General features: G+C 41.7%; 1 protein-coding gene and 2 non-coding genes across 5 annotated transcripts; 2 read left to right on the plus strand and 1 right to left on the minus strand.

Annotated features, from left to right (window-relative positions):
* Window positions 1-8,114: 8,114 nt before the first annotated feature.
* On the plus strand, window positions 8,115-8,187 carry TRNAK-UUU. Its single transcript has one exon. It is a non-coding gene; the product is annotated as a tRNA-Lys (tRNA).
* Window positions 8,188-8,453: 266 nt separating this feature from the next.
* TRNAK-UUU lies at window positions 8,454-8,526 on the minus strand. The gene has a single exon. It is a non-coding gene; the product is annotated as a tRNA-Lys (tRNA).
* Window positions 8,527-13,918: 5,392 nt separating this feature from the next.
* MDM4 (MDM4, p53 regulator) lies at window positions 13,919-44,709 on the plus strand. 3 transcript variants are annotated; one of them, XM_015422276.1, is made up of 11 exons: window positions 13,919-14,055; window positions 22,443-22,550; window positions 23,149-23,223; window positions 27,254-27,387; window positions 29,781-29,830; window positions 34,523-34,590; window positions 35,633-35,708; window positions 35,858-36,000; window positions 40,006-40,152; window positions 41,280-41,360; window positions 43,178-44,709. In XM_015422276.1, the coding sequence occupies exons 2-11, from the start codon at window positions 22,476-22,478 to the stop codon at window positions 43,736-43,738; spliced, it is 1,410 nt and encodes a 469-aa protein (XP_015277762.1). In that variant the 5' UTR covers window positions 13,919-14,055; window positions 22,443-22,475; the 3' UTR covers window positions 43,739-44,709. The 3 variants fall into 3 exon arrangements, with proteins under 3 accessions (XP_015277762.1, XP_015277764.1, XP_015277763.1); XM_015422277.1 differs by lacking the exon at window positions 13,919-14,055 and adding an exon at window positions 22,191-22,259; XM_015422278.1 differs by lacking the exons at window positions 34,523-34,590; window positions 35,858-36,000; window positions 40,006-40,152; window positions 41,280-41,360; window positions 43,178-44,709 and having other exon boundaries at window positions 35,633-35,696.
* Window positions 44,710-65,877: the final 21,168 nt, after the last annotated feature.

The following is a 65,877-nucleotide window of genomic DNA, read 5'->3' on the forward strand; positions in this document are numbered from 1 at the left end:
ATATACATACATACAAACAGTACAAACAGATACATGGAGGTTATTTTCAATTTTTACCAATATTTATACGGGTGCCTATTCCACCTTAATAACAATTTCTCATGAACTGTGTAAGCAACTTTTCTGTCTCTATCATCCTAACAGGTATATATTTCATTTAGTAAACTCTTAGTCTGTCTCTTGCAAGCTTGCCTACATATGTTTATCATACCAGTTATAGAACCGTGACCATGGTACAACTTTCTAATGGGTTATGATAACCTCTTTTTATCCTAGATATGATGGAGAATAGATATGATAAAGAAAATGGCAATGACATTCATTTCTAGAAAACTGAGGGACTATACACTGACGGGAGGATACCTTGTTAGGTTTCTCACTATGTACTTTAAACTTCAGAAGCATCTATGGAGAGGGTGACTTGGATCAGGTTAATGGTACCGGGAGAGGGTTAATCCTCCCCTTGCAATATTTTCCCCAAAGAAACCAGCCTTTCCCCCAGCCGATTCTCCTGCAGGGTGGGGTGGGGTGGGGTGGGGTGGAAACAGGCATCCATATTGTATCTGTTTCCCAACAAATAAAAGACCCATGGTATGTGCGAAAGTATTATCATGGCGTGTGCTTAAGACTTTTTACTGGGAAAATGGTATGGTGGGAAAGGGTGGGGCTACTACAGCCAGAGCCCAAATGCAAATCGGAGTCTTCATGGTTGTTTTTAAACGTTAAAAGAATACTGATTATAAATCACTAATGCTGTTTGGCCTTTACTCTTATTGATTTCGCTTTTTAGAAGTACTGTTGTTCTTTGCTGCCTTGAAACCCTCCCCCCTTTTTTTGAAAGCATAGTCTGGAGATCAGAGACAGGACTAGCTGAAAACTTGTGTAGAGACGATTCTGTATTCATATATCTCGCTATTTATCTGTGTGTCTCCTGAACTATGAACAATCCATTTGGCAACCATATTCCCAGGCAAGTTGGTGCGTGACTTTTGACTGAGCCAGGGAGAAACCTGTCAAGAGGTTGTTTGTTTTCATCTCGAGCCTTTCCAGACAGTTAAGCAAAAACCAAACCTGTTTGATCTCTGCTACTGCTGCTGTCCCTACCCCTGCACCAGTGGAATGATATTACAACCCCATGTAAGAAATATTCCTTGTTCCTGCTACCTCTAATACATAGGATGGGACTGAAAACTTGAGCATTGGCTTGGTACAAAAGCAAAATATACAAGGTAAGCAGAAAGCTAGCTGGAAAAGTAAATTGCCTGAAATAACAAAGAGAATGGTCTTCCAAATTAAAAAAATAAAGCAAAACTCATGTCACTTTTCAGTGATGCAGTAACAGATGATATACATGTTATAAATAAAAGTTCTCCAAATAGCTGAAGAAAAAAAATAGAAAACTACAGCACAGCTGATGCAGTGTCAGTGTACTCTTACCAGAACAAAAGTACCAACTTAGATGATGTATGGATTCAGGTGAGTAATGGTTGTCCATTTTCTGTATTAAAGTCCTTATGCAGCCTGCACTGTCTCCAAAGCAGAGAGATAGTTCTAGAAATACATAAGAAGGGGTACAATACCTAAGAGAGTAAGACCTCTCAGAGGAGGGGGAATCATATTTCTTGCCTGCTGCTGGTTCAAGGCCTGTTCAAGGTTGGTATTTGGACCAGCCACTGTCTATTTCCCTGCCAGCAGAACCTGACTGAGCTCCTGTGGTGTTGCTACAGAGGACTAGCTCAGATGTGTCTCCTAGTACTGTCCCAAGCAGTTGCTCGGATGGCTTAACCAGGGAACCAGCCTTGTACTGGTGCCTACTCCAGCTCACTATCACCTCCTGGGCTGTTGTCTTCTCATCCTGGCCACCCACCCCCAGTTTGCATGCTACAGCAACCCAAAATACTGTCTGAATTCCAGAGGCTCCCCACCCCCACCCCAGTCTCTGCAAGTTTAGATATCACAGGTTAGATGGGGGACATTTTTTGGTTTTGAGAACGTTCGATTTTTCGGCACACCTGGGGATTCCCTGAAGTTTGCAGAACACTAAATGGCAGCTGTAGCTGGTTTGGGCCTGTGGATTTGTCTACCCACACAAGGGAAAGCCTGTTATTATTAGATACAAGCCGAGGCATCTCATTATCCCTTTTCCCACTATTTCCTCGTTCCCTTCCCAAAAGCCCCCATAGCTGCTTCTCTGTTCACCTACCAGATAACCTAGCTTTGTCTGTACCTAGGGTTGCCTGCTCTGGTTTGGGAAATACCTGGAGATTTGGGGAGGGGGGTGAAGCCTGGGAAGGGACTTCAGTGTGGTATAATGCCAGAGAGTCCACCCTCCAAAGCAGCCATTTTCTCCAGAGGAACTGATCTCTGTACTCTGGAGATCAGTTGTGATCCCAGGAGATCTCCAGCCACCATCTGGAGGTTGGTAACCCTATCTGTACCCCTATCTTGAATTTTCCTTCCTTCCTTACCTCTGGCAGCCTATCCCTGGGAAAAGTCTAGCCAAGTTGCATGTTAGGGAACCTTCAAGGACTTGTGGAGGGGTCACCTTCTCTTGTATCTCCCTCCCCACACTATTTCTTCTTTCCCTCCTCCTGGCAACCCCCATATCCTTTACCTGTTTCATTCTCTCTTTCTCAGCTATTATTTTATCAAACCCCCATCTTCAGCTATATTTATTATTTATTTACTACATTTATACTACTTCTTTCTCCCCAAGGAGTCCTAAAGCAGATTCACAACAACCCTGTGAGATAAGTTGGGGGGCAACAAGGGGAGGGCCTCTGGAGTTCTGGCCCTTCTGGTGGACCTCCTGATGGCACCTGGGTTTTTTAGGCCACTTTGTGACACAGAGTGTTGAACTGGATGGGCCATTGGCCTGATCCAACATGGCTTCTCTTACGTTCTTAAATTAGGCTGAGAGTATGTGACTGGCCCAAGGTCATCCAGTAAGGCTCCATGGCAAAGTGGGGATTTGAACCTGGGTCTCTCAGATCTTAGTCTGAAACTCTAACTACTACACCACACTGGCTTTTATGTAGTGTCCAATGTAGAGCAGTTGCAAGTAGCTGGACCTGGGTGAGTCATGGGACTTGCATTGTATCAAATCATCTGGTGGTTGCTGCCAGGTCTGGCCTCAATGAGTCCTTCTTCAAAGACCAAAACAGCCTTGGAAAAGGTCTTTTACTGACAGAAACCAAGCTTCAACTGGCAATACTTTAGTGGTTGCCTAGCAATGACCACAGAGGGCATTTGTTTCTTAATGCTACAGGAGCTGCTTCTATTATTTGGGTGGTAGGGTGTTAATCCCCCAGTGTGTTTTGTTTTAGATTTCAGATTTTTCTGCAAATCAGGTGCTTTTCTCAGATTTCTAGAAAGAACTATTTTGTCTGTTCATGGCTCCAGCCTTCGGATTTAAGTATCCACAGATTTGGCAATGTTGAGAATTAGATATATTGATATATTGATTTCGGGAGGGGTGTTGAAAGACCTGAGTCAGATTGAGGTGATGAGAGAGGAGGTCCTAAAACTGATAACACAAAAACTGATAAATCACCAGGCCCAGATGGCATACATCCGAGAGTTCTGAAAGAACTCAATTGTGAACTTGTGGATCTCCTGACAAAAATATGTAATCTTTCCTTAAAATCAGCCTCCATTCCTGAGGACTGGAAGGTAGCTAATGTCACTCCCATCTTTAAAAAGGGTTCCAGAGGAGATCCGGGAAACTACAGGCCACTCAGTCTGACGTCGATACCGGGTAAATTGGTGGAAACCATTATTAAGGAAAGAATTAGTAGGCACATAGATGAACAAAACCTATTGAGGCAGACTCAACATGGGTTCTGTAAGGGAAGATCTTGTCTCACTAACCTATTAGTGTTCTTTGAGGGGGTGAACAAACATGTGGACAAGGGGGATCCAATAGATATTGTTTACCTTGACTTCCAGAAAGCTTTTGATAAAGTTCCTCATCAAAGGCTCATAAGTAAGCTCAAAAATCATGGGATAAAAGGACAAGTCCTTTTATGGATCAAAAACTGGCTAATTAATAGAAAACAGAGAGTGAGTATAAATGGGCAGTTCTCCCAGTGGAGGGGGGTAAGCAGTGGGGTACCACAGGGATCAGTACTTGGTCCACTGCTTTTTAACTTGTTCATTAATGATTTGGAGTTGGGAGTAAGCAGTGAAGTGGCTAAATTTGCGGATGATACAAAGTTGTTCAGGGTGGTGAAAACCAGTGAGGATTGTGAGGCACTCCAAAGGGATCTGTCAAAGATGGGCGAGTGGGCGTCAACATGGCAAATGGGGTTCAATGTGGCCAAGTGCAAAGGGATGCACATTGGAGCCAAAAATCCTAACTATAAATACACGTTGATGGGGTCCAAACTGGCAGAGACTGATCAAGAGAGAGATCTTGGAGTCGTAGCAGATAGCTCAATGAAAATGTCAAGACAGTGTGCACCTGCAATAAAAAAGGCCAACGCTATTCTGGGGATTCATAGGAAAGGAATTGAAAACAAATCATCCAGTAATCATAATCCCTCTGTATAAATCAATGGTGCAACCCCATTTGGAATACTGTGTACAGTTCTGGTCCCCACACCTCAAAAAGAATATTCTAGCATTGGAAAAAGTGCAGAAAAGGGCAAGTAAAATGATAAAAGGGTTGGAACACTTTCCCTATGAAGAAAGGTTAAAATGCTTGGGGCTCTTTAGCTTGGAGAAATGATGGCTGAGTGGTGACATGATCGAAGTTTATAAGATTATGCATGGGTTAGAGCAGGTTGAGAATAAAGTACTTTTCTCCCTTTCTCACAATACAAGAACTCGTGGGCACTCAGTGAAATTGCTGAGCAGTCAGGTTAGAACAGATAAAAGGAAGTACTTCTTCAACCAAAGAGTGATTAACACATGGAATTCACTGCCACAGGGGGTGGAGGCAGCTACAAGCATGGACAGCTTCAAGAGGGAATTAGATAAACATATGGAACAGAAGTCCATCAGTGGCTATTAGCCACAAGGTATAGAGAGGAACTCTCCATCTGGGGCAAGTGATGCTCTGTATTCTTGGTGCTTGGGGGGGGGGGGGCAACAGTGGGAGGGTTCCTAGTGTTCTGGCCCCACTGCTGGACCTCCTGATGGAACCTGGTATTTTTGGCCACTGTGTGACAGAGTGTTGGACTAGATGGGCCATTGGCCTGATCCAACACTGGCTTCTCTTATGTTCTTAATAGTGATGGGGCAATTATACACAAAAACATTGAAGAAGGCCTTGAGGGACTTTTTACTGTTTTAGCCAGAATTCTGTTCTCATGGTCAGTTGCCAGAAGAAGAGGACACAAAAGGAATGGGGAGGAGTAGATCCAGGCTGCTCCCTCCCCCCAGTTGTGTTTGCATGGGACTTGCAGTTTATTTCCTCACTGCCTCCTAAAAAGAGCAAAGGCCACTCCCCACTTCTGAAAACTGCACTGTTTCAGCAACTTTTGCTCTTATTTTTTTAAAAAAATTGGTTTGTTTTGTAACATCCACTGGTTTAAGAGGAGCTGTGGCAGCATTCATAGTTTTGTGTTGGGATTTATGAAAATATATATTAATCTGATCCGATTTGCTAGCTGCAATGTAATCCCATTTAGAGTTATGCCAGTCTAAGCCTGTGGAAACTAATGGTATTAGACTGGAGTTTATGATTGCATTGACAAAGATCTGGAGAGGTGGGATATAGATTTTAAAAATTCATATGAAATCAGTACAGTTTCCTTTCCAGGTAATATCATAGTGCAGAGACACATACCACCACATCACAAGCATGCACAGAAGCAGCAAGAATCCCCACCCCCACCCAGAGCTGGAATGTTATGTCAATTCCCTGCAAGAGGACAAATTCTGACTAAAGCATGTGGCCCAGTGATAGCTCTAACTGCAGCCATGTAGCAAGAGTCATCCTAAAGTGTGCTCATTGGGTTACGGGGCTTATGTAGCTGTTGCTAAGGTTGCTGATAGGCAACAAGAAGAGAGCTGGAGGGTGCACTGGGGAAGCACTGTGGGCCTTGAAGTGATCCTGTGCAGGGGGCAAGCTGCGTTCCCACATTCTGCCTCATTGGTCTCTTTCCTCCAGATGCCTGAAAGCCTGTCTGGGACATCCTTACTTCTGCTCAGGGCAGCTGTTTCTGGACAATCAGCATTCCTCCTTGGGTCAAACAAAGTGAGACATTTCCTTTAAAAAAAAGTTTGATCAACAAAGATACATAAAGAAGAAGAAGAAGAGTTTGGATTTATACCCCACCCTTCACTACCCAAAGGTGTCTCAGAGCAGCTTACAAACTCCTTTCCCTTCCCCTTCCCACAACAGACACCCTGTGAGGTAGGTGGGGTTGAGAGAACACTGATAGAAACTGCTCTTTTTCAAGAACAGCTCTTCTCAGAGCTAGGGCTTGCCCAAGGCCATCCAGCCAGGTGCAAGTGGAGGAGTGGGGAATCAAATCTGGTTCTCCCAGATTAGAGTCCGCACACTTAACCACTACACCAAACTGAATTCCAACTAATCCCCACAGGATTCCTTCAAAGTAAATATATCCATATCACATGTCAACAATACCCTTCTACCCTCTACATTGGACAAACAGGCCAGTCCCTTCAACAAAGAATTAATGAACATAAGAAACCACAACATTCAAAAACCAGTGGGAGAACATTTTAACTTTCCAGGACATACAGTTGCTGACTTAAAAGAAGTAATTCTATTACAAAGGAATTTCAAAGGGAGATTAGAAAGCGAGACTGTTGAATTGCAACTGATAAACTCAAGACAATGCATTCTCTTGGACTGAATTGAGACCTAGGTTTCCTGTCTCATTAGCAATGCTGATTTCTCCACATCTATTATTCTTTGCATATCTCACCTAAATCCAATCATGCCTGCTATTGTCAGTCACCTGCTATTGTCATTTGCCTGCTAATGTCATTAGGAATCTGAATTCACTCCACTTTCCAGTATATAGGATTCATGGACTCCCATTCTAGCTGTATCTGAAGAAGTGAGCAGTGACTCACGAAAACTCATACCCTGACACATATTTTGCTAGTCTTTAAGGTGCTACTGGACTCTTGCTCTTTTCTACATATCAAGGAAATATATACAAAATTATTCACAGAAAGATATATGAGAATCAGTGAATAATTAAATTATTCAATACAATTTTTAAGTCCAGTGGCACCTTTAAGACCAACAAAGTTTTATTCAAGGCACACAGGGAAGCTTATACCTTGAATGAAACGTTGTTGGTCTTAAAGGTGCCACTGGACTCAAATACTGTTCTGCTGCTTCACACCAACATGGCTATCCCCTTGAATCTATATTCAGTACATTGTAAGACTTCTTTTTAAAAACTATATTTGATTGATCATATTGATTCCAAAGTGTTATGAAAGGCGCCTCAGATGCTTACACATTTATCATATGTTCAAGTTACGATCGTAGAGGAATAGGTGAGTCCCAAACCGGTTGGAAAATACATTTATATTCTTGATCTCCGCTCTGCTAGACTGGGTCGTAGCAGCCCTTCAGACAAACACTCCTCTTAGCGTGCTCTAGGCACTCCTTGTGTTCTGTCCCAGCTGGTTCTGGAGTTCTTCACTGATAGCTGCGGGAACGGTTTTGCGTGTAAGAGTATACAGTTGTTGTAGATCCTTCCGAGTCAGACTGTTGTATAATTCAGAAAAGGCGAGACGCCACGTGGCATCCATATTCCCTTGCTCTATTGATGGGAAGTGGGGCGGAGGGTTTTGAACTGGAGATTATTAATATGCGTTTATGACGCTCGAAGGAACGCTCTCGCCGTGTCAATTCTTTTTTCGTCTATTGTTTGCAAGGTTTTTTAAAAGAAGAAAACCCAAAAACCGCAGCGCTTTTTATTTCCCTCCCCATTCGGCACGCGAAGCTGGAAGGAGAACTTTATGCATTAAGTTAATATACGGGGGTGGGGGGCTCAGGATCCTCATATAAAACTGCCATATAAAACAAATTTGAGCAAATCATCATTACAAATGGTTAGTAAAATGACAATCTCTATACAGATATACACTATCAGCAGAGTAGAAACAAAAGTTTTCAGAGTGCCCGGATAGCTCAGTCGGTAGAGCATCAGACTTTTAATCTGAGGGTCCAGGGTTCAAGTCCCTGTTCGGGCGTTGATTTTTAATACAAAAACCACAAACCAAAAATTCAATAAAGCAGGTGAGATTTTAACAAACACAATGAAAAGGGTTTTTTTGAAACAACACTAGTATTTATTTATTTACATTTATGTAAAATCCACGGTTTCTCTCCAGAGGCTAATATACAGGTCTGCAAAAAAGGAGAAAAAGCAACCCTTCGAATAGACAATCCATTTGGCGCAAAAAAAGAACTGAGACAGATTTTTAAAACAAGAAAATTAGAAGAAGAAAAAAATCAACGCCCGAACAGGGACTTGAACCCTGGACCCTCAGATTAAAAGTCTGATGCTCTACCGACTGAGCTATCCGGGCTTCATACTGATGGTAACCAGTGTGGCGCTATACAAAAGAAAATCAAGAGGACTCCGTCAATCTCTATAATTATTATTTCTGTGCAATAAATAATAATAGAGCACGAAAACACCAGCTGCAACCAACCCACTTTGGGAAATAAAAGTTTAAATATGTATCGTTGAAAGCAGAAGTAGTTGCACTCATGCCTGGCAAAGGACATAATTTGCGCCGCAAAGGTTTAGAGTGCCGCGGCTGGGGCTAAAAGTGTTTGCAAGTACAGGTTAGCGAAATTAAATTGTTTCATATACAGCGACCGCCTGATAGAAAATGTTGCTTTGTTTGTACATATTCTAAGGTTTGCATACTTCACAAGAAAACGTGCATTCGCTCCCCCTCCCCCCCATCTAGGCCACTATGCACACATTGACTGGACGGGACATCGCCGCGACAAAGTTCAAGGCATCGATGCCCTAGGGATTCCTTTCTCGCAACCACGTGGCCCTCCTTTGGAATACTATTCTTCCACCTCTCACTCTTCGCAAAAGGCAAATTATATAAAAACAAAAAAGTGACTAAGTAGATATACCTATCACTTCCGGTTGTAATCTGAATCCCCCCAATATCCATAAAAGAGTGGTTGAAGAACGTGGGAAGCGGCTTAAATTTTTTGCTCAAACAGGGCAGGAGTGTGGTTGCCAACATCCAGGTGCGGCCTTGAGATCCCTCAGAATCACAACTGATCTCCAGACTACATAAATCAGTTTCCTTAGAAGAAATGGCAGCTTCACAGGCAATGCTCCCTCTAAGCTGTGGAGTCTTGTGAGCAAAAATTCTGCTTTGTGAGCTACTGGCTTTAAAGTTGTGAGCAAGTGATTTGGCTGCTGCATAAGTCAGATTGCTCTGAAGCCCTCCTTCCTGAGCGAAGACAAAAATGTGTGAGCCGAAGGCTAAAAAACTGTGAGCTAGCTCACACTAACTCAGCTTAGAGGGAGCACTGTTCACAGGATCACTGTATGACATCACACTCCTCCTGAGCTCCCATGCCTCCCCAAACTCCACTGTCACCAGGCACCACCCCAAAATCTTAGAGGATTCCCCAAGCCACAGTTGGCTACCCTAGTGGGAGGGTAGTCATCTTTTGAAGTAGCCATCCTCTCTACCTGACAACATTCTTGTGCTCCCTCATTGGCTGTTGGAAAAAGAATTCCTGGGAAAAGTGTTGAATAAAGGTGGCAATTCCACAGGTGAGGTGCCATGGCAGGAAAAAAATCCTGTCTCTAGCTACCCCACCTGCCTGACCTCTGGAGGTGGGGCGCACAGACATCAGGGCTTGTGAGAAAGAGCTTAGTTGGTGGGCTGGACAATGGCTGCCAACTTCCAGGTGGTGGATGGAGATCTCCTGGGATTGCAACTGACCTCTAGGCAACAGAGAAGAAATTGGCTGCTTTGGAAGTCCCTTCCCTCCCCAGACTCCACCCTTAAAATCTCCCAGAATGAGAGCTGGCAACCATAACAGTACAGGAGGAGCCATTGAGGTCCTTATAGGTAAGAAGCAACATTTTGAATTATGCCTGAAAACAGATGGCTGTTGCTGCTCCCTGCTAAGATTGCCAACTCCAGGTTGGGAAGTTCCTGGTGATTTGGGGGCGGCACCTGAGGAGGGCAGAGTTTGGGGAGGATAGGGACCTCAGAGGAGTATAATACCATAGAATCCATTCTCCAAAGCAGCTGTTTCCTTCAGGGGAAGTGATCTCTGTTATCTGGAGAGCCGTTCTAACTCTGGGGGATCACCAGGCCCCACCTGGAGGCTGGCAACTCTACCCCCTTATCCTGACCTCTCCTAGTGGAGGTGGCTTGCTGCCAAGGAGGGGTGGGCAGGCAGAACAGAGAATTACATTGGAATGGTAGATTTAAATGTAATCCTCTGTTCTGGTGATAAGAAAAATACTCTACACAGCCAAAATGCTTTAAAGTTTGCCTCCATGCTAGAAAGGGATGGGATCTAGTGACTGAATTCTCACAATTTAGGGTACATCAATCTCCAGTTCCGATATATTTATTACCTATGTTGTTTTCCCCCCAACTGAACCCAAACAGATGATGACCAGAAACCAAGCTTGTCATTCCTTTTATCAGTTAAAAAACATCTTCACTATCTTGCATCCTAATTTAACAAGCCACCCTCTCTATATAAAACTATGATCTGTAATTCCACTTCATTGTCTGATGAAGCATGCACACAAAAGCTCACACCTTGAATAAAACTTTGTTGGTCTTAAAGGTGCCACTGGACTCTAAGTTTGTTCTGTTGCTTCAGACCAACATGGCTAGCCACCTTGATCTTTTAATTATTTCTCTCCTCACCTGGCCCTCTCTTTCCATGTGCCTACCCCAATACAGCAATACTTCACATTTGGTATTCTCTTCCATTCCATAAATCAATGGGTCATCAATAGATATTGATACATTTGCAACACAGTCCCATGATAGTTATCTCTTGGGAAAGACTGATCCCTTGAGAAAGCCATAAAACACCGAGCACTTTCATTGGTTTTCATCCAGCTAATTCACCAAGATTTTGATCTTGGGCACATATGTCACTCTGCCTCAAAGCACAATTTTCCTATATCAAGGGGACTCAAATCCACATTATGTGTGTGTGTGTGTGCTCGGCACCAACCACACACCAAACGCTGGTCACCTTTTCTCTTCCACAGGCCTGAATCTTCAAGACTGGTAAATATAACCCACACTAAACCACTATTTCCTCACTACCTCCTTTTATTTCTTGGTTAGATCTTGTATGCTTGATTTACCATGTATTTTGTATGTGTGTTGAGCCCTTCTGTTAGTTTTCAGTAAACTTCTATTAGTTGAACATCAGCCTGGTTCATTTCAGAGTCTCTCTAAGGGAAAGCTCCCCATAAAAGCTGGTGGAGGTCTCGCTGTTGCCCCCTCTTGCTAAGCCAATTTCCCCAATAATTAATTATTAGATCATTTTGGGTAACAACCTCACAGGCTTGCTGTGAGGATTAAAATGAGAAGGATCGAAACTGCTTTGGCTCCCCACCAGTGTTCCCTCTAAGCTGAGTTAGTGTGAGCTAGCTCACAGTTTTTTAGCCTCCAGCTCACTCATTTTTGTCTTAGCTCAGGAAGGATGGCTCCAGAGCATGTAGTGGATTGTTATATAGTATAGTAATTGTTTGTTAACAACTTTTATAGTGTTTTATTTCTTTAGTATGAATTGTCTTGAAAGCCAGTGAGGTATAGTGGTTAAGAGTGTGGGACTAATATCTGGGAGCACTCGCTTGGTGATCTTCGGCCAGTTATGCACTCTCAGCCTAGCCCACCTCACAGGATTGTTGTGATGATAAAATGGAGGAGAGGAGAATGATGTAAACTGCTTTGGGTCTCCATTGGGGAGAAACATGGGGGTACAAATGAATTAAATGACTATTGTCTTGAAGTTTTTTGCAGTCTGCTATTTTCTTGCCTTATTTCACACAGTCTAACTTAATGTTAATAAAAAGCAAATGTGCATATTTTTCAATAAAAACATGTGTGTATTATTTGTTCATGTCTTGCAGCTCTCAAATATCTGAAATTTATTCTATGTTGCTGTTAGGTTAAGCAAGTTTGGCCATCCCTGCTCTAAGCTAAGAAAGAAAAAAACAGGGACAGAAGGAACCCGAGGTCAGCATTGTAAAACTACACCCAATGCATTGCTGCTATCTCACACACAGTGAGTGGGAAAGACAAACTCCTGACAGAGGGTTGGGTGCAGTGTTAGTATGAGATAGCTCAGTTTTTTAGCCTCTAGCTCACACATTTCCTTTTACAGTTCCGCAGGGCCAGCAAGACAGAGCTCTTCCGCCAGGCATATAAATAGGGGCCACTGCTGTCTTAGTGCACAGCCCGTAATGTTGACATCAGCAGCTGTCTCAAGAATGAGCAATATAACAGTCAAACATCTATGTGGAATAACATCAAAGCACTTTATTTGAATACATCTCATTGGTTTATCTTATCTGCCGCCAGTACTTTGTAACATTCGTAATGCATTATTTTAATTGTTGTGTTTTAATTCTGTATTATTTATGCTTTTATCTTGTATTGTTGTGGAAGCCGCCCTGAGTCTGCTTTGCAGGGGTATAAATTTGATTATAAATAAATAAATAAATAAATTCTTGTCTTAAGTCAGGAAGGATGGCTCCAGAGCAAACTAATTTATGCAGTAGCAAAAGGGCTTGCTCACAACTTTAATGCCAGTAGCTCACAAAGTGGAATCTTTGTTTATAAGACTCAACAGCTTAGAGGGAGCATTGGTTGGATGTCAACCAATATCCTGTGCTTATTTTGAATTCAATGCTGTTGAACACAGTAGGATTTATTTCTGACATGCAAAAGCTTGTGGCTGGAGTTGCCAACTTCCTGAAGGGGAAAAAAATGTCCTGTCCTTTAAGTACAGGTTTAATGAGATGTTATCTCCCTGTCATGAAAAGCTTCAGCTGCTAATTTCCATGCCTCTCTTTATTAAAGGAACAGGGCATTTTTCTCCAGGCCTGTTAGCAACCCTAGCTACATAACATCCCAAGATTAATTGCTGCATCCGTGGGTGGTTGTACCTGTTGCAGTTCTGCCTGTTTATGATTAAAAACAGAATCCTCTCCTCACCTTTTACCTTACGTTTTAACTATTTTAAATTTGCTAGTTGCTGTAGATTTTCCGGGTTGTGTGGCATTGTAGGACCTGATGTTTTGCCAGCAGCTGTGATTGGGATCCTCAGAGATATAACACAGAAAGATGGAGTACTCTGTGTGTCAAGGTGAGAAGACAATGGTAGGCAGGTAATTTACAGCAGAGGGGCCATAACTCTTTCAAAGCACTTACAACAAAGAGGAACCTGTCCATGGCACTCCCGTGCTTAGCTGATACACAAGCAAAGCCTTTCTCTTCCCTTATCTGCTTATGGATTTTCTGCTTATCACGGTGCATTTGGAAACCTACTAGGAGAAAAAAATAACAACCGTGAACACAGAATGTGATCCGTTCGTGACGGGGAGGGTGGGGGGGGGGCTTTCTTTGAACCGTGCATTTCCTCTCCAATTCTTGGCGCGCATTATCAGGATTCTTTTCACAAAACTACCAAAAGTCCCCTAAGGGCAACGTAAGTACTCCCTTAGAAGATTCTGTCTGGTGAAGCTTCCTGTTACTACAGAAAAACTTCCTGCCCTCTTTCGTTTCCCTAGGATTCTGTTTGTAGCTTTTGAATACGGCCAGAGTGGACGCCAGATGCCACAGCCCGCGCGGGGGTGGAGGGGGTCTATTCAATACCGGAAGTTTATGAAGTGTGACTTTCATAGTTCCTTATCTCTATGGTCTGGGCGGAAGTAGTTGGGTAGCCATGTTACTTGAGAGGCAAGTAGAGGCTTGCTATTCTCCCGCCCTTCTTGAAATGGAGGCAAGGAAGATTTGGCGAAGGTGCTAAAAGGTTTCCAATTGTTGGCTTCCAGGAGAAGTTACTGGGTGCCATGGAGTAACTTCAGGGTGAGCGTATACCTGGGGTCTGGTTGCCGTTGTCTGGAGTGGCTGCGTGGGTAACAGCTGTGTAATATGGGGAGGGGAGCAATTCTATGAAGGCGGGGGGGGGGATGAGTTGGTTACGAAGAATCTTAAACTGTACGTAGCAGTTTTATATTGCGGGAAATGGCAAAAATACTCTCCAAACAGGACCGTAATGTTTTGTTTTTTTAGGCCTCAAATATGACAAAATAGCGAGTGGAAGATTTTGGTTCACCTAGAACTCTTAATCAGGTGTTCAGGCAGAAAGGAAACGTCGGGCAGGAGAAAAGTATGGTCCAGGGATTAGTGGAAAGGTCCAAAATCTGCAGCAGCTTAAAATGGAGGTCAGGAGAGGTTGTAGCCTTTTACGTTTCAAGACGCACTAGGGTGTCTGGGATGGAGAAGCAAAAAATAGCGTCTTCTCTGAAACGATAAAAGCTAGGTAGTTTGGATGTTATGAAGAAGCAAGAAAGGGGGGCCTATTAGTGAGGGCTGTTAGTGATATCTGTAAAGGAATAAAGAGTGGTGCGGAGCCAAAGAGATACTAGAAAGTTTCACAGTGGTACATACTACAGATGCTAACCTGGTTGTTATGAGCATCTATTTGATGCTTTACCTGTTGTTTTGTTGGTGGTATCTCAGCTATAAGCAGGTTGAAATAAATTTTCTGGTAAGTGGGAGGCAATACCTATTCGGTTTTGGAGAGGGCAGTGCTGATTAGACAGACATAAATTGCATGGGCTCATGTTGGTTGCTGAAATGGGTTTCTGCAATTAAGTTCCTGTTTTTCTTTGTCAGGATGATAATAGCCTTTAAAAGTAGCCTTAAAAGAAATTAATGTATTTGAAATCACATCATATTTAGAGGTTTCAATTTATGTAACTTGCATTTACATGACTTCCATGTTTATAAAACTAAAAATCTGGATGATCTTCAGCAGTTCAAATTAAGGACACTGAACTTTTCTCACCATCCGACTTCTTTCAGGCAGTTTCTTCCCTGTGATTTTTGCTGTGGATATATTAGATTTTTGAATGCTTGCTGGTCACTAGAGACTGTGAATTTAGCAGGAAGTGGTCTTGTTTGAGGCTGTATTGGGTTTGACACTCAGTGTTACTCTTCTTAAAGCAGGAGTTGGCTTTGACAGTATGAGGGGAATGGCTACAGAACGTGTTGAGATTTAGAGGGAAAGTTAAAGTGAGGCGAGTGCGCAAGTCCTTACGTCATTCCCTAGGCTGCAAGTTTCACATAATATGCTGAAATGGAAGCTGCTGAATTGTAACCTATGTTTGCCGTTTTGGTTCTCCAGCTAGCCGTTCAAGTATGCCTTTAAACAAGGAAATATTCAAAAAAGCTAAGAATACAAAATTAACAATATAATGTGTTACTTTTTAGACGTAATCAGATGTGTCGAGTTGCATAGTGTGTGGTACACTTCCTTGGAACTTTCTGCATTTTAATTGAGTAGTGTATGGTATACTCCCTTGATGCTTTCTGCATCTTAAGTTAATGTTTGGTGCCAAGCAGTTGAATGCTTTACCTTTGCACTTACTTGAAACTTGTATTGGCATGAGCTGTACTGCAAGTTTTGGGCTTAGTGTGGATCATGTAAACTCGGTGACAGGCTACGTAAACAAAGATGCTAGCAGCAAGTGTGGTGGACTAGTGCTCGAAAAATGTAAAACATAATCAGATGACTGACTGGTTGCAGTGGGAATTGGATGATGTTAATTGAAGCTTTTCATCATGACGGTCCTGTTATGGAGAACCCTACGGGAGTATATTGTGCAGCTTGTTCCCTACACATGTAGCAGTTCCGTGCTGGAAGAACAATAAAAGACTGCTTTTTGTGTGTAGGCATTCTGCATATGAAACCACTGTACTGTATTCAGTCAGTCGTTCCACTGTGGCTTAACTGTAGTGGTTGTGACCAAATGGGGTTCAAGCAGCATCTATGGTTTTAACTGATTCTGGTGCAGTGTTAAAAGTGAAGCTGATTCAGGTATTAGATGTCTTTACTGGCTTTGACATACAGCCTATATTGAAGAGAGTGATACTTACATATGAATCTTTTTCATAAATAAAAATAGTGTACTTGGCATAAGTTATGTTTAGCCCAGTGTGCAATACTGTAAGTGCCTATATAGAGTGAATCATTCTCAGAAGCATAGGCTACAAGGTAATTCATCCGTGTTCATTCTCTAAGGAATATACTGAGTTTGCCACTTATTTAAATAGTTGCCTACAAAAACAACTGACAATATATGGGATTTTGGAAAACTCATTTATTTATTTCTTTTTCATATTTGTATCCCGCCCATCCCGTGAGTGGACTTAGGGCAGGTCACATCATCTCAAATAATGCAATAAGGTTTAAAACACAATAAAACATTACATTATAAACATTTAAAATCAGTAGTTATAGATGGTGGTGCAAATTCTGGCCCATTAATACTGATTTGTTATGGCCGGTTGCTGGCAGATGGGTGGCCAGTAGGTAGGAGACAGCAACCTCGGGGAGGCCATATGTGGACGCCCGCTGCCTCAACCAAAAGCCTGGCGGAACAGCTCCGTCTTGCAGGCCCTGCGGTACTGAGTAAGATCCTGCAGGGCCCTGATCTCGATGGGGAGCATGTTCCACCAGGTGGGGGCCAGGGATCACCAGGAGATGCTGATTACTAGAGCATAAAGCTCTTTGAGGCATATATGGGAAGAGGCGATCCCTTAGATATGTTGGCCCAAGGCTGTATAAGGCTTTGCCGGTCATTACCAACACCTTGAAGCGGATCCAGTACTCAACTGGTAACCAGTGCAGCTGGCAAAGCACATGTCGAACGTGCGCTCGCACAGGTGTTGACGTCAGCAGGCGTGCTGCTGCATTTTGGACCAACTGTAATTTTCGGATCAGTCTTGGGGTAAGCCTGCATAGAGCAAATTGCAGTAATCAACCCTGGAGGTGACCATTGCATGGATCACTGTAGCTAGGTCTTGGGGGAAAAGATATGGCTTCAGTAGCCTGATCTGCCTAAGATGGAAGAATGCAGATCTGGCAACTGCAGCAACCTGGGCCTCCATAGAAGAAGAGGCATCCAGTGTTACTCCCAGGCTCCTCACTGTTTGGGCTGGCACCAAAGGTGCCCCTTCCAGTGTGGGAAGCCTGGTGCCCGCATCCATGTCCCCTCCACCCAGGTACAGGACCTCCGTCTTCGATGGATTTACCTTTGGCCGACTCTGCCGCAACCATCCAGCCACAGCTTCCAAGGCCTCACCCATTGTTTCGGGAACAGAAGATGGATGGCCGTCCATTAACAGATAGAGCTGGGTGTCATCAGCATATTGATGACAGCCCAGCCCGTAGCTCCAGACTAACTGGGTAAGGGGGCACATATAGATGTTAAACAACATTGGCAAGAGGATGGCCCCCTGCGGCACTCCACATTCTAGCGTACACCATGTGGGGAGACCCTTTCACCAGGCGGCACCCTCGGTCCTCGACCATGGAGAAAGTAAGAAAACCATTTCAAGGCAGTCCCCTGAACCCCTACATAGGCGAGGCGGTGGTATGCAGTTGGTCATAAGATCGTAGTCGACCCTGTCAAACGCTGCTGTCAGATCTAATAACAGCAGCACTGACCTGCCTCGGTCCAGGTGTCTAAGGAGGTCATCTGTAAGGGCGACCAGAGCCATCCTGTAGCCAGGGTGGAAGCCAGACTGGAATGAGTCAAGGACGGAAGCGTCATCCAGGAAAACCTGGAGTTGTTCGGCCATTGCTCTCTCAACCACCTTATGGTAAGTTCGATACTGGGCGGTAGTTGAGGGTCCAGTGATGGCTTTTTCAAGTGCGGATGGACCACTGCCTCCTTCAAAGCCTCTGGGAAAGTCCCAGTAGAAAGGGACAAGTTGATAATTTCTCCCCGCAAGATTTAACTAGCCAGGAAGGGCATGGGTCAAGGAGGCAGGTAGTAGGTCTCACCGCTGCCAGGGTCCTGTCAACTTCCTCCCAAGAGAGTCGATCGAAGTGGTCCAATAGCGGACCAGAAGACGGACAAGGGGCCTCCAGTTCTTTTACTGTCTCAATTGTGGCCAGGAGGTCCTGGCGGAGTGTCACAATATTATCTGTGGAATAGCTCGCAAATGCCTCACAGCCAATGGTCAATTCCCTACTATTTGGTCTGCCCTGAGGCAGAGTTGTAATAGACCGAATAACTCTAAACAATTGGGCGGGGCGTGAGCTCGCAGACGCTATGGAGGCTGCATAGAAATCCTTCTTTGCAGCCTTCGCAGCTATCTCATAGGCCTTCATAAATGTCCTATAAGGTGTTCATGACACTTCGTCATGAGCACGCCACCACCTTCGCTCTAGCTGTCTTAGCTCCTGCTTTATTCTCTGCATCTCTGTGGTATACCATTATGCTGCTTTGGTGCAAGGGCGTAGAGGGTGCTGGGGGTGATCTTGTCGATGGCTTGAGAGAGCTGGTTATCCCAGTTCTCCACCAGCTCAACCAACGAGGCGCCAGGGGGCATTGGATCCCGTGGAACTTCCTGAAGCAGACTAGGGTCCATTTGGCTCCGCAGGCGAGCATAAATACGCTCACCGCCTAAACAGGGTGGTATGCTCAGCCGGACCTTCAGGGCGAAGTGATCAGACCATGGAACTACATCCATTGTCATCAGATCCACATGAATCCCCATCCCAAAAATCAAATCCAGCGTGTGGCCTGCTTGGTGCGTGGGAGTCGATATAAACTGGGAGAATCCCAGTGCCTCCATGGATAACACTAGGTCCCAGCCTGGACAGATGCTGCATCATCGGCATAGACATTGAAGTCACCCAGGATCAGAAGCCTGGGATATTCCAGTGCCCAGCCTGATACAGCATCTAACAGGTTGGACAGGGTATCTGCTGGTGCATTAGGCGGTCGGTACACCAGCCAGATAGCCAAACTCTCCTCGACGTCACACGCCAGACCAACATATTCAATGCCGGAGATTGTTGGGCCGGGGAGCGACCTGAAGGAACAAAATTCACGGATAATCAGATCCACACCTCCCCCCTGCCCATATGTCCGCGACTGATGAAAGACTGATAACCCAGGTGGGGCAAGCTGGTTCAAGGCGAGAGTTTCACCATTCCTCACCCAAGTCTCGGTCACACAAGCCAGGTCTACCTGTGACTCCATGAGATAGTCACGGAGCACATCAGTCTTATTATTAATAGACCTGGCATTGAATAACACCAGTGTTGGAGAAGGGTAAATTTTCATGACAAATATAACTAGTAACCTGATCCCATACATACTTACTGCAAAGTAAGTCCCACTGAGGTTGATGGGACTTCTGAATAACTTCTTTCACAGTAACTCTGAAAATATGCATAGGATTGCAGTCCAAGACATCAAAGGTGTGTTGATCTTGTTTCCTCAAGGAAAGGAAATGCTTAAAGCATGGAGTTTGACAATTTTAGTGACTAACAGTGCCATCCTAAGCAGAGTTACATCCTTCTAGGTCCGTTGATTTTACTAGACTTAGGCGTAATTCTGCATAGGATGGCGCTGTTTGGTGCTCTTTGTAGGTGCTCTTGTAGGAAGGCTAAACTACTGGGTGCAGTGTAACTTGGAAGGCTGTATACTTTGTTTCAATTCAGCCCTTGTTCTCTTGTTTACATATTAATAAAAAAGGTTACCAGCAAAATCCCAGAGCCCCATAATTATTGGATTGAAATTCTATGGATGTTTATCTTCTTTCTTCTGTTTCTAGTCCCACCACAGCTAAAGCTAGAGAGACAAATAATACACAAGAGTTCTGATTATAATACAGTAGAGTTTCTAGTAAGGGTTTTTAGATGTAGCTGTTATGTAAATTGTGACGGCATTCTGAAGTACCCTTTAATTTAAACCTTTGAAAGTTATATTGATCAAGCCTCCCACTCCACTTCAGGGCATTTCACTTGGATATTTCAGATGCTGCTTATTTCCATGGATTAATTAGAGCCGAACAGCTGTGGGATCACCATCTTGTACTTGGAATATAAGCATGTTATTTTTTATATAAAGAACATGGGCAGCTACCTACACAGAGCAGTGATATGGGGGGTCAACATTTTCCCACAGTTAACTGTTTCTCCATGGAAAATTTTCTGCCCCACATATATGAATTTAACAAAATTTGAGTCCAGTGGCACCTTTAAGACCAGCAAAGTTTTATTCAAGGTATAATCTTTCATGTAGAAGCTGCGGTGGCTCAAGTGGTTAAGATGCTGAACTGCAGGCTGTGGAAGGTCAGTAGTTCAGCAGTTCGAGACCCGAGTTGCTGCTTGATGGAGTGAGCTCGCGTCTCTAGTTCTAGCTCCTGCCAACCTAGCAGTTCGAAAGCAAGAAATTGCAAGTAGATAAATAGGTACCACTTTGGTGGGAAGGTAACAGCGTTCCGTGCGCCTTGGTGTTTAGTCATGCCAGCCACATGACCATGGAAGTGTCTTCGGACAGCGCTGGCTTTTCGGCTTTGAAACGGAGATGAGCACCACAACCCAGAGTCAGGCTCGACTGGCTTTCGAGCAAGGGAACCTTTACCTTTAATCTTTCATGTGCACACACACTTCTGATATCTGAAGCGGTGTGCATGCACATAAAAGCTTATACCTTGAATAAAACTTTGTTGGTCTTAAAGGTGCCACTGGACTCAAATTTTATTCTGTTACTTCAGAACAATGTGACTACCCACCTGAATCTATATATAAATTTAGTTTCTGTTTATCTATAGCCTTGTGAGTGGTTTTGCTGCAAATCAATAATTGTTTGATGGGCTAAATGTTGAATGTGAAGCATTTACAAACCCAGTGCTTCATTCATTTTCTCATGGAGGTACTGAAAAATGACAGTCCCTCTTGTTTACAATGCAGTTGGCTTAGAATTGCCGGGTCTGGGTTGGAAAATACCTGGGGACTTTTGGGGGTGGATCCAGGAGAGGGTGGGGTTTGGGGAGGGGCCTCAGCATGGTACAATGCCATAGAGTCCACCCTTCAACGCAGCCATTTTCTCCAGGGGAGCTGATCTCTGTCAGCTGGAGATCAGTTGTAAAAGTGAGAGATCTTCAGGCTCCCACCTGGAGGCTGGCAACCCTAAACTGTTGACTCATGGCTCTGGACCAGACTTGTCCATGTATTTGCCTTTTGCTGTTGTTCAGTAACCAGCTGAAGCAAAACTGAAACTAAAGCTATGAGTACTTGTTTCACTTTCCTCAAACACACAGAGCAGTGCCTCATTTTTTCTCTTGAACTGGGGAAGGTAGACATGTCTGCATAAGATTTATACGTTTTTGAGTGCTTCTGGTTATTTTGAACTTACATCTCTGCTCCTTGGAAAGCTGGCAAGTGTGTAGAAGTTGGCATTTACCTTTGGTAAGCTTAGATAATCAGGAATGTTTTCCAGAGTCTGAGGGGAACCCCCCTTATTTTTCTATTGGAGTTAATAACACAGATCAGAAAAATTGGTGAAGCCTTTAAAGCTAAATTGTTGGCTGATATAACTTTCTTTGCTCTTAAGGAAAGAAAGAGAAATTACATGGTCTGATGTGTACAGAAGGCATAAGAAATTGATACCCTGTTAGTTTACAACTAGATGTAAAGCCATTCTGTATTGTGCTTTGGTGAAATGGTAACCTGACATAAAATAAAAATTGAAACTGTCCTGATGTTCAAAGATTATTTTGCCATTTCAGCATTTCTTCTTTCTCTGGGATTTTGAGTGAGGGTAATGCATTCCTTTTATTGATCTGAAAGCTCTTTGTTAGCTTTCTCCCCCACAATGGTACTCATTGCTATTTATTTTCAGAATTTGCCCCAACCCTCTCTGGGTTAAATTAATCATTGCTGGCAAGAATTTCCGGTGAGAGTTGAGTGACTCAGCTGAATTCCAGTTAGTCAGCTTAACAAATTCACTCTTAAGTTCTTGTCTCAACATGTCACAGGGGACTTCCATGCTCAGAGGATCTGAACAGTAAGGATTACTTGGGTCTGCATTTCAAAGAAGAAATTCTGAGATGGATTTCTTAAAAATGAGAAAAGAAGAGTATAACTGAGCAGTCTGAAAGATCCAAAACTAGAAATTATAGTTTTTGGCAAGACAACTTAGAAGATTGTCCACTTGACCAGTGGTTTAAAGATTTCTGATATTAGTTATCAAATTTAAAAGGTAATAACAGTTTTGGTCCAGTGCTTTAGACGTCTTGCATTTTGGGAGGTATCATCAGGATGCTGCATCTTGTGTTTTGTACCAGATGGCTTTCTAGAGCTTCTGAAAAGTACACATAGTTATAACATAGTTCTGTATGCTTTTTCTTTCACAGTAATTGCTAAATCTAATTTCTTTTTTCAGATTTGTACTATAGATAGCTACTTCACTGCCACAATGACAACTTTTACTTCAACACAATATATGCCATCTGAGAATGCCTGCAGAACATCATTTGGGCAAATTAAACAGGTAACATATCTTGATATTGGGTAGTAAAACCAAGTTGAAGAACTCTTTGATTTTAAGGTATTTGACTTTTCTAATGGTTACCTATTCATCAGCTTAGAAACAGCTGATAAGCAGTGCTCCTTGGTGTAAAAAGGTATTTGAACATACAAGAAGGTGTGTTATCATGTACATTGACGTCTATAATTTATTTAGGATTTTTTCCTCATAAGGCTTGGGTTTCATGAGGTTGGATGCTAGTGATAATTTTGATACATGTAGTGTTCCAGACTTTCAGTTGTGAAATGTGAAATATATTTTGTCAGATTCCGTGCCTGGTTTGCTGCTTTTAGTTTAAAGAACAGAACTCACAATTATCTCATTTGTACTGTCAGGTTTAAAGGTTGATAGATAGCCTTTATTAGATAGATCCGGAATATATCTGAGTCAAAACATTATAACAGATTAATTCCTTTAGAACAGTTTAGTCCAGATTTCCTAACTGGATGTGGGAGTAGAATATCTTCCTATACCCTGTAGTGTTACTTCTAAATAATTTGCAAGATCTGGTTTATGTTTAAGTGGTTTGTGACATGAAAATAACAGTTGCTTTATACATTAGGTACAGCCAAAACTGCCACTCCTGAAGATTCTGCGAACTGCAGGTGCTCAGGGTGAAACTTTCACACTAAAGGAGGTGAGTTTATCTTTAGGTTATTCTGAACTCAGAAGGTAATTGTTGGCTGCCCAAATGATACTACTTGCAGTGTGAGGAAGGAACCCCGGATTTGGGGCCCAGAATTTTATTTGCTGTTCATTCCTAACCTAAGGACAGTAGCTGTGTAGCTCGAACCAAAGCAAATCCTTGCCAAGTATGAGAAGTCTTCCTCTGCCATCATTCCTCATAGGAAACCGGTGTGTGTGTGTGCGTGTGTGTGTGTGTGTTTCTTATTTGTCTCATATTTAGGATACTAGAATAGCAGAAGGCCTCAGTATCTTCAACATAATGTTGACGGGGTGTATTTTTCTTTGAATTTGAAGTGGGCCTTCCACTCCATAATTTTTACCTCCATTTTGTCATCGCTGACCATTTGACACAAGATTCTCTTCCAGTTTTGGATTCTTTGGGAGTGTGTGTGTATGGGGGTGGTTGTTTTTCTCCACTGCTACCTATTTGATCTCTTGCTGATGAATGGTATACTGGTTTCATAATTCTGCAAGTTTAAAACACTCAACATTACACTTTGTGGGCAAAGTGCTGCAGGGTCAGATTGAGAGAACAGAATGTGAGTGAAGATGCTGAAGACTATTTCTAATTGTCCTTAAGCAGTCATCTGTTAGCATTTGAGGCATGAAGCTTGAAATACTGTGAGTTTGGGGTTATATCACAACCCCTCCTGTGATTTGCATGCAAAATAGAGGAGTTCAGTGCCACGAGCACCTGTGTATTTATCAAAAGGTTTTGAGAGCCTGGTATGCAGTCTGCTACAAGAGCACAAAATCCAAATTAAACCTCTGTTATACACCATGTAGTTTAGGGATATCAGAATTAGCTTTAAGCATAAGGAAAAAAATAGTGCATGGTTGTGTGCCTTAGGGATTGCTAGAGATGTTGTCGGCTTTTTCTTGTTGCCAAATGATGCTTGAAAGTTTTTAAATTATACTTTTTATTTTCTCTCATTTTATTTCAAATGTCTTGTCAGCTAAACCACAGGGCACTGTGTATAATCATTTCTATTAAGATTAAAATGCAAAGTGTGTACAAGATTAGAAAAATGACAGTGGCTGTGATTTACTGGAGTAGCATGTCAGCTAGGAATTAAATGCAGTGGTTTTTCATTAGGAATGTGTCAGATACTCCTGCAGAGCTGTGTGACTTATTTTAAACACTTATGCATTTAAATAACTTATTTAGCTTCTAATATTTTAGCAAAAAATAAATTGAATACTTTAAATAGAAGGGGTTTCAGTGTTAAAATGTTAATTTGCTATAGCCACCCACATTTAGAATAGTAAGGACCTCTCCCCCTGCAGTGGGTAGAAACACTGCTAGCGGCTCTTTGTTTTGTGTTTATTGCCTCTGGCTGACAACCTTTTTTTGCTGCTGATAAAGAGAGAAGACAGGATTTTATGCATAATGTTTGAAAGATGAACCACTTGCGTTTTATATTTGCTGTGATACAACTGCACCATTTGGAGTCATTGGGTCTGGGTTGTATCTAAGCCAGTGACAGTCTGTTTGAACAGTATCTGAAATTTAAACTTGCATATAAGCAACTCCAGTGGAGAGGGTGGTAGTCTGTGTCCAGTAGCAGTTTAGGTAAATCTTGTCTATCAGCTGTTGCCACTGCTATGCTTCAAAGAACATGCTGTGGTAAAACTGCTGAAGGAATGGGGCACTGAACAGGGTCATGAATGAGGTACCACCCAGGAACTATGTGAAAGCTATTTTGTGTATATAAGAAAAATTGGGTCTTTTGTAACAATGTGTTTTACTTGTGGCTCATGGATATGCATAGTGGTTCATAGATAAGTATAGTGTTAACCCATCCACCTACACATCTCAATAAGAACTGAGTATTTATTACTCAGTGCAGTATGTATATATCCGGCCTAGACTGAGCTGACTGAAATTGAATCCAACAGCCTAGACTGAGCTGACTAAAATTGAATCCAACAAAGACTGAAGTCCTGTGCCTGAGCCGGGGCGGTCTGGGGGTAGGGATCCCACTCCTAGCCTTCGATGGGGCACCATTGGTACCAGCGCCGGAGGTTAGGGGTTTGGGAGTGCGCTTGGATGCCTCCTTAACAATGGAGGCCCAGGTAGCAGCCACGGCTAAGTCAGCCTCTTATCACCCCCGGCTGATTAGGCAGTTGGTTCCCTTCCTTGACTGCAACAACTTGGCAACAGTGATCCATGCAGTGGTCACCTCGAGATTAGACCACTGTAATGCTCTTTACATGGGGCTGCCCTTGTCGCAAATCTGGAAACTGCAGCTAGTGCAAAATGCTGCGGCCAGGCTTCTGATGGGCCTCCCCATGTGGGAGCACATCCAGCCTGTCTTGAAGGCATTGCACTGGCTGCTGATAGCCATTATCAACAACAACTAAAATTTATAGAGCCCTGGCCCTTGGTTTGCTATTGACAGCCTGTGCCTGCCAATTAGATCTGGGTGAAAGATCAGCGAGCTGAACATCTAGATAATGTATTGAATGCACTCATATGGTAATGCCATCATTATGAAATTTAAACAACACTGCTAGCACTTTATGATACTGCACTGTTTTATAATGAATTGTTTTTAGATGTTTTTATGGTAATTTAATTGTTGTTTATGCATTTACTTTTATGTAAGCCGCCATGAGCCTGCCTTGGTGGGGAGGGCAGGGTATAAATTGGAATAAATAAATAAATCCTATGAGATCTGCCTCAGATTTCTCAGAGAGTTACATCAAAATAACCACTGTTGACTACCTCATCTCAAACCACTGATTTATAGTTATTTCATCTTTGAGAACAGCAGTTGCATTCTGGTGTAGTACATTCAAGGGCTGTAGTCTAGGTAGTAGTATTCCATTTGGCGGAGAACAAATATGTAACAGTTGTTTCAGCTATTTCAGGTTTACTAGAAGGAAGGGAACACAATTTTCTGTTACAATTGCAGATATCTTAATGGACTAAATTAATGGAAGTATGCCTTTGCTAAATCATTCCAGACTATACTAAGCAACACTAATTTCCATTCAACTAGCCCATACGGTTGTAGGGGACAGTACAAAGTCGCACATTCGAGCAAGGCACACATTCAGCCTCCACTCCATTATTTAAAAGCATGAGAAAAGGCTCAGTTCATGCAGAATGCCCAGCCTTCGCTTGTTGCTATGTGAGTGAGTCTTAGAGCTCACATGATCCCTCTTCCCCCTGTGGTTGACCAGCTAATGAATGAGTTCTGCTTTTGTGGTGGTGGAAAGTGCCATCAAGTCAAGGTTGACCCCTTATGGTTTTCAAGGCAAGAGACATTCAGAGGTGGTTTGCCCTTGCCTGCCTCCATGACCCTGGTATTCTTGGGTAGTCTCCCATCCAAATACTAGCCAGGGCTGACCCTGCTTAGCTTCTGAGGTCTCATGAGATGGGGCTGTCCTGGTCAGGGCTCTGATTATGTAGTGGATGGGAATCATCCACTAGCTGGCTGCACATGAGGGGAGGGAGCATGGGGGTTCCTAGAGTCTCACATATGTAGCATCCAAACTAAGCCTTGGTATATGGATTGGCTCATATGCAGTAACAGTAATAATAACTACTAGAAGTTTATTCAAATTGGGGTTGAATTTAAGGGCTCGTGCGTAGGTAGGAGACATCTGAGAATACTCTACTTGCATTTCAGTAGCTGAATCGTCACCTTTTCACAAGCAGCAAACTCACTTTGCTGTGATATCACTTTGTCAGTTGGACTTCTGTCTGTTGCTGAGTTGACTTGTGTAAACTTTCTTGGTTAAATTTAAATTATTCAGATTATCACTTAATAAGGTTATAATTTAGTCACTTTACGAGATCAGGGGTCAGTTAACTCACAAAATTGTGCTATATGGGTGGTAACCATATAGAAATAATGTTTTTAGAGAATAGAAAACGGCCTTTATTTTGTGTAGTTATTGAAGCAATTGAGATAAGCCTTACTGATTTAATATATGATGCAGGTGTAACTGAGGTTGTTTTTTCTATCTAGATTCTACATTACCTTGGAGAATATATCATTCTGAAGCAGTTATATGACAAGCAGCAACAGCATATCGTGTATTGTCGAGGAGACCAGTTGGGGGATCTTCTAGGTCTTGACAGTTTCTCAGTGAAAGATCCAAGGTAGGGTGCTTCAGAAATATACATAGGGATGTATATGTTATACCTTTTGAACAGGGGATCCAGTGGCAGTTCCCTTTCAGTTTTGGGGACGTAGATGAGAACTGAGGAGCAACTCCCCTCCTCCCATGATTAAAATCATGTAGAATGCCTTTGGGGATGCATATGCTTGACATCTACTGTATTTGACGTATTTACCAAGTGAAACTGCATTAGTCTGTTGTAATCAAATCAGTGATCTCTTGTTGTATGTTAAATACTAACATAGTTGTAGTGGCATAAGGATTTGTGAGCTAGTGCTTGCCTCTGTGTGAGCATGCACATTCATGCCTATATATGTGCACATGTTTGTAGAAATAGAAGGAAGGGGGGAGAGTTATTGCAGAGGGAGGCCAGAAGGTCTGCGTACCAAGGCACAGATATGTTTGAATGCTAAGGAGGACATGCTGGAACAAGTAAAGCGATCCAGAACTGGTGGGGACTGCTCCCTAACGCTGATGAATTGGCAAGTAAAATGAATGATTTCCATGTGAAGAGAGTCAATTGCTTACTCCATTTAGCTAATCTCTTCTGGTGCTGAGTCCAAACCCTACATATGTTTCACTACCACAGCTTTATGCTGCTGCATCTCTTTGAAACTCTTTTGGGGAAGTATGAACACCTTAAAGTCTGCCGTTGAATGTTCAGCAGGTTGAAATCCTACCTCATTGCTTTCTGGGCAGTTCCATTTTTAATGCCTGACTTGCATTTACTTATTCTCTTGAGGGGACACAGTCCAAGTTGACCCACTGTATTGTATTTTGACCTTGATTCTCTTATACTAATAACTTTGCAGTACTCTTTAAAGGTTTGGGTAAAAGGTTCGATAATTGCTGTGAAGATTTTAGTAATGTAGACGGTTGCAAGTACCTTATAACACAGATTTGCAGGAGTGTTTGTCTAATCCTTTAATGAACATTACCACTGAACTATCATATAAAATATTTAGTAATGTAGTTCTGTAGTACTGCAGTACAGACCATCACATATTACTTGTCCTCTGTTCCTGCCTCTGCATATGTAGAAAGATTTTTTGTTGAATGATTGCTTTGTAGTGGGGATGTTGAAGACTTAAATACAATGGGGGCATATTATACTTTGCAGCATTATACTGGTAGTATGGTGGGTGGGGAAGAAGATTTGAACTCCAATTTATACACTGATTTCCTGTGCTCTGGGAGGATAACAATCATGTATTCTGCATCTTCATGAATAATGGTTATCATATGCTGCCCTTGCCCATTTCTTTGTTCTTTACTGTGTTACTTTCAGTGGTATGCACAGTCAGATTCCTAGTTGCAGCAATGCAAGTACTGCTCATATATGCCAGTTTCTGGTACCCAGCAGGGCTTTCTGTTATGGGTGCTGGTGGTGTTGTGCTAAGCAACCATGTAAACTGGTATGGTGGTACTTGCGTATGATACAATTGCAATTGGAATCCTTGCCAGGTAGGAGAAACCTTTGGATAGAGCCCATCCTGCAGATAGTGCATCAATCTGGCCTTTAGTTTTCGTAATCTCACTTCAGACTGGGTCTGCTCATGCAGTATAATGAGAGTACAATGGACTGAGTAGGTTGTGTTACATGGGAGCACCACTTTGGATTTCCCCCTCCTGCATTAGAAAAATAAAACAAACCTCCTTGCAAATAAAGTAGTTTATAAGGAGAGAGAGTCTAGGCTGGCTTGCTGGGCTGCCTTATTGTTTGCCCAGAACTTTTAACATAGGGAAGCATTAAATGTGATCTTCCTGCAGTTTAGAGATGCATTCCATTGTGTCACCTCATTCTGTATAGACCAGCCCTCAGAAAAGCAGTGTGACACCTAATGTTTGTTCAAGTCATTGGCCTGTCAATTTTATTGAACCCTTCAATTTCCCTTGTTTATGCTCATTGTCTTATTGAGATGTATCGCAAGCTCTCTTGCTGTATGAGGACTAGGTTCCTGTGTGTATGTGGGGGGATGTGCATATAGAGTGATAATTCTTGGTATGCCAAATTTTCTGTTGTCTAAGAAGTGTGATACCTGCATAAATCATGGATGTGGTGTTTTACCTGTTGTGGTCTGGTTATGTTCGCAGCACCTGTTTTCTTTAGGAACTTAGTGCATGGATGGAGAATTTATCTGCTTATTCTTCAGAAGCAAAAATTAAAATGAAATCAATTAAAAATAGCTGAATTGACTTGCAGGTATTGCTTTCTATTGCTTCTCTGGTTACTGCACACAGGACAGTGTGTCTTATCATTGAGCCCCTCTGCTTGACACAAACCATGTATTAATTTCAGCACTTTGGATAGCTTGACCTGCATAGTGATCAAAACAGAGAAGATACTATCCTGTGTCTCTTTTTTCCCCACAGCCCAGTTTTTGACATGCTGAAACGGAATGTGACTTCTGCTACTGTTACAGGTAGGTTTGTTTTTAGTATTAGTTGAGTTTATTCAATGTTATGTAAAATTTGATATCGGTAAGTAACACTGAGAAGTCTTTGCATTGAAATGAGCTGCTGCTGACATCACTGAGAGGGCTAGGGAACATGTAGCCCTCTCCCACTAGCCGTACATTGCTAATGAAAATACATGCTTTACTTGACATGTGGGATCAGAAGTAGGACTAGAAACAAATTTTTGAGACTTTGTGAATGATCAGAGCAATGAGTACAATAGAGGCAGTCCAGTGAATGTTGTCTCTGATGGGGCTAAGCATTACACTGTAGAAACAGTCTATTCTAGAGGCGCTTTAGTGCCTTTAACGTTTGGAGTGGGAGGAAGAATCCTACTTGTGGCTGAGATTCAGCATGTATGACTCTACTATGTCTTCAGTCCCTGCGCTGGTGTATAGGGCTTGCAATGATCCTTCATGTCATTTGGTGCCTTTTGTTAGTGTTACTTCTGGTAATTGCTAATTTTTTGGCCTCTTCTTTGATATGATTCTCTTTACCTTCTTTCCATAAGGTACATGCACAGCTGTCCTAGGTCAGTTAAGATGATTGGTCTATTGAGCTTAAAACTGATTACTCTTCTGACAGATGCTCACCAGTGTCTCAGGCAGCTGTTCTTAGCAGTTGTGGCCTGAGATGCTGGGAGCAAAATCAGGGACTATAAGACATGTCCTAGCACTTTTGAAACCAACAAGATTTCTGGAGTGTATAAGCTTTCAAGAGTCAGACCTTTGACTCTCAAAAGCATATACCCCCCAAATCTTGTTGGTCTCTAATGAGCTACTGGACTCTAGCTGTTTTACTGTGGACCAGCACAGCTACCCTCTGAAAGCACGTGTTCTATCACTGAGCGATGGCCAATTCCATTATTTGTACCTGGAAGCTGGCTTACCTCAGATTCTGTCAAGCCCAAATACTAAAATGTCAGGTGTGGATGTACATAATAAGTGCATAATAAGTGGACATTATTCTGTGGTGCTTACCTCCATTTGAATGATTGTGAATGTCTCACTCATTAGTTTAACAACACTATAAAAAAAAGAAAAGAGAGACTGCATTTGGGGTATATTTCTACCCCAAGCCAAATTCCAATATATCTTGGGTTAGAAAAGGTTCCACAGAAATAAAAATATTTATGAGGGCAAAAGTAATTGTGTTTTACAGTACTAAAGCATTAGGAACAGTACTAAAGCATTAGGAACTTGAAATCAAACTTTAACGTGAGGCAGAACATTGCTTTTGATAGATCAAACCCTCTCTTCTAACATATTCCCACCAGATAACTCTAATTCTAACACTCCCACCAGATAACTCCATTACACACACACACACACACACACAAATTGAAATAAGGAAAACTCTATCTTGGAACTAAGATATTAGAACACTAACAAACTTTCAATTAATTTTAAAGGAAAACATTTAAAATTAATAATTTCTAACGTTTTTGTATCTTGGGGTATTTTCTACTCCAAGAATGTATCTTTGTGGTGAGGTAAATATTCTCCAGGTTATCAGGAAAGACTTTATCTCTCTAGAGCACTTAAATGTTTTTCTGAATCAATATTCTCTTCTATACATGGGTATTGTTTTTATTCCAGTATGTTAGATGGGCTTGGGGTAAAAAAAATACCCCTGTTGCAAAGTATATTGATTTCTGAGTGGTTTTGTGCTCTGGGTGAATTTTTGCTTACAGAAAGTGAACTGTGTTAATTGGCTGTACTCTGGGGACATTGTCATAGGTGTAGTAGTAAACAATGTCTTAAGAGGGCAAAGTTGCACACCTATTTCTAGGCTGTACAACTGGAGTAGGAAATTCACCTTAGGCGTATGGGCAGGGTTTGAATTCAACCAAAGAAACAATCACTGAACGTTTGTTGTTATGCTGACCCACAGCAACAACATATCCATGAGGATTTTCTCAGGTTGAAAGTGAGTGGTTACATGAATTTACCTTGAGTGTGGTTGAGTGTGCACATGTTGCCAAAGCAAACCAGGTTTGGCAGCCCTAGCCTGTGTATTGCATATTTGTAAAGATGTTGGCTCCCAACAGCTCTACGGTGTTTTATGATTTCAGAACGCCTCATGGCTTTTGTGGTACCATATATTTACTAGCAGGTGATTACTTATTAATGCTCTGTATTCTATGTGGTTAGGGGCTGTGGTGGCTCAAGTGGTTAAGATGCTGAACTGTGGACCGGAAGGTCGGTAGTTCAGCAGTTTGAGACCGGAGTGCTGCATGATGGAGTGAGCTTCCGTCTGTGGTCCCAGCTCCCGCCAACCTAGCAGTTTGAAAGCAAGAAATTGCAAGTAGATAGATAGGTACCACTTTGGTGGGAAGGTAACAGCATTCCGTGCACCTTGACGTCTAGTCATGCCAGCCACATGACCACGGAAATGTCTTTGGACAGCGCTGGCTCTTCGACCTGGAAATGGAGATGAGCACTGCAACCCTAGAGTCAGATTCGACTGGCTTTCGAGCAAGGGAAACCTTTACCTTTACCTATTCTATGTGGTTAATGCAATACTATTCAGAAGTAGTTGTTGCAGGCATATAATGGGAACAAGACTCATAATATTTTGAGTTTTAGAAAACATGAATGTCAGGATTGAGACTAGACCATGGGATTATAAAGTGGTTCTGGTATGTGGGTATAAAATAACCTAATCCGTCAGATTTATGGAAAACAAGGGAATGGCTTGCTGTAGGTACTCTGAAGCTGTAATCTGTGAAAGACTGTCTCACAGATCGTTTGTCTGTCAATCAAAGAATCCCGAGGCATAATGAAAGGGTTTACATGTCCTGAGATTTTCATCTCCTCCACTTCCCCAGTCTCCTTGTTAGAGGATGTAGCTGTTTACAGGGTGTCTGAGACAACTTCTGAAGTGGTTTAATTAGTGGGTATTTGTAGTGGGCTCAGTCTTACTGCATATCGTGGGGCATCAGCTCAAGGGCTTTTGAATTTGACATCTAAGTAGCATAGGGGCTAAGAGGGGTGCAGAGAGCATTTTTCGAATGCTGCTGATAAAAATATCAAGTGGACTGTGATAAAGTAAGGAAGAAACAGAACACAACTGTGTATATGTAGGTTAGGAAGGCAGAGCATTATCAGATTTTGCATGATCTTTATATTTGGATATGCTGACTTTGGGGGCAAAGAGATGTACTGCTGCTTTTCAGTTTTTCTACAATTCTACCCTTTAAGCCCGGTTTTACCCCTTTGAGGTCAGTTGGGGGCGGGATGATGCTAATCTGATACATGCTTGGAGTTGAATGGGTGGTGTTAGCACAGAATAGAACTAGCAACTAAGTGGAGGCTGAATAATGGGAATAGTGCACTGATTATACAATGTTGGTAGAAGGGCTAGTACACAGTGCTTATTCTTTTATATGTTACTATTAGTGTGGTTCACTGTCAGTGTGGTATAAGTCTGGAACATGAGCCAAGACCCATTTTGGAAAAAGAGCAGATTTTTCTGTAGTTAGTGTGTTCTTCATGATTAAATCTGCAAGTTAAATTTGCAGTATTTGGAAAGTGGGAGGAAATATGCTATTTTTTAAAAGCAGCCTGGCTTTTGGTCATTTTCCACCAAACTCAAGTTACAACACCTATTTTTGCTGCTTGTACTACAAAGTTACTGTGAATAGAATCTTCCCAGTGTATGTACTGAAGGTAAACATCATTCATGTTGCCTTTCAGCCATTGCAGGGCATGTACTTTTTCTAATATTGAGATTGTTCTCAGTGTTGGAAGATGCAGCTTTTGTGAAATGGTCTGGAGACTCATCATTAACCAGACGAGTGACCAGTATGGCTATCTCCCTATTCTTGCTTATCTATCTCTGGTTAGTTAACTGGATGAGTTTTGTGTATACTTACATTGGGGCTTAGAGCAGCTGTTTTTGCATGATCTTCACCCTCTTACATTTCTGGGGCCCTTTTTAGAAGCCGTGCTGGGGCTAAACCCTTGGGCTGTCTGCTATGACAACTCGATGTTGCATTCATGAATCCATTCAGGCACAGAAATTGGACTCTGCACTGGAAGGGTCCTTCTGGCTTCTTCTTTCAGAGCCTCCTCTAAAGCTAGGTGTTTGATGCTAGATAAGAGAAGATCTGTCACTCTTCATTGCCTCACCTCAGAGCACCCATGAGCATTTGAGGACATTTGTTCCACTGAATAACTGAGCTTCTGGAAGGATGGAGGCTTTGCTGTTGCAAGGGAGGATTTCCAGTGTAGCTAGTTGGTGACTTTGTCTTCCTACCAGGGTGCCATAAACTAGCTAATGTATCTTCCATGATGACTCAGGGCCCCTATTTTCCACTTGAAAACTGAGGAACTGAAAACATCTAGAAATTCTTTCTTCTGTGTGTCATGGAACCTACAGCAGCTTGAGTCACTGTCCCTGAAGGTCTGAATGAAAAGTAGTAGGCCAGAATGCGACTCATTCAGAAAAGGCAGGAAACCCATTCTCTAAATGTGAGCACCTAGGAAATGGGGCAGTGTTGCTGGATGAAAAAAACTATATCCTCATTTGTCTTAACACTTTTTGCCCACAGTTGTCAGGCTTGGTTTGTTGGTTGCTTGTCAAGGACCCCTCAATGTTTGTGAGAATGGTTATTACCGGGGAAGGTTTTTTCTTTTATTTTACCTGCTGTCTAGATGCTGCACAGACTCATGCTCTCGCAAAGGATCAAAGCGTGGATAATCCAAGCCAAGATCACCTGAAGGTAAACCCAGTACTGGGTGGTTTCTTTTGTCGTACAGAGTGACCCTTCTCTGTACCTGTGCACGGTGGACTGCCAGAACTTTTGACTTGCTTGACTGGTAGGCTTTTGCCTTCCTCAGAAGTTCTCAGGAGTCCACAGACCAGGGACAGAGTGACCATTCTCTGTCTTAACAGAGTTCCATTCTCTGTGTGTGTGTTTCCGGGGTGTACCACTTCTTGTCCTCAGTCACATCAGCTTGCTCTGTTAACTTGCTGGGTAGGATTTTTTGTCTTTCCTAGTCTCTCTTTGGAACAGAGATAGTGTTTTAGAAAACATCCCAGTCTGGATTTGCTTAGTAGCAGCCTCCTTCTAATACCCTAGAACAGTGATGGCGAACCTTTTAGAGACTGAGTGCCCAAACTGCGACCCAAAACCCACTTATTTATTGCAAAGTGTCAACACGGCAATTTAACCTGAATACTGAGGTTTTACTTTAGAAATAACAACTCATACATTAACTTAAGATGATCCAAACAAAGTAAGGAAAGCAATCCCAAATGCTTTCATTTACTTAAAATTATTTGGCAGAGAATTCGACACTTTAATGATGGTCTGGGCCTAGCTGGGGTGATGGCACGCGTGCCCACAGAGAGGGCTCTGAGTGCCACCTCTGGCACCCGTGCCATAGGTTCGCCACCACTGCCCTAGAAAATTTTAGCATAACTTAATTTGTTTTTACATTGGGTTGAATTAGCTCAACAGCAAAGAAATACATCTGATTTGGGATGGAGGTAAGGAGATTAATGTCAGTATCAGATCACAGATTTTAAACTTTTGTCAGTTTTGAAGATTTTTCCTGTGTTTCAGCTGTTTTACTCACATGTTCTTTTTGATCCTTGGCAGTATTCTCAGACAGTTAATAATGTGTTCATGTGTACTCAAACTTTTATTGTTTAACTACTTGGTGTTGCTCTGCAGCTGGTGACTCAGAAAGGAAGTGTTACATCCCTGTGTCTCTATAAGTTCTGATGGGCTAATGAGTATCTTTCTTTGCTTTAAGCAGAGTAGTACAGAGAGAGCTTGCAGCGCTGGACAATCAGCCATGTCTGACTCCAAAAACACATGCGAAGAAGATAAAGGTAAGTATAAGATGTGTGAAATGGAGACAAAGCATGATCACTACATTGTGGGTTGTTGTCTCTCTCACTTGCTGGCATATTCCAATCTGTTTTTGGCTTGTCTGTTTGATAAAAGTTGTAATCAGCCATATTTTATTCTTGTTTGATAGAGAACCTTTCAGAAAAACAGCACACATTAGATCTAGTGCTTGAAGAATGGGATATAGCTGGTCTTCCATGGTGGTTTTTAGGTAATCTGAGAAACAATTACAAGTCCAGAAGTAATGGCTCAACAGATATACAGACTAATCAGGTAAATATTGATCAATAGGACTTGTGTGATATGTGCAGATTATTCTTATAGGCCTCTTTCTAGGTTGATCCTTATTGCTGAAGTTTTCAGTATTTGATTTCATCTCTGGGTAAGTGGAATTAGGAATTGTTCCACTGTTCTGCATTATAGTCAGTGCAGGTAAGGATTCAGACATCCATGTTAGACTGCATGATTAGAAGGGACTTGATCTATCAAGACAATGAAAAAAAATGGGTGGGGTGGTGGCAGGTTGATCTTCGGAGTGTGCTTAAAACATGTTTTGGGCCCATACCCATCATGGCATTTAAAATCTTGCTGGGAAAAGATATTGACGCCATTAGTGAAAACCATCCATTCCACCCTGATTCAGGGGCTATCCATAGGCCTTTGAAAGAGATGGTTAGTAGATCTGTGCTCAAAAAACCTTCATGGTTAGGGATTAGGTGGCCAATTACAGGTCAGTCTCCAGTTTGTTTTCTAGGGAAGGTGATAAATTATGTGGTAGCTGAGAAGTGCCAGGGCTTCCTGGATAACACTTCTGCACTTGACCAATTTCAATCTGGTTTCAGGCTGGGGTTTGGTACTGAGACAGCTGTAGTTGCATTGGTGGATGATCTTCATTTAAAATGGACATGGAACAGTCTTCCCTGTTGATACTGTTGGATCTCTCAGTGGCTTTTGACACAGTTGACTACTCCATTCTTATCCTCCATCTTGAATACAGAGTTGGTGTTACAGGCATAGCCCTTTGGTCCTGACAGGACACAAACAATCTCCGCTGGAGGTGCAAAGTCACTTGAGTGGAACTGGTCTTGTGGATTGCCACAGGGTTCTGTTCTTTTACCCATGCTGTTTAATGTATGTACATGAGACTGCTAATGAGATTGTCCAGACTTTGGGATTAGGTGTCATCAGTATGCAGATGACACCCAACTCTATAGTTCATTATCCAAACCTCCTGGAATGTTACCTAGACTTGGCTGATCTGGCCGTGGTGATCAATGCTTTTTGTAACCACATGTTTGGATTAATGTGCTTAATTAAAACCTTTTACTCGACTGGGTCCAATCTAATGCCATCATAGGGCCAGAACAAATTGGCTTCTCCAAAAATAAATAGAGATGGAAATTTTGAAGCTCGGAAAAAACCTCGTTTTTTCCCCATGTTTTTCCGGAAAAAAACGGAAATTTTCGGAAAAATTGAAAAAAATGCTACATTAGCATTTCTTTTGTCTTTTCTAGATTGAAAGTCATTCTGTTACTTTAGGAACATGAAATATGACTATGGACATTTTTACTTAGCATGAAATTATCACAACTAGCATATTAAAAATATAGTGTATCCAAACAATTATTACAAACAGAATACCCAACCACATGCAAAAACAAAACTGAAACTTTTTTACTTTCTTCTGACAATCACACCTCCTAAAGGAAGAAATGCATCTTGTTCTTGCATTGGAGAGTTCAGTTTGTAACCTAGGACTTGCTTGTCCTCAGTGCACAGAAATTAGATTAATCAGATACCATAAAAAAATATGAAGCTAGGTAATAAAAAACTCTTTGTAGCCTTCATAGACTTAAAAAGTGCCTTCGATTCTATCTCAAGAGAAAAACAATGGGAAAAACTGCTCAAACTAAGAATTGACTTACGTCTCCTATTCCTTCTGAAAAAATTACATGCAGGCACAACGAGTCAAGTTAAGTACTCTCCAAATGGTACACTGACCAATAAAATCCCATCTAAGAAAGGTGTTAAACAAGGATGTGTCCTTGCCCCCCTTCTTTTTAACCTATTTCTTTCTGATTTGGCACGCTCACTTGAGCTTGTGAATGGTCATCCACCTAAACTAGGAGACAAATCAGTACCCATCCTTTTATACGCAGATGATACTGCTATTTTATCTTTCACTAACATTGAACTTCAAAGATATTTAGAAGCCTTTAACAACTATTGCCACTCAAATCTACATAAAATCAACTATACCAAGACTAATGTGGTAGTATTTTTTTAAAAAATGGGTTCCCTACAATTGGCACATTGGCAATGTTAGAATTCAACAAGTCAAAAGTTATAAATACCTTGGTGTAACCTACAACTATAATCTCAGTTGGGCAACTCATAGAAGTAGGACTATAAAATTAGCAAGGATCTCTCTAAACAAACTTAGTTCCTTCTTTTTTGCCAACATCAATCAGTATGTCCCTGCTGCAATCAGAGTATTTAACTCTTAAGATTCTATCTCAGGTCCTGTTTGGAATCCCTATTTGGTTCACTGCCCTTAACTGAGATGTGGAGAACATCCAAGCAATCTTTCTTAGACAAATAATGGGTGTCCCCAAATGCGTGCCTTACTTTACAATCTGCTCTGAAGTTGGCCAAAATTTGATTGAGACCAAGGCCTGGATCTTAACGACACGCTACTGGCTCAGGATCTACTTTAGAGCTGAGCCGGGCTCCCTTTTATGTTTTTTTCAAAAAGAACTGCTTAATTCCTCCTGGGACTCCATAATTATATCTGAATTAAGTCAACTTGGTGTTCCTCTTGAAGACCTAGCCCTAACCAATGAACCTCATATTTTTAAACTAATCAAACAACGACTCTTAGATATTGATCTGCAAAAGTTACACTCTACCCAACCTCATATCTGTTCACCTGCCATGCTCAGCTTCTTTAACCATTTAGGCAAGATGCCCCAATATTTTTACAGCTTCTACATCCCTCTTCATCGCAGAGCTTTTCTTCTGGCCAAGGTTAACGCATTTCCCTCTAGAATACTCTGTGGCAGATACCATCAAATCCCAAGACAAGAACGGCTGTGCCCCTGTGATCTCAACTCCCTGGACACGATTGAGCATATAATTGTCAAATGCCCCCTGTATGAGCTACCTCACAGAAAATTCCTTCTAACTTGGCTCCTTCCTAAAAGTTATTTGAGTAACAAGTCAAAATGTCAACTTCTCTTGAATGATTTGATCCCTGAGATCACTAATGATGTTGTCAAATTTCTTACAGAAGTTCTTAAGGTACAAAATTTTAGATAGTATTATTTTGATTGTACTACATTTGTATGGAATCTTAGATTTTAATTTTACGAAACAATGTTTTATATACCTTACGACTGATGATATGCCAATAAATGTCTATGAACATGATTAATGTGCTTCACGTGAGGCTGCTCTTGAAGACAGCCTGGAAACTACAACTGGTCCAGCATGTGGCAGCCCAAATATTGTCAGGGGCTAGTCACTGGGAACATGTTACCTGTTTTGAAACAGCTACATTGGCTGCCAATTCCCCCCCCCCAAGTTCAAGGTGCTGGTTATGACTTTTAAAGCCCTTCAGAATCTTGGACCCACATATTTGAAGGACTGTCTCCTTCGATATGTCCCTGAGCGCCAACTATAGTCATTAGGCAGCCATCTGTTGGCTATCCTACCACTTAGGGTGGCTTTTCCGGCATTGACCAGAGGCCTTGCTTTCTCCATTGAGGCTCCAGCTCTGTGGAATGAGCTCCCTGAAGAGGTGAGGCACCCCCCTCCCTGAAGGCCTTCAGGAGGTACTGCAAGGCCTGCTTGTTTGCCAGAACTTTTGAAGGGGGGTTGAACAGCAGGCATCTTTTAAAGGAGGAGAGGGAGGGAGAGATTTGGGGGGTGTTGTTTTTTATTTTGGTTTTTACTGGAAATGTTTTAATTATTGTAAGCCACTTTGAACTATGAAGAAAGAAATGCTGTACATGCTTTAATAAGTAAAAAAATAGAATTTAGATTAATTAGGGGTATTACTGAAGTAAAGCTACTAATACTTGTCAGAAGTATTAGGGTACCTAGTTGATACAAGATCAAAAGCTGTGAGGACATAAATTGTTAAATCAACGTTGCATCTTGTCCCATGTGGCTGGGGGGTAAGAACACCACATATGTTGTTGCTGTACTTTAACACAATAATAACAAGAGCTGTATTTCTGCGAAGTGCTGTATGTCTTTACTTCTTCTCCTCTGTAGGATATAGACACTGCTGTTGTTTCAGATACTACTGATGACTTATGGTTTCTCAGTGAATCTGCTTCTGATCAGATAGGAATCACAGTACCAACAAAAAGAGTTGACTGTGAACAAGCGAATGAAGAGGGAGAAGAGGGTAGCAAATTGGTAAGGCCAAGACCAGTTAAACTATGGCTAAGTGACTGCATTGTATGTCCTAATGTATATAGATGGCACCTTTGTACTTAACGCTTTTAAAAAAGCAGAGCCACATTTAAACCAAGTTTATATGCACATTCTGACTCTTGCCACGCATGAGGTGACTGACAAATCACTTGATTTATGGTCAGTGTTGAAATCTCACAAACAACCATTCTTCTATATTGCAGTAGTTGGCAGGGGGTATTAGCTAGCTTTCTGAGTGATTCATTAAGTTTTTAACACAAGAACAAGAGAAATCTTATAGCAGTGATTTGACGGTCCATAAGATTAATGCAATTTCATGATTGGAGCAGAGTTAACTTTGCAGACCATTACAGGGAGTCTGCTGTAGAGTTGAGCAGAATCTGAGAACTGCGTCAGTAATGTTTGACCTTTGGCCCTGGGAGAGCTAGTCTTTTTATGTGACCTTTGGCCAGCTGAAATTAGTTCTCTGTAAAATGAATGTTGTGACCTAGGGACCCATTTTGAGGATAAATATACTACTCACATGCCCATTTAAAGGGTACAATGTGCAGATCACTTGGTTGAAATTGACTGTGGTATAGGTAGGGTTTTCAAGACTGGGTTTTGTTGCTAGCATATTTTATATTGAGGACTCATTTGGGTGTTATGAATTTCGTAAATGCAAGCTGCTTTTGTCCAGAAGAGTATAAAAATATGGGGTGTACATGATAATGGAATTCACATGTGGCTAGTTCATTGCGTGCTCATACAAATTGCATGTGTCTAGTAAGCTGAGTACCTGTGATCATCTGGAGCTTTCTAGCACATGTACACCAATAATGCAGTGCCTGTGATTTTACTGTAGCGATCAGGAGAGATTAATGATTTGTGGAACTTTGGGGAGTGGTGAATCTTTAGAAAATGCGTAATCTGCTTTGAGTGTCAATGAGAGGCCAACTATAAATACAGTAAATTTTTAAAACAATCCTTAGAAAATACTGATTTAGCCTTGGGTATTAAGATGATAATTTCAATGTGTGGTTCATTGTTGTTCATAATTGAGGTAAATAGAGCTGGTGTGTTTCAAAGACAGTAGTATGGCTTGCATATGCTTTTTTTTGTAATTGCAGGCAAGTGAAATTGCATCTTCTGATGACTTTGAAGATTCACAGTCTTTAAGCGATGATACAGACATAGATACTCCCTCCACGGTATGTACACTTGGGGTGTAGAGTTCTGAATTTGAGATGTGTCCATAATAGAAGTAGGAAGCATTTTTTGTCAAATTTTCTTTACTGCATCCTTTTAAAATGCTCTTTAAGCAACAAAATACAATGTATTTCTTGTCCTTTTGGTAATATATTCAGAAGTACAGGGATTGTCTATAATTTCTAGGGCTTTTGTTGGGTCTTCTGAACTAATGGTAACTGGTTATTTTTTAAGCATCCAAGTAGCCAAACACAGGCTGAGCCTAAGAAAAAGAAAACAATGATCTGCATAGCTCAGAAATCACAAACTGTGTGCGCAGTTGTATCTTGCCCTTCTAATTTCCTCACACTCTTCTCATGGAGACTCTGAGTCCATACTTCCTATAGAACTAGGTTGATCATGGTCTTACATCTTTAGAACCCAGGTGCTCAGTGGCTTGTTCTTAGCAAGGGAGAAATGGGAATAAGTGAAATAATAGTAAATCACAAACGGATGTCTCCTAACCTATGTCTATTGTGAGATCAAGCCTTTAAATTAATGGAAAATATCAAGGCTGCTAATTGTTATTTCCACAGTCAGGGGAGGCATCTAAAGATAAATCCCTGAGTGCTTGGAAATAACTCTGATTACATCCAGGTTAGATTAAGTCGCCCTGAGCCCACGTGCGGGGGTGGTGGTGGTGGTAATAAATGAAATTAAATAAATAAATAAATATTATTTCCCTGGGGGTAGGGGGAGCTGGCAGACTGGGTCTGGGAGACAGTAAATGCCTCCCTGACAGGCAGGGTGGTTGCTTCCGACTTGAAGTGGGCAGTGGTGCATCCACTCCTAAAGAAACCTACTCTATACCCAGGAGAATTGAATAATTACCCTCCAGTCTCAAATGTACCATTCTTGAGCAAGGTGACTGAGTGGTGGCTGGCCAACTTCAGGGATATCTGTGTAAAGCCGCTGGGAGAGGTCATCCAGAGATTTGGGCTGAATTGCCACCGGTGTGCAGGGTGACACTCGGCTCTATTTCATGCTACAAGCAGAAGAATCTGCTAAATAAATAAATATCCTAGGAAGACTGTGGAAGCTGTGAACAGGTGCTTGGAGATAGTTTTAGAATGGATGAGTGCTAACAAGCTGAGACTTAATCTTGACAAAATGGAGGCGGGGGAAGGTTTGATCCAGGAAATGGATTAGCTCCTGTTCTGGATGGAGTTGCATTCTCCCTGAAGGAGCAGATTTGTAGCTTGGGAGTGCTCCTGGACCTGGTCCTCCTGTAGGATGAACAAGTGGTAGCAGTGGCCAGGGGTGCCTTTCACCAATTTCAGCTGGTGAGCCAGCTGTGTCCCTTTCTGGGCGCAAAAGATTTTGCCACTGTGGTACATGCCATGGTAACATCTAGATTAGATTACTGCAATGTGCTCTACATGGGGCTGTACTTGAAGACAATCCAGAAGCTACAGTTGGTGCAGAGTGCTGTGGTCAGAGTGTTGACTGGAGTGGGTTGTACAGACCATATCACTCCAGTCTTGTTGGCTTCCAATTTGCTTCTGGGCTCAATTCCAAGGTACTATATGTCTTGAAGCCAGTATACCTTAAGGACCACCTTCTACCATATCAACATACCCATTTCACTCTGGTCATCTTTGAAGGTCCTGCTTCAGTTGCCCTTGCCATCAGAGGGTGGATTAGTATCAGTTACGGCACTAAAATTTTGGAACAGAGTGCCAGTACTGATGATGCTTCTTAAATTCCTTCCCCTTAAGAAGAGCAGTATGTGAGAATGCACTAATCTGTGGTTTGATTTAACTGCCTTTTTGTTTATCAGGACTGTTGGCAGTGCACCAAATGCAAGAAGTTTAACTCTCCCATCAAACGGTACTGTTTCCGTTGCTGGGCCTTACGGAAAGATTGGTTCTCTGACTGCCCCAAGCTGGTTCACTCTCTCTCCACATCCAATATTGCCACCATGCAAAGTAAAGAAGACACAGAAGGGATGGATGTCCCAGACTGCCGAAGGACAGTCTCTGCCCCAATTGTACGACCCAAAGATCTGTGCAGAGCAGAAGTTAAACCTGACCAAGGCCCTAGAAGCTCCGCAGGCTCCATGCATCTGGCACAAGGGTGTGAAGTCGAACAGTCATTACTTCAGTTTAGCAAGTGCAAACAAAAGGAAGAGGAGGAACTCCAGTCCCTTGAGAGTAGCAAAGAATTGCTGAAGCCTTGCCTGGTGTGTCAGAGGAGGCCACGGAATGGGAACATTGTCCATGGAAGGACTGCTCATCTAGTGGCCTGTTTTACTTGTGCAAAAATGTTAAAGAAGGGACGATTGCCTTGCCCAGTGTGCAAGAAACAGATTCAGATGGTGATCAAAATTTTCATAGCATAACTCTCTCACTTGATGGTAATAATAGTGGCCAGTCCGTGAACAACTGCCAAAGGGTGCTGTTATATTTTTAGGTATAAATGTTAACTGTGAATTCAAAAAGAGACTTCTTCAAGGTATTTCATAATTTATGCAAAACAGCCAGTGTTCCTAACAATGTATACAAAGTGATAACTACCATATAGTTTGGTTTATGTTGAAAAGGCTTGTATGTGACGTATCTGATCAAACTGTTTGTGCTATTACTCCTCAGCTTAACAATGCAACAAGTTGCAGTGCTCAGTTATGTAGAATTGTGCCCTTTCTAAAGTCCAGGGCTTGTTTGCACAACTACACCAAACCTTTTTGAAGGAGGCACCTTAATTTCAAAGAGGATATAAGTTGGATGTTTATTTAAACAGCATACTTTGCACACCCTTAAATAGCAAAAGGCTGAATGTGGCTATCTGTTTATGTTGGTCAGTTCTTGGAAAGGTCATCCTGAATTTTGAATTTGTTACTGTTCCAGGGTTTTTAAAAGACTAAGTTGATGCTTGGTCAGAAATCCTGCTTTTCTTCCATTTCCTTTATAAAATAAAACAAAAAAACAAATATAGTTGCTGAATGCTAGCAGAGTTTTAGTCTGAAGAGTACTGCAGTCCTTGTAGGAAAGACCATGCATTTTCCATTTATTGTTGAAAAGGCAATCATTGTTAACTTTGGCTTTTTAGAAAATCTACCTGGAGAGAGCATCTCTTTGAGAGTTCAAGGTTTTTCAGGACCTTTGCTGTTTTGTTGGTTTATTGGTTTAAATACTGTCATTTCCCACTGTAAATTGCATGCATTCATGTTGAATATTGTATCTGAACTTCAGGTTATAAGCTGTACCTTGATGTGAATTGTGGAGCTGTCTTTCAGCCCCAAACCCTATTCAGATATTATTCTCCATAGATCATACTTGTGATTAGGATCACGCTTTCCTCCTGTTCATGCAACAGGCATTCCTAATCCTGATGGAATTAGGGATCTGATTCTATAATTGTTACCTTTCAGCACTGGAGGAATAACAATCCCTTTGGCTGTGCCTGTTTGTGTCTTTTGCCACTGAAACCCATCAGTAGCCATACTTTTAATCTCTCACTTTATGTAGGCTCTGCAAAGAGCCATGTCTGAATAGGGTTTAAAGACACAGCTAACCAACGTTTAGTCCTGTTTGAGTGAGAGTTAGGTGTTGCAGACTTCAAGTTTTCAGAGCTTCTTCTGGTTTTCTAAACTTTTCATGACTTCATAAAGGCCAAAATAGTGTGTCTTATATTTTCTAATTACATCTTAATATATTGTAAAACCAGATAAGTTATCATCTCCCTACCTAATCATATAACTGTCTGTGTGATACCTGAAGGATATCTGAAGGAATTTGTTCTTGTTGAGTGTGGTGCTATTAAGTACAGGCTACTTGACTTCTCAAGCCTCACTGCCAATACCCTTTTAGTAGTATGAGGAAAATATATTTAGGCATTTTAAAATACCCCCCACATAGCCTTGCATTTAAGGTAGAATAGGCACTCTTCTCAAACGCACATGCACCACCCAGTGTAATTCAAAAAGCTACTCTGCTACAGATACTGCATTTTCAGCTGCTCAGAGAAAAGGTTCATATGGTAAGATGGATTTTTTAAATTCTCTTCGGGTGTGACTGCTGGAGAATATGACCTTGTTGTTGATCCTTGTTTATCCTAATTGGTTCCTAAATCTATGCCTCGCTGTTGAGCCTTCCTCTGCTTAGTTGGTTTCTCACTGTGTTCTTTTTTCCAGAGTGAAGCTTAGGTTCTAGAATACACTTTCTGCAGGTCAGGGTTTTGCAGGAGCAAATGGTATAAAGAAAAAAGCTGTGTGCAAATTACAGGTAGGAATCTAGGAATTGTTCAGGGTATGCCGGCTGCCCATCCCTCCCTGTTCTGAGCATTTTACTTCCTGCTTCAGAGGCATGTTAAGGGAGATCAGTGAAGTGAGGCATCTTGCACATTAGAACCTTTCACACAGGTCAGCATCTTAGGCTTCATTTGCAGGACTCATTGGGATCATATTAGGATTGTTTCTGCTTGGTCCTGGGCCACTTTTAAAAATAGGTTTATTAATAAATCCTTTCCCCCCCAAATGCCACTTTATGGATGCAGTTTGGGAGCTCATATAGCATTGTCATTTTCCTAGGATGCCAGCCAAGCACATTCTTTCTCTCTAAGTCCTCACATTGGTAACCAAAAAAAAAAAAAGCTCCTAAGGGCATACAGTTCACCTGGTCCTGAACCCCAGGTGCAGGAGGTATTCCCTAGTCAAAATGTCCTATGTTGCTTTCCTCCGTAATATTTTTTTAAATTGGCCTAGAGTTTCCTATACCACATAGCTACACTGCAAGGATCTGGAAACTATTCCCACTTATATTGTTGAAGGAACTTGCTGCTTCAAGTTGAAAATGAGAGAGATTAGTGCATACCACATACTGGCCTGTGACAATCCCTGGATTTAGTTATAGGCTTTAAAGTTGCAAAGGCAAAGTAAGGAATAGCTTCAGTTCATGTAAAATTGCTATTTTCCCATCTGTAGCTGTTTGAAATGCTTTTCTGTATTTGCGGCATAGTTCTAAATTTATTAGAGGGGGGAGCACAAGATGGAGCTAGGAACCCCTCTACTACCTAATTAATATTTTGGTAGGTAGTCCCTATTCTGCTGTTTACTTTCTTGCAAATCACCTTTTTTAAAAAGGGAAATAACCAATCTGTACTTATATCAAATATAATTTGCAAATGGTAAAATTCTAAACAAGGCAATACATTAAACAGTATGGGAGTCATATTATACTAAAGCAAACAAAAACCCTTGGAGGTGAATAGACAGAGCTAGTAACGATATTGCTTAAAAATTGAGCTGAAAATACAAGTTGTTGCACCTCATCCTTCTAAGAAATTGCCTCTTGTTGATCAGCTGATAATGGACGAGAACGTTGTGAAAATGCAGCGTTCCAGCATTCACCTCTAAATGGGGCAGTATTGCTCGAATGCACATTTTTGTCTGTTTTGCAGATATATTAATAATGCTTTATGGTACAATTATTCTATTTGGATTTTTTGTGTGTCTAATGATAGTCTAAAACTTGCTTTGGACATTACTTGGAGAGTAGTGAGGGTTGTTTTCAAGGTACCATGTAAAAGTATTGGGAAGGATTATATTTCTCCCCATTAAAGGGATGCATGTGTTTTTCCTTTGCGTAATGGGAAAGGGCAACTCATGCTCCCCTATGATATTGCCCTATGATGTAACCCTGCACTGTGTTATGTACCAAATTTCCATTTTCCATTTCTGTATTCTGTTGCTATAAACCCACTGTGTCTTATAGATCTGTTAATCGCAGAATCTATGCATGAAACCATTTGTGTATTGGTTTTTGTGTAATGTTGATGCAACTTGCCTTGATCACTGGGCCAGATGTCTTGGGAATAGCTTCTGATAACAAATGAGAGAGCTGGTATCAGTTTGTTGGTTTGTGTCTTGTATGTTCAGTCTCACAAACCTTACAGCAGTAGCTCAGTATTCCTCTGAATCCTGGGAGCTGTGGGGTTTTTTTTATATATAAAGTGTTTTTTACACAGATGTCTTCTTTTTAAACAGTTCAGTCTGCTTGTGTTGTGAAATGCACATGTGAGATTCCTGTTGGCCCTTGGGGATAAATTTCTGGTGCAGTTTTGGTGCAAGTAATGTATATTTTTATTGAAATTATCCTGAGAGTTGAATATCAGATATCTATTTTCATTTTGTGGGTCAAAGCTATATATTTCCCTATAACCCAAAAGAATGTTCAGATGACCCTAGTCCAGTAAAATAGGTGTGCACCTAGATCCTATTGTTGGCAGCAACGTACAGCAGTCTGAAAATACAGGTCAGCCCACAGTCAACACAAGGGAAAGCACCAGGTATATTCATAGTATTCAGCTGCTGGGTCATAGTCAATGGGGTAGTTACTAAATTTAAATGTATATAGTACTGTCTTTAATTCTATGTGATGCTGATTATTCATGTCTAATCAAAAGAGCAGTAAAATAATTTTAAGACAAGAAGTTATTTTTTTAATGAGAACCAGTTATTTAAAGCCTTATAATAGATAACTTTATAAATATATAGTTAACCAAGGTTAGTTTAATGTGAAGGGGAGACTGGGTTAATCTGGGCCTGCCAAGTTTTCTGTCTAATATATTTTAACATGTTAGAAAGTTCAAAACTTCTTTTATCTCCATCATTTACATCAAGGAGATCTCTAGCATGCAGTACTGAGGCTAAGATGGGAGCATAAAATTAGGTCCCTTTATAGCCTGTCAAATAACCAGGAGGGTTGACTGCCTAGGTCTTTCAGAGTTGCAGCTATAAGGGTTGATATTGAAATAAATTTTTAGGTAAAAGTGTAGTCAAAAAGTCACTGCATACTACACTGTGGGTAGAAAGTGATTTCTAACTCTTCACATCAAATATCAGCCCAACATTATACCTAGCATCTCTGAAAATGCAGCTACATGAATATGACGCTTTCAGCACAGGACCTGCAAATGAATGGAGAGAATCTTCCTTGAGCTTCACTTCAGGATAGTTAAAAGTACTGCTAAACTAGGCTGACTGTATGCATATTAAATGTGCATATTAAACTTCCATTTTTCTTTAGATATTTATTTTAATGGAAATAATCTAACAAATCAGACTCTTAAAGACGTGATGTTATGTTCAATATGTGGCTTTCATTGTGTAGAATTGGCTCTATAGCTTTCTTCTCTTGTGTGATGTGATCACATGGTGACTTTCCCCATTTTTGCTCTGTATTATTGGATGATGCAGTGAAGGTGAGGAAACATGGGTAGCATGTCTAAACATTACTGGGGTGAGGGAGAAATGTTTTCAGCAGTAGCCCATTGTTGGGCCACTTGTCTAGTCTATGCAGACCAAGCCATGAAGCCCATTTTAATTCTGTCTTTTTGTTTTTCATTTTATTATGTAAGTGGGAAGTTATGGGTTCAGTAGAAGTGGGAGGGGGTGGGGTTGAAAATTATCTTGCTTTTTCAATGACTCCGTAGGCTGAATTGGCCATCTACATTGTAATTTTTATGTCTTAAAATAAAATGGAAGTGTGTGACTACTCTGATTTTGTGTCTTAGAAGGAGCTGTTCACATCTGAGATGGTGATTAACACTTGAAGTCTTAAATACTGAGCAGTAGTGAGGTTAAGCAATGAGAGAAAAATAATTAGCATGCTCTGTTACATATCTGGCTAGAAAAAAAGGCAAACAGTTACAGCAGAAAGCACCAAAAATGCAACTTCAGCAAATACTGCTGTCTCCAAGATAACAACTATAGTAGACTTCTAAAAGCTTCCAGTATCTGGAGATCAGTTGCCCCAGTTACATATTACAGCATCTTTAATCTTAGTAAATTAGCTTTTGGTGTGTTCACTGCCCTATCTATTACTAGCTTCTGATTTCATGTGAGTGGTTCTAGAATAGGTTTGAGTGTATTGTATCGCCACAAGGACAGAGCAGCCATAGTGCTTGAGGTCCTGAACTGTATGAGGTAACATACTGTTGACTACTCAAGAATTCTTAGTTGGATTTAAAGCATCATAGCTTGCCTTTCAGGCCACCCTACTCCATTAGCAATTGCTTGAAATTCTGTTCTCGAGGATCGAGTACCTTCAATAAGATCAATTTTAATCTCAGGCAGTGATCACAATGCAGACTGAGCACAGCACGGTACTTGGCAAGATGTCTTAAAGCAACAGTGACCAGAAAACCTCAAAGCAGTTGCTCCTCTGCTAGAGACATCACAACTTGACAAAGTACCTTCAAAACTCTTCAATTTCCCCTTCCTTCATATTGTAATGATCTGGCTGTATACAACTTCCATTTTGTGACCTGCAGGTGGGTATGTGCTTAACTGTCCAAATGACTGAGGTGCTCCACTGTGCTGATTGCATATTAATGTTGACTGTTAGGAAGCTTTGAATAAGAGGCCATGATGGATCATAATGATACCCATTTAGCTCTGAAAATCCTTTGTGGCACAAGCAGTGTTCCCTCTAAGCTGAGTTAGTGAGAGCTAGCTCACAGTTTTTTAGCTTCCAGCTCACACATTTTTGTCTTAGCTCAGGAAGGATGGCTCCAGAGCAGACTAATTGATGCAGTAGCCAAATTGCTCACTCACAACTTTAGTGCCAGTAGCTCACAAAGTAGAATTTTTGCTCACAAGACTCCACAGCTTAGAGGGAGCATTGGGCACAAGTCCAGTAATTTTGATGGTAATAGCAAGAATGCGCTGCCTTATATTATTGGAGTGAGGATAAGTTTAAATACAAATGTACCTGTGATTAAGAAACGCACGTTGGCTCTCTATTCAGTCTTAAGCACTTTGCAGCTGTGTATGTAACTCCATGTGAACTGATCTAAATGTACTGCCACAGATGTCTCACTTCACAGTAATGTTAGATATGATTGTTACATGCACATGTGTGTTGATACATTTTTTGTGTCTTGCACAACAACTATGTTTATTTCTCCCCCCCCCTATAAACTTTTAGTGGTTAACCTAGATTTCTTCCAACCCCCTTGTGTTCTAAGAGGGAAAACAAAAACATAAGTCATTACAGGGAGAGGGAATTGATTTCTGCTGCATGAAAATATAAATGGAACTTTCAGTTGGAAAGTCTGTAGCTTTACAGGGGTTTCTGGAGGTTTCACTACTTCCTGTTCTTTTGTTCTCAATCTTGATTAGAAGATGGCATTATAGCTAATTAAAAGGGGTGTTGGGAACTCTGGAGATCATGTATTTCATTGAATGTTCCGGTGATTTCTATATCTTTGCTGTGAGGCACTTTTGAACCAAGCCTTTGTGCACATATTTTCTATTTCTTACAATTAGTCTCAACAACCTTATATGGGAAGTCACTAAGCCACAGCGTTTTCTCCTACACTGTCTTCTGCGCTGCAAGGGAAGAGCAGAAATGGTCAGCTGCATCCGTTTTGCCACTCTACGGACATATCTGAAGTATTGCTCCATCACAACTAGGTGGCACCAGTTGCTTACAAATGGGTATAAGCTACACAAGGTTTATAATTGTTTCTGTTTTCTAGGCAATGTCAATGCATCAATACAGAAATCCGTGTGTGATCTATTAAATTTGGCAGAAGTAATTGAGATGTCTTGAATTACACATTTTTGTAGACATCTGAAAGTTTCAGGCTTGTAAAATGACTTCCATGAAACCAGACTGACTTCAATAGCTTCTGTAAGCATTCTGCACAAAGGCCTTTTAAGAGAGTGGTGTTAGGTTTCGGGAAGCCTAGTTTAGTTCTTTTGAAAATACTGCCTTACAAATATACATATCACTGCTGCACACTAGCCTGTCAAATATAAACTTAAATGTGCATCTCATAGAATAAGTTACATTTGTGATTGTGCTTGGCTTTCATTTGGCTTTAACCTCCCCCCACCCCCCACATACACAACTAGGCAGGGTGGTGGGGGTTAAGTTCTTTAACAAGGGCATTTCCAAAGTCCATAGTGAGGCAGATTCATTTTACACTACCAATGATGGTTTGGTTTGTTATGTGGGCTGCTTTTTAGTTTTATTTGTATTACGTTTTAAAATTTAAACTGAGAATGTTTTAATTGTTGTTAGCTGCCTTGAGCTGGGACAGAAAAAACTGAACTGAACCTTAACACTAAAATTCAGAACCTAACAAAGGTTAGTAAAATGTGAAAAAGATGGTCAAGGTTTGCCAGCTGGCAACTTTCCCTGTGGAAGGTGTGAGGTCAGTAAGTTGATGCTACGTACTAATTGCTGTTATGACTTCGATAAAAAGAGACAGTACTCTATTAGATCATTCTTTAACTGTAATTCAAAGGGCCTAATTTATTGCATAATCTGTCAATGTAAAAAAAAATACGTCAGGTGCACTTCAAGGCCTTTACGGACCAGAATTACCGAACACAGAAGTTGTATCAGGAGGAGGAGGAAGAATGCCCCCTTACAGAGCACTTGGTGAAAGCAGGGCATAACGATAAGGATTTTTCTTTCTTTGCTCTCAAGTATGTTCGGCCTTGTGGCCACCTGCAGATGAATCAACAATTGAAAAAAAGAGAACTGTTCTGGATCCATGCCCTTAAGACTAACCCCATATGGCTTGAATGAGCATATTGATTGGTGTGCAATATAATCTTGATAGTATAGCATGTATATATATAATTTTTGAATGTTCTATCAAGTTTGAAATTTGTACTGTTTATTTTGTAATGGTATACTCTATGTGGAAGGTGCAATCACATGACCATCTGAAGACACTCTCTAGGCATTGCATCATCTTACACATTAAGATTACATCATCCTTAATTAGCTATAAAGCTCCAGTATTTTTAGTTGACCATCACTGCTTTTTACTTGAAGAACACTCTGGCAACACAATCAAAGAAGGCAATTCTTGGACCAAAAGTAACTAATATTTTTTAAAATTATTTTCCACATTTAGGGTTTAAATTGTATGATATATCAATTTTTATTTTTTTGTCTTGAGGTCTATACTTTAGAACCACTGGGCAAGTGATTGCACTTTTAAAGATCTCATTTGCATATTTATTCTGTGCCTGGTAGTTTTATTCTGGAAGTAAGTTTATGGTATATATTTACTAATTGGTAGTATAGATTTACAATCTATTAACCTGTTGTAAAAAATGTGTGTTTAATTTCCTATTTTTTCTTTTACAGAAACTTTTTTTCTTGTCCATATTGAATTTATATTTTGTATCCATTCTAATTGTGTCTACATGATTGTATTATATTTTTATAGCCATCTTGCCACTCAATTGTTTGACATCTGAGGAAGGCCTATGCAGGCCAAAACGCATCAGGTCAGGTTTTTAAAGCCCGTGTGTATTGCTATGTTATTTATATATTTGATGTGAATGGGCCCTTATATATGTTTTAAATTTGTACTTAATAAATACATGTAGCTTTTTCTATATATCTTTTACATTTAGTTTTTAATATTGGCCCTCTTTTTCACATTTTACTAACCTTAGTTAGCTGCCTTGAGACCATCTGGTGGTGAGAGGCAACATATACATTTAATTAAAAGTGGGTAATGTTCATTTCTCAGGGCTCTGAAACTCCTTCCTAGAATTTGACTGGCTGAAATCTTTTCTTACTGGTGTTAGCCAAATTGCCTTGAATTATCAATTAGTCTAGGGGAGGTTATGATTATTAATTGGCAATAGGCAAATTAGGGTTCACACCAATGTATACAGAAGTCCCACCTTTGCTGTAAGTATCAGAACAGACACAGAGACTGTATTCAGTAAAATATAATGTCTTTTTACTGGGGAATATATATCATTCAAACAATACACAACCACACACACATTTATACATATACTAAGAAATAAAGATAGATCCTTAACACAGTTGCATTAGCAGGACATTCGTTGGTTGGGCAATATTTACCTGTCTTCATTGATTGAGTTGTTTCAATGGAAGAATGGAGGGGTTATATATAGAAAATGGGGAACACGTGCTCTGAACCAGCAGAACCACGTGGACTCTAGCTGCAGACTAGAGGTTAAAGATGGCGGTAGGGTGTGTGGATAGCAAGCTGGACATAAGAGGGTTAAAGCTTTGATAGGGGTTGTGGAGAGGGTAAGAGAGACCATGTGGTCGGGCAGCATCTTCTATAATGTGCTGTGTGGTGTGTGTGGGGGGGCTGGCTAGGCTGGCCACACACCCCTGTGACACCTTCTGTTAGTCCATCCCATAAAACATACTATTGGCTGGCTGGAAGAGGGGAGCGGGGATTAAGGAGTGGTCAATATTGAGAACTAGAAACTTAGACTGAAGACTGGCACCTGGATGAAGGATGACTGAATCATCAGGCTAGGGCTATGGTCTCTTGATGGCCCTAGCTGGCTGATGGCTGAGCAATTAGTTGCTAAGCAACCATGAACAGAGTCTCTTGGTTAGATTTGTAGGTAGCTGGAAGAGGGGTTGCCTACATGTGCTTGAAGAAACTCCTAATGGCGTCTGGAGTTCTCTGTCCTCATGTTTTCCATGGCATGGCATCTGAGGCTCTGTACAGGCTTATGGAACTGCTTCATTTCACAGCAGGTGAGATGTCTGGTGACTCTGGACTATCACTGTGGCAGCAACACTAAAGGAAGGTGTCCCTCTTTCAGGTGTGCAGTCTCAACAGGTATTCTCAGGTCTCCATGTTGTACAGTCCCTTTGCACAGTTCATATTCCATAAAAACACATTGATAGGCTTGCATGGCAACACTGGTATTCTTTTCTGTCTTAATTTTACTTTCCACTGTTAGAAAGACAGAAAGGCAGGATGACAATCTCTGCAGGCCCATTTCATTTTTTCCTATTTTCTCTTGACTACATCCATATGATTGGTATTTTTCTGTCTCAGTTTTCTACTGCCAGCTGTAAGTCTGGTCTGTGGGAAGAACTGTATTTCTGTGAATTTGCTTTTCTGGTAAAAGCTTTTCTGTTTACCTGTTCCTGCTTGAAAAGAAGCCATCTCTCTATGAATTGCCTTGTAGTCACAGTGACTTTCTTTGAAAACAGGGCAATGTGTTCTGAAAATGTTCACCTCTACATCTGGTTTCTTCGCAGTGAGGTCTTTCAAATAAATGTTTCCTAATGCTTTTGGTGTATTTACTATATGTGTTAAGGACAGCAGAACACACAACAATGATTTTCTGCACAGGTCTGTGCCCCAAAGTGCTATTGCCACGTATCATAAAGAGTTGCATGTTGTTGTTGTTTTAAACTCTCATGTGCCTAGATCATTTTCTCCCACCTCTCTTGACATTCTGTGTTGTTTGGCTACATGCTTGTATCTCTTCTATAGTGATTTATAAAGTGCCCGAGGGCCCTATTGATACACCAGGGACACCACTGTATTAAGAGTCTAAACAAAAGTAGTATGTAAACAGTAAAGACAGTCTAGGTATGCTCAGACAGCAGCCTCCTGCACTCTGTTTAACTCTTGTGAATGACATTCAGAGGGAAAGCCATGGTTTTTATTCTGAAAGGAAACCATATGCTTATACTGCTTCAATTATAGCCAAAATGCATGCTGAGGCTGATATGTAACATTATCTGCAGTGCCTTGGGAGCTACTGTAATGTGGTTGCTGCACTGACTAGTGGTTTCAATTCTAAGCAGTGTTACTATCCTGCACTGTGAATCTGACAAGTGTGCATCTGAGATGTGTTGAAGGTTCTTGCACTGCCAGGGGATTAGAGCTGCTCAAAGGGGTTGTGTGCCAAGGGAGAATGTTACGCTGTGTTTAGGTTGGGCTGCTGCTTCCTTGACATCTCCTGTTTGAACAAACTGCAAATGTGAAAGCAGGAATTTGTTTGGTGATACAAATCTTTGAGGAATAAGTCTGTTTGAGCAATGTGTGTTCTTGAAGCTTATACCATGTTCCATTTTATTTCCTGCTTTTGAGTTGTCAGCTGCATTGATGGCTTTGTGATTAATGTTGATGCTATATTCCTCTGTTTGTTGTTTCTGATGTTGCCAGAATCTTTCTAAACAAAAGTGATTTACTGTGTGTAGATGCATGCACGTTAGCTGGCAGTAGAATTTCTGTGGAATTTCTACAGTACAAGAGGCCTGTTTCTAAGAACTGAAGGTCTATAGAGAGATCTCAAATCCCTCAAGTAATAGATGGTAGTAGGAATATAGCCTGAGGTAACACAAGCCCCATGGGAAAGTATTCATGACAGGTAGAGAGCAGCAATAGTGACATGCTAATAAAAGACAATAGCAGGTTATTTAAATCTCATTCCTATCTGAAGCCTGCTCTTTACTATCCATCAGCAAAAAAAGGCTTTAATTGTAGACAAACACGTTGGCAGAATTCTAACTGTAATTCAGCAGTTAGAAGGCGAATAGGAAAGCTTGTGGTATGACTTTGATCAAGATCCAAAGAACTGTAAATTAGTTCTATGAGCCCAGCAGTTCCCTTGACTCATAGACCATTGCTTTTGAAACCGAGGGGCATTGCAAAAGGACCTTGATATGACATGAGGGATAGCAGAACTGGCTGTTCAAAGAAAAATATGCCAAAATTCTTCAGGGAATTGCAAGCTTCAGTAAAATCTGCTCTTTGAATCCTGGCCCATGTGGGTCATTTTTCACTCATCATTTTGCCCACTTTTATTGCTGTTGTTCCTGATTAATTTTTCTCTTATGCCATTGATGCAAAAACATGTCCATTTTAAATAGTGGTTCTATTAAAAAAACGTTAGAGCCAGAGGGGGAAATGTAACTACATTTTTGTCCCAAGTTGATACAACCTGTGTCAGAAATAGGGATTTTCCGAGAAGAGAAGTGAAAAGGTGTCTGTACTAAGGATTAAGAGACCAAAATGCTGTTTTTCAGCTCTGATTATCAGTAATATGCTGATAGTGCCGATAATTTCAATATTTAGGCATTCATTTTTAATGTTTTTATTTTGAGTCTCACTGAAACTCAAGGCAGATTACAGAATTTAAAACCAAAACAAGGCATCCAGTGAATAAGGCAGTCAGGCTAGGGCTGAAGAATTAAAATACAATGCAGAATAAAAGACAAAAAACAGTGCAATAGGACTAGGATTATATAAAAAAATAGACAAAGCAAACAACGAACTGTCCAGGAAAGGAAAGCCAGATATCTATTTAACAATGTTGTCATTAGGCTACATTTATTTGTTTTCTTGGGGGTGTGTGAATAAAATGCATCTCTGTAGTTGCTGTGGTTCTCAGACTATTTCGTTTCTTAAGAGCAGCTAGGAGGCTTTGAGCAGTCCACTCCAGGTCTCCTGCTGACCTGCCTGCTGTTACTATTTCAGTTCTTTCTGCTCTTCAGTGGGTATCTGTTTGTCCAGTGAGTAGGCTGGGCTTGAGAAAAAGCAACAACAAGAATGGCTTCCCCTTTAAGCAGGTGCCGAAGGAACATGTGCAAAAATATCTGGACAACTTAGAACTTGCAGTAGTTATGCATGTTCTCATGGACAAGAGCTACCGGTTACAAACACATCACATTATGCTGTAGGATCATGTACTTTATTATTAGCTAATTGTGTGAAATGTACACACAATGTATGTTTTCTAAACTGTTTGGTTTAAAAGGTATTGGTAGCTGGCACAAATATTCCACTAATGATCAGTCAAAACTGGAACAAGCTAGTTTCAAAGCCGAAGAGCCAGCGCTGTCCGAAGACATTTCCGTGGTCATGTGGCCGGCATGACTAAACACCAAGGCGCACAGAACGCTGTTACCTTCCCACTGAAGTGGTACCTACTTATCTATTTGCAATTTCTTGCTTTCGAACTGCTAGGTTGGCAGGAGCTGGAACTAGAGACGGGAGCTCACTCCATCATGCAGCACACTCGGGTCTGGAACCGCTGAACTACTGACCTTCCACAGCCTGTTAGGAAACAATAAATATGTTTTTTGAATAACACAGGCTTATCTTCCTGTGTGGGGTGCAGAGGATCCCCAGGCTACATTTCAGGAAGTGGGCAACATTTTATTGTAATGGGGAGTGGAACATCCACAATGCCAAATTTCACCATTTGAGCCAGGCTTGCAATTACATTGATAAATTATTACTGCCCCTTCATGCTGTTGCACACAACTCTTTTAAACTGTACTCCTAAAGTGATTGGACAAAAGTGATCTTGGAGTGAAAATTTGAACTTGATTGTCCCAGAAAGGGAAATCTCAACCTAAGGGAAAGTCTGTAAATAGGGCAGCCTGGGAGAGGGGTTGCAGCTCTGTGTCAAGATTCCAGAAAGGCTCTTCCAACTCCATATCAGGGAACAGATGGGAGGTGTCAGATGCCTGTTCTAACAACCCCCCAGTGTTGGACTCCCATTCCTAGGGAGAGGAATGTGTCAGCTTTTGTAAGGAAAGGTTAACCGGCAATTACCTTTTATTAGTATTCTCCCATAATTATATTTGCAAAATATACTTGTAAATACATGTGCAGTTAAAGGTTCCTTAAGGAGCTGCGGTGGCTCAAGTGGTTAAGACGCTGAACTGCAGGCTGTGGAAGGTCAGTAGTTCAGCAGTTCGAGACCTGAGTGTGCTGCATGACGGAGTGAGCTCCCATCTCTAGTTCCAGCTCCTGCCAACCTAGCAGTTCGAAAGCAAGAAATTGCAAGTAGATAAATAGGTACCACTTCGGTGGGAAGGTAACAGCGTTCCATGCGCCTTGGTGTTTAGTCATGCCGGCCACATGACCACGGAAATGTCTTCGGACAGCGCTGGCTCTTCAGCTTTGAAACGGAGATGAGCACCGCAACCCTAGAGTCAGATTCGACTGACTTTCGAGCAAGGGAACCTTTACCTTTTAAAGGTTCCTTGGGAATATCTTACCTTGTTTTCTAACTACTCAAGACACATTTTACTAGATAGGACAGTGCTCACTACAGGGCAAGAGGGGGAAAGATGAAGTCCTTTTGTTCCCATGCATGCACATCTCATGATAGCTCAGAGGTGGCCAAAAGAGGGCAGTTCAGATAAGGACCTCCAGCAAGAAGTTGCTCTGATGGCAGCAACCCAAGAGTAGACCTAGGAAAAGGCAAAGAGATTTTTTTTAGGGTTTTTTAATTTTTCAAAGCAGACCACATGACCCTTGGCTGCCTTGATATACAGAGCTGATTCCTGTTAAAGCAGAAGTGTTGAACTCATTTGTTATGAGGGATGGATCTGACATAAATGCCACTTGGTTGGGCCGGGCCATGAGTGCTATAAAATGTAACACAAGGCACCAGAGATATAAATGTAAATGATTTCAGATACCTAATGGCAATAGCAGGCATGATCGGATTAGGTATGACATGCAGAGGGGAACTAGATGTGGGGATTATCAGTGTTGACAATGAGACGGGAAATCTAGGTCTCAGTTCCATCCAGGAGGAGTCAGACCAGTAGGATGCAAAGAATAAAAGGACATAAGTCCGACATTAGAAACCACAACATTCAGTTGCTGACCTAAGAGCAGCAGTGCTCTTACAAAGGAATTTCAAAGGGAGATTAGAGAGACTGCTGAATTGCATCCCCCTGGACTGGATTGAGGCTTTAAGCGACACAAACATGTTAATTTCACACACGAAACTGCAGAGGAAATCGGGCGAAGCCGCAAGTCAAAATGGAGCCCTGCAGCCTCGGGTGTGTTTGTGTCGGGGCAAATGGCGGCTGCACCGCGAGGCAACTCTAGTGCGAAATTGCCCCTAGTTTTCCTGTCTCATTACTAATGTGTGCTATTATCATTTGGCATCTGAAATCACTCCACTCTGCAAGATATAAGGACCAATCCAAGTGTTCTTATTCCCAATCGGGGACTTTTTGAAAGAAAATAAATCCAGATAGGACAGAGAAATCCAATCATTTTTTAAAAAAACAAGTTTTCAGAATAAGCCAAAATAATTTCCTCAGTGTACATTGTGCTTGTCAGAAGAATCCACCCACCCTCCAAAGAAGCAGCAGCCCTGGAGAAGAAAGCAGAAGTGATCTCCCCCCCCCCTGCACATGTGAGAGAGGGGGAGGGGCGGGCAGGCTTATCTTTTTATCTCTCTGGCAAAGTAGCCACCAGGCTCTCTCTATCAATGTGTGTGTGTGAGAGAGAGAGCAAGGAAGTGGGGGAGGGAGGCTTGTTTTTGTATCTCTCCAGCATGAAGCAGCCACAAAGCTCTCTCTTTATCTGTGTGTGTGTGAGAGAGAGAGGGAGCAAGTGAGAGAGAGGGAGCAAGGGGGCTTTGGGGCAAGTGATGCTCTGTCTTCTTGGTGCTTGGGGGGCCAACAGTGGGAGGGCTTCTAATGTCCTGGCCCCACTGGTGGACCTCCTGATGGCACTGGTATTTTTGGCCACTGTGTGACAGAGTGTTGGACTAGATGGGCCTTTGGCCTGATCCAACATTGGCGTCTCTTATGTTTTTAAGTGTGGAGGGCGACAGGAAGCAAAGAGCCACTGAGAGAGCTGGGGGAAAGCAAGCTAGGGCATCTGCAGCAGCAGCCCTGGGAAAGGAAGCAGGAGAAGGAAGCTGCTTAGGGACTAGTTTTAAGCCATGTGCGGGCTGGATTCGGCCCACGAGCTGCACGTTTGACACCCCTGTGTTAAAGAGAGGATAGAGGGCAGTCAGGAGCAGGAAGGTCACTGATGAATGCCACTGAATTAATTGTGCTGTGCTTCTGTGTAAGCATGCAAAGGATCAAACTGAATAGAACTTTCACATGGTTACTGCTTCTGGGTACATCTCCCAATCCTTATTCCCCTGTGTCATCCAGTAACATGCTGTTACAGTTTAATACCAGGGAAACACTAGATATCTGGTTTAAAAAGAACCCTTTGATTTGTAAACTATAGTGTGATGAACTGACTTCTAAAAGCAGGATGCTTAATGCATCAAATTCAGAGAGCTGGGAGATTAGAAGTTAATACCTAACTGTAAAGCACAGTTTTGATTGACAGACGTGTACCCCCATTCTCTCTGATTGGTCAGCATTAGCTGAGCAGAGCTTTTAAAAGTCTTGTCAGAGGGAGTCAGTCGTCATTTGGCAGTTGCTAGTCAGTCTGTTGCCAGTCAGAAGGAGTCTGTGTGTCGATCTGAGGGAAACAAACAAGTTCACTTGGGAAGTGAAAGGACACACAACTCCTTGCCCTTATTGTGTACTATCACATTTGAGGAGAAGTTCAGAAATAAGGACTAAAAGTCTAAGTATCAGCCTTAGGTGAATTCCGTCTATTCACAGTCTCCAGAATTGGGGTTTAGGTTTGACAGAAAACTGGACAGTAGGTTGAAACTGCCAGTCTAGCCAAACAGAAAAGGATGGTCGCTCCTAGAAAGAGGAGGATATTTCTTTTTTTTGGTAAACATTTTTATTGGTTTTTAGTACATTATGTTCAAATACTTTACATCTTCAAGTTTTCAGTATGTGAGTCCTCTACACATTACATTCTACCCATTTTCTTACTCTTGTCCATCTTTTATTAAATATCTTTCCATCCGTCCCATGCAGTTGTGCATGTATCTTATCTAGTTCCGCAGCTTCTATAATTTTTAAAGCAATTTCTTCTCGAGTTGGTATTCTATCTGTCTTCCAATATTTTGCTAACAAAATCTTAGAAATTTTTAAGATATACAGCAGAATATACATTTCTCTTTGTATTTGTCGATCCCCTATTACTATGTTTAACAAATAAATCTCAGGTTTAATTCCACAGTTACATTCATAATTTCCCCTATTATTTTTTGGAGCATTTTCCAAAATGTTTGTATTTTTGGACATCTCCATCACATATGATAAAAAGTACCAACATTTGACTTACATTTCCAACATAAGTTTGGAGTATTCTTATGACACCTGGCAATTCTGTCAGGTGACCAATACCACCTATGGTGCATTTTATAGATATTCTCTTTTAATGACACTGCCCTTAAAATTTTCAATTTTTTCCAAACACTATACCACTCATCAAGGTTTAACGTATAGCCTAAATCTTGCATCCAGACAATCATGGAATTTTTCACTATTTCATCATGCATGTAGTCCTCCAGTAAGCAGTTATATATTTTCTGAATTAGTTTGTCACTTGACGACAACCAAATCTTGTCTATTTCATTTTTACTTTCCTCAAACCCTTCTTTGGTATCTTTCTCATATCTAGATCTTAATTGGGTATTTTCCCACCATGATAATTTGATATTATGTTGCTTTTCTAAATTGTATATCAATTTTAACTTCTTCTTTTTGTCTAGTAAAATTTCATATTTTTCACTGTGTATCCTTGTTATAAGTGTAGGCTTAACAAAAGCCTCCAAGGGTGATACCCAAAGGGGAGTTTTCATATAATATCGTTCTTTAACAGTATTCCACAATTTAAGCAAGGCAGCCCTTAGTATGTGTCATTGAAAAATAGTATGTATTCTATCTTTCCCATACCATATGTAGGCATGCCAACCCATACAGAGATCAAAAGAGGAGGATATTTCTTATCCAGTTAGTGGGTTCAACTCAGAAGGGACCCTTGGTTTGTGTGAAAAGAGAAACGGTCTTAGACTCCTCAAGAGTTCAAAAGGAAAGTTGTAATCCCACAAGGGAAGTATTTAAATACAGGAAGAAAGCACAAACTTCTAGGAAACTTAGATACACTTTATCCAGGAAACTTTTTAAAGACACATTGTTCCTGAATGAAAGCTCCAAGGCAAATAAACTCCTCACAGTTAAGAACTGAGTATCTAAGAATATAAGTTTCAATTATACTCTGTTACCTGTTCAAAAGATTATAATTTGAATAAACAACAAAATTTACCTCAACTTCTTATCCCCTGCCCTATTCCTAACCCAACTGTGTCTGTTCAATAAAATAAACATTCTTGTTGGGACTTTGCTTCATGTCAAGTGCCATTTACAAAGGGATTTATAAGATTTAACTACAATAAATTTCTGGCCTGGGCAAAAGCCAGATAAATAGAATTTATCCGGCAGCCTCCAGAGAGGTTCCTGATATCGCCTGCAAGCAAATCTGTGAGCAAGAGATTCATTGCTGACATGGCCATACAACATCTCCTGAGCATCAGGGCCATCGAGCCAGTTCCGTTATGCGAGAGAGGCCAGGAAGTTTACTCTATATTGTTCATGGTGCCCAAAAAGATCGGTGACTGCAGGGCGATTCTGGATCTCAAGTTCTTGAACAGATTCATCCGGCTGCGGCATTTTCGCATGGAAACGTTGAAGGCGATAGCGGATTCCTTGTCTCCCAATGAATATTTCACATCCATAGATCTTACGGAGGCGTATCTCCATGTTCCTATTCACTCAGCCCACAAATGATATCTTCATTTTTGCATATACGGTCAGCACTTCCAGTAGAGCTCTTCCCTTCGGTCTTTCCACAGCACCCAGACTGTTCACCAAGCTGATTATAAACCCAGTGAGTCATCACAGGGGCCAAGGGATCCATGTACATTCGTACCAGGATGATTTGTTGGTCCAGGCCTGCACACGGTTGGAGTCCATCCAAAATACCGAAAGGACCCTGCATTGTCTTCGCAGTCATGGATTTCTAATCAACCCCAAGAAGAGTTCTCTCACCCTGTCTCAGCGAGTGGAGCATCTGGGAACAATGATTGATACCACCCGTACCACCCTGTTTCTGCCGATGTCCAAGGCTCAGAAGATCAAGGCTCTCACTACATGGGTCTTCAGCTCTCATGGAATTGGCCAGACTTCTGGGTCTCGTGATTGCCAGCATCGACATGATTCAATGGGGCCGTATGCATACCAGACCATTGCAGCTGTTCCTTCATCCCCATCAACTAGACATCATGCAGAAGTGGACCATCAACCTGCAGGTTCCCCTCAGGGTCAAGAGAAGCCTCTATGTTGGTGGGTGGACATGAACAACCTCACGTCAGGCAAGAACTACTATGTCTGTCACACCAAGGAACTGTTCACAGACGCCAGCCTTCAGGGCTGGGGGGTGATGCTAGAGGAATCCCCAGTCCAGGGGACTTGGCTGACAACCGAGAGGTCGCTTCCTATCAATCTGCTGGAGATCAGGGCGATTTGTCTGGCTCTGCTCCATTTTGCTCCTCGTCTGTGGAACCAACACATCTTGGTAAGAACGGACAACATTTCAGCCAAGGCTCATCTCAACAAGCAGGATGGGTCTCGATCCTGCCAACTGCACAAGGAGGCAATGAAGACTCTTTCCTGGGCGGAGAGGAGTGTTGCTTCCATGAGGGCAGAACGCATAAGAGGGATCGAGAACATCCAGGGAGAATGGGCTCTCCATCCAAGTCTCTTCGACAAGGTAGTAGTCCATTTTGGGCTACTGATAGTAGATTTATTGCATCACCGATGAACCACAAGCTGCCGAGATTTCTCACCAGATGTTTCCACCAGGAAGCAGAGGCGACGGATGCTCTCACGTCGAGGTGGCCTCAGGGCTTGCTGTACACGTTCCCGTCGTTTATTCTGATCTCCAGGACCCTCCGCAGAATCAAAGAATTCAGAGCAGAGGTCGTATTCATGGCTCCGAGATGGAGACGATGTCCATGGTTTTCGGCACTGCAGAAGATGTCGATTCTTCTGCCCCTGGGGCTACCAGTGTTTCCGGACATACTCTCACAGGGACCAGTGTGGCATCCAGAACCGGCCTGGTTATGTCTGACCGCATGGAGATTGAGCGGCGCAGCCTAGCAGAGTTAGGATATTCTACTCAGGTCATGGACACCATCATGGCTTCCAGACAGAAATCCACGATTTGCAATTATAACACCACCTGGAAGGCGTTCGTGAGATAGTGCAAACGAAAAAAGGTGACTCCACTGTCCCCCTCTGTAGCTTCACTCCTTTAGTTCCTACAGGAAGGGTTGGATGCAGGTCTTCAAGCTTTTACTCTCCGCAGACAGCTGGCGACTTTATCCACCGCTCTACCTTCATTAGAGGGTTTCAAGATTACCAAGCATCCCCATATTCAATTGTTTCTGCAGGGGGCTGTGGCCAAATCTCCTCCACAGATGCATTGATTTCCAACGTGGAGGTTGAACACTGTGCTTGATGCTCTCATGAAAGCACCATTTGAACCTCTGAGAGAGGTGGGACTGAAATGGCTGAGGATGAAAACATTGTTTCTCATCACCATCACTTTGGCAAGGAGAATTTCTGAGCTTGGAGCATTGTCAGTAAAGTCATCCTTCTGCGTGTTTCATAAGGACAAAGTGGTGCTCCGCACGGACTCTACCTTCCGACCCAAGATAGACTCCAGATTTCACCGATCACAAGAAATATGCTTGCCCACTTTTTGTCCTCATCCCAAACATCGTAAGGAACATCTCTGGCATACCTTGGATGTCAAAAGAGCTCTCAAAATTTACATTGCAAGGATGTGCATCGGCATTTCCCCACCATGCAAAAGGGGAAAAGATGTCTAGGTCTACAATCAGTTCAGTCCTGAAGTCCTGCATCATGGAAGCTTACTGGGCTTTGGGACATGACGTTCCCAGCTGCATCATGGCACATTCTCTGAGAAGCGCAGCAACCAACGCAGCTTTTTCCAACACGACTTCGGTGGAGGAAGTCTGTAGAGTGGCTACGTGGTCCTTTATCTCTACTTTTACAAGGCACTACAAGATCAACACAGTGGCATCTGCAGATGCGGCTTTCGGGAGAAGAGTACCTCAGCACGTCATGGTATTGGAGGAGGATGACGACCCACCCGAATGAGGGACACTGCTTGGGGAGGTCCCATGGAGATGTCCTCCACCTCAGAGGGAGAATGTCAAGGATGGACGAGTGGGCGTCAACATGGCAAATGGGGTTCAATGTGGCCAAGTGCAAGGTAATGCACATTGGAGCCAAAAATCCCAAATGTAAATACACATTGATGGGGTCTGAACTGGCAGAGACTGATCAAGAGAGAGATCTTGGAGTTGTAGTAGATAACTCACTGAAAATGTCGAGACAGTGTGTGACTGCAATAAAGAAGGCCAATGCTATGCTGGGGATTATTAGGAAGGGTATTGAAAACAGATCAGCCAATATAATAATGCCCCTATATAAATCAATGGTGAGACCTCATTTGGAATACTGTGTGCAATTCTGGTCACCACACCTTAAAAAGGATATTATAGCTTTGGAAAAAGTGCAGAAAAGGGCAACTCAAATGATAAAAGGGTTGGAACACTTTCCCTATGAGGAAAGGTTAAAGCACTTAGGGCTCTTTAGCTTGGAGAAAAGACGACTGAGGGGTGACATGATCGAGGTTTATAAGATTATGCATGGGAAAGAGCAGGTAGAGAAAGAGGTACTTTTCTCCCTTTCTCACAATACAAGAACCCGTGGGCACTCCATGAAATTGCTGAGCGGTCGGGTTAGAACGGATAAAAGGAAGTACTTCTTCACCCAAAGAGTGATTAACACATGGAATTCACTGCCACAGGAAGTGGTGGCGGCTACAAGCATGGACAGCTTCAAAAGGGAATTAGATAAGCATATGGAGCAGAGGTCCATCAGTGGCTATTAGCCACAAGGTATAGATAGTGACTCTGGGGCAAGTGATGCTCTGTCTTCT

The sequence above is a fragment of the Gekko japonicus genome, unplaced genomic scaffold (assembly GCF_001447785.1).
Source record: "Gekko japonicus isolate JY-2015 unplaced genomic scaffold, Gekko_japonicus_V1.1 scaffold546, whole genome shotgun sequence".
Classification (NCBI taxonomy): Eukaryota; Metazoa; Chordata; class Lepidosauria; order Squamata; family Gekkonidae; genus Gekko; species Gekko japonicus.

Coding starts and splice junctions, on each gene's coding strand:
- MDM4 (XM_015422276.1), top strand. CDS start 22,476: ATGACAACTTTTACTTCAACACAATATATGCCATCTGAGAATGCCTGC. Junction 22,551..23,148: donor CATTTGGGCAAATTAAACAG/GTAACATATCTT, acceptor TTTATACATTAG/GTACAGCCAAAACTGCCACT. Junction 35,709..35,857: donor CACATGCGAAGAAGATAAAG/GTAAGTATAAGA, acceptor CTTGTTTGATAG/AGAACCTTTCAGAAAAACAG.